This window comes from Homalodisca vitripennis, chromosome 4, assembly GCF_021130785.1.
Source record: "Homalodisca vitripennis isolate AUS2020 chromosome 4, UT_GWSS_2.1, whole genome shotgun sequence".
NCBI classification, from domain to species: Eukaryota; Metazoa; Arthropoda; class Insecta; order Hemiptera; family Cicadellidae; genus Homalodisca; species Homalodisca vitripennis.
The window spans coordinates 114,379,856-114,451,944 of NC_060210.1; positions in this window are offsets into that span (position 1 = coordinate 114,379,856).

Genomic DNA, 72,089 nt, shown 5'->3' on the forward strand with positions numbered 1-72,089 from the left:
ATAAATAAATAAGATTTGGTACATCAATACTACACCTAAAAATCTACTTTTTGAAGGAACTATCAGTTTTCTGTAATATTATGGGGACGTCCCGCAAGGAGTCAGAAGGAAATCTTAAATAGGAGCATAGGTCAATATGGACATCATTTTAAAGGGCTTGTCTAGCAGAGTTTAATGCCGCAGACCGCACTCAAAAAGATTGATCCAGTACAAAATGGCGGCTGTTCAAAGATTTTACTTGGTTACATTTTATTAGTAGTCATAACCCCAGTAAAAGCAAAACTGCAACCAAACAAATACTGCAGCTAACTACTACATTATGCTGGTCAGTTGTACAGAAGTGAATTATGACATTAGTTATCCTCAAGGGTTACAAATTTGGTCCTAATATATTGATAACGGGGAAAACCTGATAACAGTAACAATTAGAAATCTCAGCGACCTATAACGATCGGAAACACTTCCTGTTTTCATAAAGTGTTGAACAGTTCTCCCTACAGTTGTTCTAGAAATTGGCTGCCTCTCGTGAAAGTAGTTATTAAATAAATGGCATGCTTCTTCGTGTGATCGTCTGTTATTTCCCCAACCAACCATCATAAAAGTGTTATACGTTCACGTTCGTCAAGCGACATAGTGTAGTTGAAGAACTACAAGCAATACGACAAACTCTTTTGTACTAAAGCTGTACCAACGCCGAGCGTGGCTGCTGCTTGGACAGGTGACCGCTGAGCGATCCTGTCCTTGCAAGCGGCCCGCCTGCCCGGCCATTGGTGGTGGTTCGGAAGTCACCTTTAAGCCGTTGGTCCCCAGGTTAAGTGTTAGAGAGGGCTTCTTAGCCCTAACTTCGCCTGGTAAAATAAGACATTCTTTACTTTACTGATAAAATGGATGGACAGCACTACTACTAAAACAAGAAAACTAGAATAGCCTACTATGAATAGACTGGCTAATAGGAAAAGTCCTAACTGCGACCCAAAGATAAGAGATTTCTAATTGTTACTGTTATCAGGTTTTCCCCGTTATCAATATATTAGGACCAAATTTATAACCCTTGAGGATAACTAATGTCATAATTCACTTCTGTACAATTGACCAGCATAATGTAGTGGTTAGCTGCAGTATTTGTTTGGTTGCAGTTTTGCTTTACTGGGGTTATGGCTACTAATAAAATGTAACCAAGTAAAATCTTTGAACAGCCACCATTTTGTACTGGATCAATCTTTTTGAGTGCGGTTTGCGGCATTAAACTCTGCTAGACAAGCCCTTTAAAATGATGTCCATATTGACCTATGCTCCTATTTAAGATTTCCTTCTGACTCCTTGCGGGACGTCCCCATGATATTACAGAAAACTGATAGTTCCTTCAAAAAGTAGATTTTTAGGTGTAGTATTGATGTACCAAATCTTGTTTTATTTATCTGTTATCATTCAGAAAATATTATACCCGTGCAGGACTTTATGTACACCCTGTATATATATATATATATATATATATATATATATATATATATATATATTCAAGATTGTTTTCTAGGAAGGAAATAATATATCTAATATATACCAAGTAAAAGAGGTGAATATATTCTAATTCAATACAAAGCTGAACAGGCGCACTATATAAGTATTACATCATGGAGAATATTCTTACGAAAGCATAAAATAGGAAGACGACTGTATAAATCATATATTGGTTTTGTCGGTTGACTTGTTTCACATAATGTAGATGAACAAGAACTCTTCTCTTACACTATTTATAAGGGTTGAGTATTTTATATTAACTATAAAATACACTATATTAACAAAGTCTTGGTTGCTTACTTTGTTAATACGTCATGTACTGATTTAATCTGAAATATAACATTGTACCTGTAATAAGTTGTATTTATACTTTGAATTACTGAACATTTTTTCAAAATATTGTCTTAGATTTTATGTAAAGTTCATCTTTGAAATAATACATTTTATAGTTTTCTTCACCAATCTGCAACTCAACCAACAGATCGTGTTTGAATTGAATCAAAAATCAATTTGCTGCTGCCTTAGCATTTAAAATCTAAATTTAAACTGCTTGTCGTGTATTGCCATTTTACTTAACTAACGTATCTATTTTTAATTAACATTGATTGATACGAATACATATGTTCGCAATATTATAAGATGAAATTATAGATTAAAAATACTATATTTGATAAATCTAAAAATGAGTTTCTTGAAGTGTTCTACAACTGATCAAATGTGAGACATATCATCTCCAATAGCCTACCATGTCATATCTTGTATCGCTAATACACTATCTTCTTTAGCAACTCTCCTACTTCTCTACATTTTTATTCCCTGGAGGCCATGAATGAATTAAGTAATACTATTGATAATTTACCACTTTGTGAAACTTCAATAAACTCTTTCACGTTGGAGCTTTCTTCTATCACAGTTACATCCCTTAACAACAAAAATATTTATGATTTCAAAAATAACCTGTTTTGTTTCCCAATTTTTTATAGATTTTTTTAAACTGAAAAGGTCTAATGTTTATGTTTTCTTTTTCTGTAGTAGTATTATTACGATATTGGCAGAGAAAAAATATATCTATTAGATGTAATTATGTAATATAGTATGTAATTATAGTATTTATTTAAAATTCAATTATATAATTTATTGCAAATACAACGCAGCAAGCAAAGCAAGAAATCTACAAGACATGCCAAAGCAAATTTGTCAAGATTTCTCCGCGTTAAGAAATGTCAACTTATTCGGTTTATACGAGGCCGTCACCATAATGTCGGGAAATCTGTTGACACTTGTTGGACAGGAGGGATGATTTATTATCGCATCTCTTTTTTACACCTTGCAAATGTCACAAGTTAACGTTAAGTGCTGTCGCTATTGCGTAAAAGGTAAAAGGTATAAGGTAAAAATAATAACTTCTTACCTTAATATTTTAAGGTAAGATGTTATTATTTTTTCGAACTTCTTTAGCGTGATATTTTATTAAAAACTAAGTCATTGTTATACATGTAAATCTTTGCGTGACGAATAAAAATTTTTAGTACGGTATAGCCCAATATTTTGTCTGTTGTATCATTTTGTCTCTTTACATTAATGTGTGTCCAAATTACATTAACTACTGTTAGGGTACGGGTAAGTTAAACTATGAAAACCTATTGTGCGTATTCCGTAGCAATAGATCGATATTTTATATTGCTCCAGTAGCTTTGTCACAAATAACTGTGAGGTAGAGCAGTCGGTTGTATGGCAACAGCAGGGACGGACTGGATTGTGTGGCAACATTCATATTGCCATTTACGAGTAAAACAACCCATTCCGCTGGTTTATGACCGTATTTAGAGCAAAACTGAAAAATAATATTTTGATATTCGTCACGTTGCTTTTTGTTGGTCTCGGGATTTGTTGTCTACGGTTGTGAATGTAGAAACAGAGGTGTCATAACTGTAATAACTCAATAATTTATTACTTTTCTTTAATAATAATATTTTCTTTATAGCATTTAACAGATTGAATAGTTGAAATATTTGAGGTATATTTAATATTAATTCTGGTATGACATAATTTCATTAAAAAATCTTAGTTTCCTACTTTCAAAATATTTTTGATCTCTAGGCATGCATTTTCATAATTATATTTGGGTTCATTTTCTATAAAATGAACTATTTTTATCAATTTTGAATGCTAGCTAAAACATACATTAAAACATTTAGTTTGTGTATTTTATACTAACTCATTGTAGAAAAATCTTTAATTTTGTTATATTAAACTTGTCCTACTTGAGAATTAATTGCCATTGTCAAAAGCCTTAAATATTATATTATGTGGAGGGACAGATTTTAATTAAATCGTAATTGCATGGTTATCATTATTTAGAATTAAAATTGTAATTGTTTTTTTCTATTTGATTTTACAAAATGTAAACAACATTTTCATATAACCCACTGTTTAATTTAATATATTATTAGAATTGACTACATTCTTTTATGTTCTCCAATTTAGGCACTTGAAAAGTTCGTTTTAAAGGACGCAATATCAAAAGTTGTATTTCCTAAATTGCTTGTGTGTTAGCGTTACATTTATCTATATATATATAAAAATGAATGTTTGTATGTTTGTCCTTTATGGAATCGTGAACTATTGGACCGATCATGATGAAAATTTGTACGTATATGTATTTTTCCACGGAGAAGGTTTATAAGCTATGCCCATCCCTTTCCCGATTCAGGATTCCGCCCCACTGGTTACAGAAATACCCATAAGAAATGCATTGCAGCAAACATATGTTAACGTCTTTTCAAATTTTTAATCAGCTGTTCTTTGTAAACATATATTACACTTATAGTTTTAAAGCATAGAGTAAGCTTAAGAGAAACGACAAATTTTGTTTAAACTGTTTTTGCAATCACTGTTAAACATAGACTTTACTATCCAGATAATACAATTCAAATTTGACGTAAAAATTCACCTTTAACTGCAATATTTATTTAATATAAACCATGCTCATGCTTGATCAGAAGAGTAATGCAGATATCATAATTACTATCTTACGTTGGCTACAAATATAAAGAATGTTATAAAATCAACCTTAGTTGTTTTTTTTGACAGAAGTATGGTTCTCAAAACTCCGTGTGTACATATTCTCTCGATCGAGACAACAAAGCAAGCTCAATCGTGGCATCGGAGATATAACTAATTTAATCTAAAATTTATTATAGTAAAAAAAAAAATTTACTAAGTAATATAAGGACTTCGGTTCTTAAGATTTGCGTCCGAAGCCGTGGGTAACAGCTAGATAGAGGCAGGAATATGGTACATACCTTCATAATACGCCCAAGAGGCTCACGATGGAACGACTATCAATTATCTCAGCAATGTTTAGAATGTGATAGAAAAAGAATAAGTGAATATAGTGTACTGTTTTCAACGGGAAATTGCGAAGCCGCGGGCAACTTTTGCAAAAAATTATTGAAATGCGCAGCAAAGCGCGCCGGGCCCGCTAGTTGTGAATAAACAAATGCATTTTATGAAAATATCCCGAAATTAAAAAAAACACAATACGGTTAGCTTCTTGTGCACAACTTATATAGTAGTAAAATTTATATATGTTTAGAAACTGTAGTAAAGTTACATGTAGGTATAAGTTAACATAAATTTGAGCAAAATACATGCCACATAATAAACATTTTAATTTATTTTGGTACATAAGGATTTGTAAAAAAGGAAACGTCTCAACTTCAATAATTTCAAGACGGCATTTCCTTCTTTTATATTCGTCATATCATAAGAAGTATATTTGTATAATTTCATAATTTTTTATATTAGTTATTTAGGATACGATTATTAGACAATCTTTGCTAATAATTATCACGGCAACAAATAAGTTAAGAGATATGAACTAGAAGATAAATCAAGAGTAAATCTCTATAAATAGGACAATTGAGCTAGTAATTGGTAATCGAGTTCTAGAAGTACACAATCCATTTCTTCACTTCAATAAGTGTTGAGTTGGACATAATTTATTTTGTGTCAACAGATTGTGACTTCAGATTGTACTTCTACCTTTATTTAATATCTACTTATAGTTTGCTCTTCTTTGAAACTAATAACATAACACCCCTACACATTTATGTAACAGACTAATAATTCAGTAGGGTTCAAAATTATTTTCTTAAAATACAAAATGTGTTAGGGTTAAGGAATATTTCTCAATGCTAGGATTCCGTATATTTAAATATATAATTAGTATTAACGTAATAGCGTAGGGGTTAGTTAGTGAATCTACTGAAAAACTTTATTGGTTTTATAATCCTTACCTCTTACGTTGTATTCTTATATTAACTTTTAAACAAATGTTAAATCAGTATCATCTAATAATATACATACCCTTAAAGAGGCCCTTTCAGTCTCTTTATCATTCCACCCAAAAGTCTTGAGATGAATTTCGAGTCAATCTAATATCAATACGTGGAATTGATTGAGGGCGAGAGGTTCCCTTCGCACCCGAAGTTTATGTGGCCCTCCAAACACAACTCCCAAATGTCTTCCTTATTTCGCTTACTCTCTCTGGTTATTTCACTCTCCGAACACAACACCAATGTTAGTTATTTGGTCCCTTATGTCCCTTATTTAGTTTATCTCTGTTTATGTGTCACTCCCAACAAGCTTAGTAGTTCTGGATGGTTTAGCCTTCATTTTGGCTGATCGATGAATCACAACTAGGACTCTCCGAGGTAATTATTATGTGCTCTAGTGCATGAGTTCAGGCATAATCTACTCAATTCACGAATTTAGACGCATACTTCATCATCCCAAAGCTAAGTAGTTCTGGATGATTTGGGCTTCATCTTGGCTGATTGATGAATCACAACTAGGACTCTCCGAGGTAATTATTATGTGCTCAAACATACCAACAAATTTTAACGTAAAATATAAAAATATTGGGTTTATTGACATGGTCTAGTTTACTGGGTATAACAAGGGTTCTAGTCATACCCTGCATGATTAGAAGAGGCTGAAATGTTACAGGTTTTGAAATACGTCGAGTAGCTATGCAGCCTTAACTAACCGATATTAGCGACAACTGTATTGTTTGTGCCTATGTTAGCGTACGGACACATGGATATTATTGACAATTGTAAATGGTTTGTTAGTGACAGGTATATCTGTGACTGCGTACTCAACAAACATGGTCAACAGACATATCGACTGTGGTTACGTCAAGAAGTGATAGTCTAGTTGCAGAGAGCCAATTTGTATTTTATAAAGGTTTTTTAATATAGGCCTTTTCCCTAAAAGAAAAATCCTTTGTCAGCTGTTCTGGGGGAGAGTATCAAAAGCGTTAAAAATCGTAAATGAGTACTTTTTCTAATATCATATTTTTTATCTTTACCTAAGTGTATCAAGCTAATAAACATATTATTTCTATCTCAGGAAATATCAATCGATTTATCTAAAGAATCCCAGGTTGTATTCTTACACAGTAAAAATTGGGTGTCGGCTCCTGGACGTGGCACTGCTAATAATAATTTTTGTCAATTGTGACACAGTCGTGTTAGGGACACCTATATCTGTGACGTGTACCCACCAAAGAGATAAACATCGACTGCAGTTCCGTCAGAACTGGTATTATTGACAATGTGAGTAATGTAGGTCGATCACGATGGATTAATCAGCATATACCGGTGATTTCTCCGAATTCAACTATTGTTAAAACCTGTGAGTTGTTGCAATAATTTTCTTGGTAACTAAATTCAATATCGTTCTCTGACTTAGAAGCCAATTCCTACAATCTAAACATAATCGAAGCAAATTTTATGAATAGAAAGGCATTCACTAGCCTGTACATTCCCAACCACAGGCAGGGATTCTCTGATTATAACTTCTACTACGTAAGCCTTCACATTTTCCACATAAGTATTAATCTTATGTAATACAATGGCTTAATAGCTTGCTGATACATTTATTTTAGTTTAAGGGCGCCTGTAAGTTAACACAATTAACTTTACACTGACGCAAAGATTTCCGCGAGCAGCGTTTGCTCTCCTAGACTATGCCCCAAGGACTTTTGAATTCCTCTAACAATTCTGATGTTCATTAGTTACTGAAAGTGTATCTAGGCAAGAAAAAACTATTACGCATACAAAGTGACAAGTAGAAAAGTATGCCTACTATTACAAATTCATATACATGTATATCATAAATTTCTATTGCAAACTGATATTTACATATTACTGATTGTATGTATTTAAAAAATACGTATCATTAGTATAAATGAACCCCGTTTTGTTGATAACTGAATAGAAGTATAATTAATATAATAGGATACTTGTTTCAGGACATCACCTTTTGCAATTAAGAAGTAAACCTGGTCTTTTGTGTGGAATTGTGTTTTCCTCCTCCACTATCAAAATAACCTTCTTGTACTACCAGTACTGTAATAACGTACATACATTACTCGGGTCGGATAGTGCCAGTTGAGTTTTATTTACATTTAAACTCAGCGACTACTTGTACATTATCTTTACTCAATACTTGAAATAGTCCATCCAGCTCATTCTGACGATTTAGTAATTTTTTTGAAGACTAAAATATTATTAATCTATGATAATAGAGTTTACATGTACTCATTATCTCGAAAATCGATCAAGATACAAAACATTGTTCAAGACAAAGTGTTTAGGGAATGTTATAACCATTTTTTGTTTTTGTGTTTTTTTATCTAGTTTAATAATAATACTGTAGATTTGTGAATCGTTTTGGCCACCATATTGAAAAGAAAAGCTAGCCAAGAAGCCTCATCAAAATATTTATATGATTAATTGTTGTGTCAAGTTTCATCTATTTGGGTTTTTTTATGTATCGTTTCCAAAGGCCGTATATATTTATATAGTTAAAAAGCATACATTTATATTGTGATTCAATATTTATTTAAATTATATACTTTAAGTATATACTAGTAAAACATTTTCAATGAGTGGAGTTTTTTGGTTCATGTTTAGTGAAGTCATGTAGAATATTTAGCTATGAGTGCTTCCGTGAGAACAATTGAAATAGGCTAATTTTGTAAACAAAATCTATCTAAAAACATAAAATATTTAGTAAAACGGACCATGTCTAAATATATAAATAAATACCAAAATTACACTGATATCACTATTAATAAGCCCAACGGTAAATATAGAAGTTATATTTGCTCCGTCAGAGTGGAGTGGCTTACTTTAATTTCAGAGTATATCCTTAGTGTGGTAAATTAAAATATAGTAATCCCGCAAAATATCAACAAGACTAACCAACAGTCATTTCAGGTACACCCTCCTACCAACTTTACGATAGGCAATCACTTATGTGATTAGTCACAACCGAACAAGATGAGCAATGGCATGCTGTCCCTGAGCAGTGACATCGTTTGGGTTCATTTTCTCCCACCTGGATTTTATGCTGTTCGTTAGGTATCACTTAACAGTTATTATTTTTAGTTTGAATAGCAGTCTATTGCGACTTTTTTAGTTTTGATAATAAGTGATGCCTGAGTCGGTGAGGTTTTTAGCGAGCGAGTCCCACTCACCAGCAGAGTACGCTGACTGTACATTAGGATTTTCTCCATCGTCACAAAAAAATCATCTCTGAGAAGGAAATCAACCCTTTCTAATGAAGCAACAGGTCTTAGGTGTTTCCCGCCTTAATTGACCATAAGGTCAACACTGCAATGGGTTGCTTGCTGCTTCACAAAGTTTAAATCGTTTTATTTGAGACTGTAACTGCAACTTATCTCTTCGCATATCCCGTGTGAATCTGAACAATTGTGACAAAGTTCTAGTATAGGTTTGATAAGTTAAAGTAAGGCAATTTTGCTCTGTGAAATTTGTCAAATTGAACCGTCTTGGAGATTTAAAAGTATAAAAAGTAAAAATTGTCATTACTAATCTATGAACTACTTTTCAGGACTCTGCAGAAAATAACGATATTGTAAATAAAGATACAATTTTTCAACCCCTACCGAATCCAACAAGATTCATCATTCATTAATGTGTCAGTAATTTAGTCAACAATATCATATATCCATGCATTAATTGTATAGGACACTTGATACTAATACTATATTTCTTTACTAAAATGTTTATTAAGCCATTTTTTCGTTTCTATCATAGTTAGACAATTTAAAAATATTGCAATTTTAAACTTTGCTTCTCTTTCAATTTTTGGCCCAAAAGTCAACAGAGTTCTTCCTTGGACCAAAAAACCTATATTACAGTCCTCTAGGACCTTTAGTATCAAGAATGATTGCATGCACATATAGACGGAAGGACCAACGAAACAATTCTAAGTGGAATTGTTGGATTCTTAATGAAAGTAGTACCTGTAATCGTTAATAAAAGACAAAGCCAACAAATAAAATTTACCTCATAAACTGTTATTAAGGATCTGGTATATCTTTCTTAAACTCGTGTCGTTGTTTGTATTTCTGAGTAATAACTTTGATATAAAGGTACTAGAGTCTTTAAATTTGGTACATATGTTCCTCTTGGTCCAAGAAAGAGCTATATTAATTTTGGGTTTAAAAGTTCAAAGGGCAGCAAAGTTTATCAGAACTTCGTAAAGAATGGCTGTGGAGACTTGGAAACCCTCGTTTCGCTCTGTCGGATCCTTCAAACCCTTTATGGTAAAAAATTGGTCACCTGCATAAAATATATCAGTAAAAAGAGAGGGCAAAGATAAGTATATTATAATGTTTATTCACATGATAACCTAGGAGCATAGCCCGGATTTTACATTACTTAGTTCTTGTGTATCTAAATAAACACACACTAAATATGATTGTTAAAATTAACATAAAATATTATTATTTTTAGGTGGAATTCATTTTCAAGTCAAACAGTTTTGAGTAATTAATTGTATGTCATTAAATAAACTCTTCACTAGTAGAAACTGTGAAAATTAAATTTACTATGTAATAAACTTATTTATTTTTCATTAGTTTTGTATCTAAATAATTAGAGTTGGACCAAAATTTAAAACTGAAACGAAATGGTACTAACATTAAATAAAGAATATCTGTTGTTACTGACAGGTTACCTATTGTTACCTACTCCTTCCAGCTCTGTTGGAAGAAGTAGGTAGATTTTGGCAAATGATAAGTAACGAAATAAATTATATACTTCTTATTTGATATGCATTAAAGTTTACCTCTATAGCCATGCCAGATACAAAAAAAACAACGTTTTGTTTACAAGAGACAAAATCTAAATAAATAAAATTAAACATTCATCTGTTTAGCCACATTAATAAGTTCAATTAAGGTAGAAAATTAAAAAAACAATATAAATAATGCTTTTAATTAACTTTCTTTATTATACTTGCAAATAAACATCCTCCGAGCGACGTCCACTTCCACGCCATAAACTCATTGCTCATGTTAATGTGTTTTAATTACGTTGATCGATTATCATAATGCAGCACCAGTAAATACATATCCACTACACATATGCTGTATTTTTTGTAAACATTCATATTTATTTTAATTAGTACTTTCACTCGATGTGACGGAACGATAATATCATTATATACGGAAGAACAGTATAATAAAAGTATTACCATTGTACAAGTAAAAACTTTGAGAGCTAAAAAGAATTGATTTACTCGTTAATTAGCCTACTAGTCACTGTTAAATGCAATTACGGAATATAACAAATCCACGGTCAATGTGATAACTGTAGTTAAGTTGGATAAAGCATAACAACGAACAGAGAAGTAACAAATTTCTATATCGTACAATAAAATTTAAAATTGTGTGAAATTTAACTTTTTATAATGTTATAATGTCAATATAAATTCAGCCTCAACTGCTCTTTATTCAAAAGGCACTCTCGGATTTATTAACTCAGTTAGGAACTTTGATTTAATGAAGAATGTAACCCCGAAGTTCATAATTATGTAATCATAATTTAATTTAACTTTCACTGGGGTGGAATATCTCTCCGTAATTAATTGAACTGTAATACCTATATTTGCCGATTAATTACAGAAGAAAGGTTTTAAATCAGCTCAGCACCACCCAAGTATAGTTGTCAAAGGGTCTTCGTGTATTTTTAAGTTGTCTTTTATTGATGCCAAATTTCAATTTATTAACAAATTACAATGAATAATAACTTTAATTTTAATTTTGCTCCATGCGTATTTTTACGTAATGAGTAAGAAATAGTTTCTGATCCCACAGTATATTTACTTGAAGGTCTGATGTAGAAAAAAAGCTGATGGAATATTGAGTTTTAATCTACAACTCCTTACTTAGCGTTTTATTTACCGTTATGCGTTTGCAAAAAAATACGATTCGAGTACACGTATCTGTTCTAATCTTCAGGTTTTAAAACCTAATGTATATGGTTGAAAATAAGTCTCTACTTTTTTGTTCTGTGTGTATCATATGACACAACAGTGCATACGTTCTACAAGTCGTGATCATGTTTTAATACATTTTCATCGTACAAATTAATACTCAATACTGATAAATAAACTGATTGATAAGTGTACAATAAAGGATCGCCCAAAAAGAAACAAATTTTTTAACTAATTCGTTCTAAATTAATATTGGCAATTCACTCTGAACCATTTCATACAAATTCTACAAATTGTAAAAGTTGATTAGTCAGTTAACCACATATAAGACTAGTCTGACAATTATCCTAATCAACCAACTGAAAAATTTCATAAATAATTATCTCGAGGAGTCCTAGTCGTGGTTCATCAAACAGCCAAGATGAAGCCCAAACCATCCAAAACTACTCTGAGATTATGGAGTATGCGTTTAAATTCGTAAAATTGTGTATAACATATCAGGCAACATATGCATGTGTAATATTATCTATGTCAGTAGCCACCAGCTGTTGTGTTAGTTCTAGTCGTACTGTTTCCAGCTGTGAAATTAATATTTCACAGATTTCATAACGTTTTGTGTACTAATCTCACTACTATTAAAAACATAGACTGGAGATTAATATAAATGTTTTTATATAGTAAACATACCGTAATTCTGTTTAAATTATAACTATTCATTAGAATATATTGATTAAAATATAGAAAACATCTTGCTTGTAAGTTTGTAATATTTGACAATAACAATATTCAAATCATATTAAACTAAACATCAGTAATAATGTATTTCCTTTAGACAATATAAATGTGTATACCAATAAAATAATAATAATAAAATGTAAGTTATGTAACAACAAACCAACGAACCCGCTTTAATATAAACTGGAAAAAGTAGTTTAATTTTATGACCTCTCATAAAATTTCTTATTATTATATTAATTCAACTACTTTAGAAGGTAGTAGAATATTATGTATTCATGTATCCAAGATTCTGTAATATATATATATATATATATATATATATATATATATATATATATATATATATATAAAACCGTTCAATAACCGTTGTACCCGATACACTAAGCCATATCGATAGTTATTATAACTACAAAAAGGTTGTGTAATGGGTCTTTATCCGGTTTAACTGAAGACGTATGGAAGTCTAATGTCCTCAAATCATCAAATTAAACTAAGTTTACATTTAAAATATTTGCGTATTTTCTCGTTTCCCAATAGTTTGAATTTTAAAACATTACATGATACAAAATGAACGGCCAAAGTACAACACATGGAAGATTTCAAGTAAAATTTCTAGTAGAGATGACAATTTATTTTAATACAATATATTGAAAATAGACGTATTAAATACAATTACACACTCTTACATTGGATCTTATGGGAATTGTCATTAAAAATACTGTTACGCGTTCAAAGTAGAATGGCATAATATGGTGAATGTGATTTCAAATGTAACCCTGTTGTAACAGTTGAGATGAAAATGAGAAAGAAAACTAAATAAGGGAGAAAATGTAGTGTTGTGTTTAGAGAGTCACATAAATAGAGAAAGTAAACGAAATATAGATCAAACTAAAGATAGTCAAATAACCAAAGAACCAGAAAACTAAATAAGCGAGAAATTTTGTGTTTTGTGTTTGGAGGGTCACATAAACGTCGCTTGGAACAGGAACCTCTCGTCCTCAATCAGTTCTACGTATCGTATATTAGATTGACTCCAAATCCATCTCAAGACGTTTAGATCGAATATTACATATTCTGGTGAGTTTTTCATATATTCTGGAATATTTTCTTGCAATTAATCCTAACAATGTTCTAGCAAAAAATCATCGTTATATTATATTTGTTTTATATTTTAACATACAAAGTACTCTCTTTCCCTTCTAAAAATTGTATTCTCTGATGTTAAATTAATATAATTTTGTTAATTGCTTGAAATTATATGATTGTGTACCTTTGTATTGATTGGCAAAATTGAGTTTATCGTTTGCGATTTTATGTTGCATTTCCATAATAACGGTTCTATGTCACATCTGACGGGTGATGAACTAATACAATTACGGAATAAATATTTGACAGCGTTGGCGAAACCTACCACTTGGGGGTGAGGTTAGTAAAATTTGATGTCGGTCAGTCTAACTTTGACAGTTTTGTCGAACTTCGCTCTCTATATATCGTACAATAGATGCCATTTCAAATGTCATTGAAGCATATCACTCACTAGGTTGATAAAATATTCTTTTGCTTCCGGGGTATTTAAGCATTTATTTTCGGTATGATTGTCTGCCTGACCATCTTTCTGCAGGATACATCAAAACTAAATTAGCTATCGTTGCAAAATGTTTCATGCAACCCCATCGATACTTGGTGTGGCGTATTTCTTTTATTACATTCGCGTCGCAAACTTCGATTAATGGTTGATTTTTATATTGTATTGTGAGGTATAAATTTTACTTCTCATTTTCTGAGCTATGCGAGACATTGGTTAGTAAAAAAGATACATATTTTAAACTGTAACACTGTTAATTAGATTATAAATTAATTATGTAACTAGGTATTAGAAGGCAAAAATCTTTCCTAAATGTCTTAAAATATCCAAAGTCAGATAAATACCGAGGTCACAGAAAACTTATTACTTAAAAATTATTAACTTAACTTAGTTTCTGCGGGTATTGAAACAGATGAAGGATGTGTACTTAACTATGTTTCAAAAATATTTTGTCGATTTAACATACAAGAAGCTAAATATTAGAATATAGAACTAGAAAATACGTCCAGTTTAATACTACAAACTGATTTGTTTAAAACATTCAATGAGTTTAAAAATTTGCAAAGTATTGAGCTTCTTGCTCTTTATGAAACAAAGTAAGTTTTCTTACCAGTTTACATTATATTATACTGCAATATAGATGGTAATTAAATGTCTCTCAGTCAATGGTAGTTTAAAAACACCATCTAAACACAAAATAGTATTGCAACACCCACCAAACTTTATAGTACACAATTTATGAAATTGTGTAACTCGCCTACTCAGTGGAGTAGAGAACGGGTGGGAGAATGTCACAATTGCAAGTGGTAAGGTAATGAGGTATTGTGTCCATTGTGAGAATCTCAAGAGCGGCTCATGAAGTATTAGAACCAACCTTACCTTCATTATCTCACTTTTTGTGTCATGTCCTTAAAAATTCCATTGTTTCCAAAATAAGTGTACTCATCTAACCTGAGGCAGACTTTGACGTTATGTGTCAAACTAAAATGTAGAACCCTGAATCTAAAAGGATTACATTTCGTTTATTTTTTATGTTTCTCATCAAAGTTATTTTTAATATAATAAGAATAGCTTCAGCAATTAAAATTATGTAACCTTTTTTCCATCTTTTGGGATTGTTTTACAAACGACTCCATTTAGGGGATGTTCCCGGGGCTGCAATTGGTGCTTTTTGTGTTAAATTTTTTGAATTTTTAAATCATTTTTCTTAGCCTATTATTACATATTTCTTGAATATCGGACAAAGTTTTAAATATTAATAAATTTATTAGCTGTGAGGAACTTTATACTTGCATATAATTAAAGCACTAGTTGGTGTTATCTTGAAATCAGCTCCAAAGAAAACAACTGAATAAAAGCATGTGGATTTTTAAAATACAGTATATTTACTTGAGAGATAAGGGAATGAAATGGCATGTTTTTCTGTTTTTAAGGAAATATAATTTCTCTAGTTTATATTTGATTCCTAATATTATTCGCTTATATTTATTTCATAAGGCATTTTATTGTAATAGGTAATTATGTCCTTTCTTTAAGTCAAATATTATTAAAACCATACCAGATTATTAAACATAATTAAGACTGTTTATATATAACCTACTCCTTGACACTCGTATTGAATATTAGGATGTTTATTATTCATTTAAATACATAAGAAATCAAGTAATATATTTCTGCATTACTACTGACAAATATTACGAGGTATAGATATAGCTATAGCATACATATATTTATAGATATACAGGTTCATGGTAGCATTTGATATACCAGATTAACCAGCAACGTAGTCTTATCATACCCAAAGCGGTATTGAGAATGCATAGCTTCCGACCAACCGTATCATACTAGTCTCAAGGCAATACACTCTGGATTCGCTATCAAGCACAGGCAAAAACTGAGATAGCTCAGTTCTATAGAAACATTGAGAACCCACTGGCTTAACCAACAAGACTTTCTCGTCACCCTCACAACGGTATTAGAAATATATTTACTATCTGATCTGCCTTATCTCGCCATTAATATTTGCAAAACAACTTGTACGTTTTATACATTGTAAGAAACATGGCAAGTTTCATGTCATTATCCTTTTCTAGAAACCATTACAAGATGGAATTTATCTAATGAGAATAATTAATTAATTAATTCCAAAAAGAAACTTTATTGTTAAGTTTTGTTTCCAAGCAGCCTCATGTAAAATATATATATATATATATATATATATATATATATATATATATATATACGTTAAATTGTATAAATGGCAATAGCCTTATTTAATTTCAATAAACATTGAATCACAAAAAGTACTTGCTCCGCCGGGAGTCGAACCCGGATCTCTCACTTGCCGGGTGAATGTGCTACCATTACACCACAGAGCGCTTACTTTTTCCGATTCAATTATTTTGTATTTGGCCGTATCTGTCACATATGTGTTTAAATAAGCAAACTAACATATGATCGGAAGACCAAATACCTGTCAAATGACTTTTATTTACGTTAAATTGTATAAATGGCAATAGCCTTATTTAATTTCAATAAACATTGAATCACAAAAAGTACTTGCTCCGCCGGGAGTATATATATATATATATATACACCTTGTACTACTCGATGATATTTTGTAATTTAAATGAAAAATAAAAACACTAGAAAGACTTCCGCACTTCATTAAAAAGAAGTTAGTGTCACACCAATATAGCAGGGACAATAAGCTGGGGAAGAAGGACATCAATATATACAACTGTTCATAATCTCATTTTAATTTACGGCTACTATCGTATCAAACCATATAGAATGTAATATGGACTTCCTAACCATAGAGGGATAGGAGAAGATCAGCAGGAAGGTAGAGAGCAAGATGATGATGTACCGCGTGACCAGTGGTAAAGTGATAATCTTCATAATGAGACTTCAAAGTGTCAGTGTGTACACGAATACCTGTGTACACGAACTCTGTAAGTGTAGGACATTTATGTAAATCATAGAACCTGAGAGTTGCAATTAACTTTCTATTTGGAAAAGTTCCTAAAATAAATATATGTAACTCTAAAAAATGCCAACCACCGGAATAACTTTTAGTAGAATTAGCAATGTATGTTATTATGCTTGATGTAGTGGGGATTTATGAAAGTGGAAGTGGAGGCTGCGCAAGACAATAGAACAATGTTAAGTGGCTAGGACACGAGGTAATGTGTGCAGTCCACAGTGTCACAATGTGGAGAGAGGTCAAGCCAGATCTATGAGTTTCATTATCTCTCTTGTTTTGTGCGTTTGCTCGTAGTCTGTTTTAGGAATAGTCATTTTCAAAATTTCTTGACAGTTATTAATCCTTGTTTTTCTAAACATGTTTTGTTTTTATTGTCATTACAATATGTTTGTAATGTAGTCGTAAATCCAATATTTCTCCTTTCATATTAATGTTCAAATTTTATTAAGGATCAAGAATTTTAAAATCCAATTTTTCTAGAAACATGAATAATAGTTCAAATGAGAAGCTCCTTCTTTGTAGAAGCGAATACCTAAAATAGAGCTGCCAGCTTGTACTGATAGACCAAAACAGGAGAATGTTCCCCTTGAGGCTATTTACTGAAGGATTATCAGACAGTAAAGACCTGTTTGAGGATCCAATATTGCATACCTGCTTCAAGGATATTGTGCACGAAACATGACATTCCTCTTTTATTGATCGATACTATGTAGACTGCCAAGAGCATAAAGGATTGATGGATTCTACAGCTCTCATGTTACATTTTAGGAGTTATGTTTCATTACTCAACTGGAGGTAATTGATCAGAGCATAGCTTGGTGAAAAACAGTTGTAATATTATCGATTACTTAGAAGATCTCCATAATTTTAAGAGTCTCTTTCACTTATTTCGCACATTTTTATGAATATCAAACAGCTCTGAGAGTGCTATGTGGAGTATTGTTTATAATACGAGTGCAGTCTCTACACGGGATTGTTCCTCGCACTGGGCAATGACACACAACTTCAAAATATCGATCTCTTGAAAAACCATATGAGAACAATAAACAGACTGCTTATTAATATTCTATGCACGTTAACAAGCAACCTGGTTTAGGGTTATTTTCGCTTGTCATTGAACAACTTTATGAGGGAGGAATAATAATTTAGACCATGCTTAACTTTAAAAAGATCAGTAGTAAATGGACAGTCATAAAGAAAAGGACAGTTTTTGATTTTGTGGACAAACCATTACCACCCTCTAGGAGTAGTATTATGTAAGAAGGCCTATTAAGTTTAGGTTATTGCAATGTACATCGTCATACATAATTATCACTATTAAGTAGTATTGAGTATTTAGTAACAATTTCTAAATATCTTGAAAAATTGATCAAAATTAAAAATTAAGAGCATCTAAACAGAAATATGTCATAATGTTAATGAGGACAAATGGAAACAAGATTATTGGAAGTTGTGCGGGCCGAAACAAGGCAAACCGAATTAATTAACATTTAGCAATTAAAGGGAAATGAATGACTGTTGGTCAATTAAGTGTGGGATTATATAGGATTATTAGAATGAATTCATTTAGGTAAGCTGAAATTAAAAGATATATTATTAATAACAACAGGGAATGGAAGTGGATGCAGGTTTTTTGGAAGGAAATAATTGTAATTTACACATATTCTTAACCGTCTCTATGAGTAAATCCAATGTATCGATTGTTTCATTAAAGCTTCAATCAATGATTGTCTTAAAATATGTCTCTTGTGCAGACATATTTGAAAGCTTGGAAAGTTACCTAATATTTATGTAAGTTTTTGACGGGTATTAACTAACTGTATTATAAATAAATGTGAGAATTGTTTCCTAAAATAGTCTTAAATTGCGATACCTTCGTTGGTGCCATCTATAAAATTGTTAATTACTTAAAAGAAAGTAGTGATTAATGGATTTATTGAAAATAACTTACACCTAAAAGGAAGGGAAGATAAGTGTTTAGGTAAAATTTTTAAACTGAAAATTCTTCTAATCATTGCAACATTTTTAAGATTAAGGATATTTTTTTCAAAAAGAAATGCTTTAAAATATTAAATGAAATATTTTATACTAATATTGTCTTACGTGTAAATTTACAAAATCAGTATTTAAAATAAAATACATTTTAAACGCTCATAAATCTTTTAAAAAATACTAGGGCCTAAGAAAGAAAAATCGTTTTTGAAGTTTCTTTAAAAAAATAATTTACATTTCAGGCGATTACACTTAAAACCCGCTTTTACTTAAAATTATAAAATAAGTATAACTGTATATGAACTAGCTAATCAAACCTTCGTTAACGTGTAATTTTGCTATTGTTCACAAAAAGTTATTTTTACCAATCATAACTTCGTGGTCGAAGTAAATTATGTAAACACAGTGTACAGGAAGCGGGGAGGGGACTATAACCAGAAGTAGGGTCCCTTTTCTTTAACAGTTCATATTTATAAAACAAATCAGGGGAGTTTTTTTAATTATAATACTTGTCCGATAAATTATGTTACTACATTCATTCTACCAGAAAATTAATAAAAAATTAATGTAATATGAAATTACCAAGGTATTTCAACCTAATAGGCAATACTGTTTTGTACTGTAACTGAAAGCTATTAAACAATGAAACAGTATTCGTACAAGAAAGGAAACAATAAACTAGGGAACGTAAAAATCTCAGTGAATGCATCCTAACTTGGCAATGTGTGGATTTGAATAAACTTAAATATTCATACGGTAATGAACCTGACATTAACAATTGAATTTTAAACTCATTTACGCGGCTCGTTAGAGAAGAAAACCCAACAGCAAAAGCATTAAGTATAAATTATGCAATGCAAATTGTTATTTAGCTTCCAAGTACTAAAGGTGTTTATAACTTCTCAAAGCAAACTTCTTAAGTATTTGAAGCATTCAGTTAAGCTTGTTCTCTTTGATGAACCTGTAAATATGATTCCTCCGAGATATAAGGTTAACTCTGTTAGCGTCAGTATTTCACAGTGGTTTCAAAGCGAAACTTAAATACTATAGTGAGTCAACATTACTTTTTATATGGATGCTGTTTTCGCAATTTTAACCCACTTTGCAAAAGAGAAGGTTTATACCATTCGACCTATCTCTATGTTTCTTTCCTACGTACGTCCACTGATTTTTTCCAAAACTTCTGAACCGATTTGGATGAAATAATTTTTAAAGAAATAGGGCTGCTCCAGGTTCGATATCGTTTTTTATATATTATATTTCTATATATACATTCCAAAGTGTTTAACCAGGGAAACTCTTTGGAATGTTTACATATAAAAAGAAAATGGAGAAGCCAGACAAAGCAAATATTGCAGTGATGCTGTTTTCGTTACATCACTTCGAGTTGCCTCAACATTTCTAGGAACCATCACTTCTCGTGCTTGGCTTTGAAATTTCGTCCATAATGGAGGAAGGCAATATATAAAAACTGACTTAAAAAGAAAGGACAAGATCTATTGTAGAGTTCGAAATTTTCCAAATCACATTAAGATTTCTTAGTCTGTATTTCCTCTCAGTTTCTTAGTCTATATCAGGGTCCAGAAAACGCTACTATAAGGTTACTTTGACATATGACGGGGTGCAACGATACAGAATAAAACGTCAAGTTGTAGTTTTCTAAACTCACATCACAGATGTTAAGGAACGTTCCATTGTTCATGGTAAAGGTCGGGGTGACATCCCTATTGGAAGCAACATAAAAACTTCGTCCTGGAGTTACGAACCAGGATTGAGTGCGGAGATTGAAATTTTCCCAATCGTTATAAGTTTCATCAGAGTTGCTGTGAGAATCTCCCAGCCTGCATTCGAGTTCCAGATAATACTCCTCTATCTATGTCCAATCTTATGTGGATAACTATACAAACCCAAAACTACCATTGAAACTTAGAGTTATTGATTTCGTGTACAACTGAATAATCGTGTCTGGAAAAATCCTTTTTGCTTCAAAGTCCACTATCAAAAAACAAACTTTAAACGAAAGAATTTCCCTGGTAATCGAAACAAGAGAATATTAATGTTCTGATTAAGTTGTTGTAATTTTTGGGAGAGGGAGTTTAAAAAATGCTCTTCTCCAGTAACTAAACCACGTGGTATAGAAACCAGGAATTAAACAAAGCAAGCAATTATAAGACTGTGTTCCTATTTCATGAACCACAACTAATTGACTAGTGGAGCAAATGGCATTATGCTTGAGGTGCTACTCTCATGTCCCTTTGCATATTTTACAATGCGTATTATAATAATAAAATTATGTAACCTCTGAAAAAGTTTAATAAATATTTGAATTCCTTTAAGCTACAGATGTTGGATAACCGGCACCAATATCTACTCACTCTGTGGGTCAATTTTATCTCCCATGAATATGGGAGATAAAATTGACAGCAATTGGATCTTGGTACTACAAGCTGTTCCCCATCCCTTAGTGTTGGAATCTAACTTTTGACAGTTTATTGTTGAAGCACTACCACTCAACTACATTGTTGTTAGTGTACAATATTGTTACTGCTAATATACAATATTGTGATTCAACTACCACTTCCATACTATTGTAAATATCAATTCACAACATTTCAGATGTATTAAGTTTCGATCGTGTATGATTATTGTCAGTAATAATACATAATACTGCCATTTAATGACAGTTTTAATAGTTTAGATTATTATTACTGTAGAATTGTTTTTTGTTTCAAGAGAATAATACTGCAGGATTCTAGTACAATCTCCTTGGCAAAACAGACTGTAAAAACCATATATCGAAACTTTTTCATTACGTCACCGTATGCTGCTTTCCTCCTGTACAGGTATCTTCTTTCGCTGCAAAGAAAGGTCAATAACATCTATTAACTGTACCCAGTAGAGTCAGTATATGGTACTTTTCCCCGATAAAAGTACCATATACCTTTATAGTGAGAATTGTGACTCCAATTCTCACTCCAAATTCTTACTCCAAACTATGACTGCTACACACTATCTCATTCCTATTGCTAACCTTCAAATATTCTGCCAAATCACAATATTTTCTTACCTTTACACGGTCTACTTTCTAGGAACAACCCCTAATTGTCAATTTTAAATTCAATCACATATATCGTATGCAACTAGAAATACCCCTTTCATATGTTGCTGACATCTCATAAAACCACACTTGAGATTCTTTACTAGCACACTTAAGGATTACCTCTCAGGTTTGGCATGTTAATATACTCGTAACACTTTTTAAATTTACAAACCTTTAAGACCAATATCGTTACAGTATAAGCATAATTATGAAATTTGTTTTTAATATTAGAGATTAAATTTGTGTAATATATTTATTATTACTGCACTAAAACATAGAAATATAATTTACTCTAAGATTAATGTTTCTTTACTTTTATATTTTTATACATAATTCTCAATAGAGATAAACTAGCTGGCAGCATACGTACATTTGATTGCATGTACGATCAGTTGATCGCTCTTTGTCTCTGATCGGTCGGAGCAATACACCATACTCCTATAAGCAGAATTGGGATGGCGTCACGTCTAAGCGTACCATCCCCTTCACTTCTTCCTGAGCTTCTCTAGACCTGGTCTCGTGCGATGTGTCACTCGCTTGGGCCGAGCAAACTTTGCTTTCTCGCAGCCCTCTTGAATGAATTATGGATAAGGTTGTCCTGAATCAAAATGTGTTGCTTGTACCTCTCACGTATGTAGTAATATGTGGGTGTTTAGATGTTCCACTCTCCTACTTCTACACTGCCTAGTCACTCTTAAGGTTACTGTACTATTGCTTGTTTCACAATTATAGTACCAAGTGCAAAGACAGTACTACTACACTGTGACAATCATTTTGTGAGGAGGTGACCCATTGTTGTGTCGTGCAGTGAACCAGATGAAGAGAGATCCCGTGAGTTTGACAGTCCTATACTATAGTACAACTCTAAACCCTCTGTCTATTTGTATACCCTCCCTCCGTGTACCCAAAAAGTATTTTAATATAGTCTTGTGTCTAGGGCATCGCATAATCCAGCCTATGCGTTTCTCTCTTAGTGATTATTCACTATTTTTACCGATACGTTTTTGAAGCCCATTCACTACGCCTTAGATCATTACGGGCCGGGTTATTGTTTATACTCATTGTAATATACGCTATAACTCAATTATATTACAGAGTTTTTTTCTATCCCTGACAAGATTTTGTGATACCTAAACCTTACTGATGTTCCTACTACCTAAATAAACCCTTTTGAAGTCAAGAAGTTCAAAAGCAACCAAGATTTTAATAGTTCACATTCATTTTTTTCACATTTGCATTTAATTTACTGTTCTTAGGTTGCATCTGTCAATATTTCAGTTATTATTACTGTTAAAGAGTAATAACAACTGAAACAGTATGTAGTTAGTATGTAGTAGAGTACTGCTCATACTAACGGTGTGTATTCATGAACAGACCAATACAATGAGCAATAGACGCAAGGACGTAAGGTTTAACTCGTAAATTACCGGCAGTAAAGCTGGGTGTAGAAGCTGTAGTGACATTTTAATGGTTCATTCATCACCCTTGCACCTACATTTAGAGTGATAGAATCTAACTGCAGTTTTCAGGTGTCTCAAAACCTAATCACTTCTTTCTACACTGGTCCGTATTCCAATTTTATAAGTAATGATTTTATCTCTCGAGTGAGGGGCTAGAGTATACCCCTAGTTGCTTCACAGTGATTTTTTTATTGCCTGAAGCTCCAGGTAAGAACCGTCTATACACAACTCCTAGCTATTCTCATAATAAATATTTCCTAGTCCACATGCACAAACTCAAATCCAAATTTGGATTCCTGGAATGATAAGCTAAGCACGACGATGGAATGATCAGTGATAGCAAGAATATCACAGTGTGCATGAATAACTTTATATCTAGTATGTATATTAAAGTGGCTTCAATTTTCTGTTTTTATAGAAGATATTATAGAAATCTGTCTTTGATAACATTCCCACCATATACTTTTCACTAATGTAGCAAGTAAATAATATATATTTTCACTAATTTGAGCTGGCTCATCAATATGTTTTGAAGATCTAAATACCACAATCTTACCGTCTTCATCAATAAAATATCATTATGATATGCCCATTTGATGGTACTCCAAAGAGTGCATCACATTATTTGAAAAATATTACTGAAATATTTCTATTGTCGTAACTATGAAAGCGTTGCTGAACATGTTTGAATGGATCTTTTTCGTTTAATTTCACATGAAGCTGTAATCACACTAACACAGAGAAGTCAATACCTCGTAGTTCCGATGTGTCACGAATATTCCCGAGCTGTTGTCATTAGGTTTTGAGCAAACAGGGACCGCGACAGATCATTACTGACTGCGGATTAACATCCCCATAAATGTCATCCCCCGAGATCGATGTTATGTTACTGTGGAGGGGGAGGTGGATACAGACGTACCCTAGGGCCACCCCCAGTCTCTCGCTCCCTGAATGTTACACCTTACTCATTACTTCAGTTATTCTGAATGTTTATGTAATTACTTGATTGTATTATTAAGCATTGTCAACAACACAGTCAGTCTTATTGCGTAACAATACAAGGTAGGGATTCGCCAGACCACGTGTCGCATGACAAGAATTGCTAAGTTTTCAGGCCATGGGCGTTATCTCAATAATATTCTAGTGCAATACGGTTCGTTTCATTGTCCGGAAAGCTGCCTTAACCTAACTACCGCCAAAACGTACTAAATATTGCCTGTTATAAGAATAATAGGTAAGATTCCAAGATGATCCCACTATGTTTGAGAGCAATCTCTGTATATTTGACTTTATCATGGTCACATTAAAGAGAAATCGTTGAAGGAACAATTATCAACGAACAATATCGAACTCCATTTAGGCTTTGAAAACTTAGGAGTTTTAAAATTTCATTATTCCAGGTATTCCCCAAGTGATAGGCTGCGTTGTATCACGCCAGCTGGATGTTACATCCTACTGACTACTTCCATACTTTTTTACTTTCAACTAGTCCATTAATTATTATATCAATCATTAATTAATCACAGAATAGTCTGTACAGAGTGTGCAGTAAACATTTTCAAGATATAACTAAGGGGTTTACACATACAAACTGACCCCAACCGTTTCTTTGCCTTTATTGTACGTCTTTTCCCGTTTTCCATACCTTTGACTGATGTTCGTTATCATAAAACTCGCTTAAACATTATAAATTTTAATTGTTTTGATCTACACCTTGGTATTTTTGCATGAATGTAAAATACTCAGATCAGACTTCGGCCACTCTGAGTCTGATCTGCTGACCGGCCGGTTCTGGTCCGTGGTTGGGCATACCGTCTGTTGGTACTGTAAATTATTCAATGTGTATGTCTTATTTACTGAATCCCTGTATTTTATTATGAGTTATCATAACATGTTTTAACTTCCGTTGACTTTTTATACACCTGACAATGGGACCTTTATCTCAAAATATGTACTGGAATAATTCCACAAAAATTATTATTGTAGTTGTTGATAAGGTAAAGTACTATATATTTGTCTGGTTGATTTTTATTAAATGGACTACGTTGAAATAATGGGGAACATTCAGTAAGAGAATTTAAATCAGTTTTTCTGTTTTGCTTTGCAATAATATCAACCATTCCATGTAGAAGCTTAAGTATAATTATCGTAAGAGATAAACGCGTGAGGAAAAAATTAATTATAAATTGTTTGTATTAATTATTTCATATCTAACTGTTGATTTGTGCCATAAAAAATGCGTAAATAAATTCAAACACTACGGTAGCTAAAGGTTACGAACTTTCAAATAAAATATTACTTTCTCGAATCTGCAGTGATTGTTGACAATTTACGTGTTATTGAAACCTTAATTTCACGACACGATTCATCGATGCGCGCTTCCACGACAGACTGCGATGTCCAATGTGATCTTCCGTCCGAATGCAGAGACCAGCGATGTGTTGAATCCAGAGACCTCGTGGACAAGCTTAAGGTTACGCTCGTGGTCCTTGAGGCGGAGCTGCAGTGTCTGAAGGTAGAGATGGCACGCTGTGAATGTGACGGAGGGGGAGTAGTGTCGGGGTCTGAGTGGACTGTGCGGAGCAAGAAACGCCCTCCAGTAGCTACGAAGAACAAATACGACGTTTTAAGAAGTACAGCAGAGACAGATCCGAAAAACCCTCCGAACAGGCAGACCGGTCAAAATAAAAGGCGACGAAGGAAGAAAACGACTCACCGGCATCGCACGTCAGCACCGAAATCAGCAGAAGCAGACCATCAGACTCTCCATAAAGAACCGCTACTGTTATCCTTCTCGTCTGTCCTCATAGACGGAGACAGCCACAGCCGTGGCCTGGCGGGTCTGGTTCAGCGGATGGTAGCCCGAAAGACGATGGTGAAAGGCATGTGTAAGCCAGGTACCAAACTATTAGATGTGACATCCGACAGGCCCCCACCAGCTGGTAGTTGTTCTGTCATCATCGCCGGCACAACGATGTCGCCGCCGGCCAGCAGAGCAACATACTCGTATACCGACATCTAGAGCGGTGCATCACTGGCAACCTGAGTTCTGCCGGTGTTGTTGTCGCTACACTGCCGCACCGACATGACCTACCTGCGAACCATCCCGTCAACCTGGAGACCGCACGAGTAAACTCGTATATTGAGGAGCTATGTGTGAGACATGGAAGAGCGGAAGTTCTTAACTTCAACCGTATCGACAGGGAGGCCTTCACATCACATGGGATGCACCTCAGGCCGCAGCACAAACGTCTGCTAGCCGAACTTTTGCTGGAGAGCGTGAAGAGACTGGACACGACCCCTTCGTCCGCTGCTGTCTGCGAGTCGCCGCAGCTACAGTCGGGGTCGCCGCTACCGTCGCCGCCACAACCAGTCTCATCGACAGTTCCGACTTAGCCTCACACCTTGGCCTTTGAAACTTATGCTGAGGCACTACAAAGCCAACACATAGTGAACACTGACATTCCTGAACAAAAAACTGTATGTTCGTAAAAAATGTAAAAACAAGGTAGACGCAGAACTAAAGTGTCGAAATCAAAACAAAAACCAAACTAACCAAATTCCAAATTCAACCCAAAATTTATCGGTGGTGCACCAAAATGCACAGTGTGCCACCAATAAAGCTGACGAGTTGTCACTTATAGCAGGCGAGTTGAGTCCTGATGTTTTTTAATTACAGAGCACAGTTTCCGATCTGAAACAGTCGGAAATTTCAGAATTGACAACTATGAATTGGCAACATCTTTTAATCGAGAAATTTTTAAAGGGGGAGGTGTGGCAATTATTGTACAATTTGGTATGGAATTCCTTCCCTTCGGGATCGATCATAGTTGTGATTTAGATTTTGAAGTGGTTGGAGTAAAAATCAACCTAAATCCCGAAAACAAAATTATCATAATTGGTTTATATCGCTCTCCAAATGGATGCAGCAACACCTTTTTTGGAAAATTTGAAATTCTTCTAAATTCTCTCAGTTTAAAGTCGACCAAGTTTATTATAACTGGCGATTTCAACATCAATGTTTTGGACCACACTGACCCCTTAGCGGCTACGTGATATTCTTAATTCTGTTTGTATAATTTAGTCAGTAAACACGCCAACACGAGTGACCATCAAGCACAGCCATCGACAACGTCATCACAAACATTCCAAACGCCACAATCTCTGTACTGGATGTATCCATATCTGACCACTATGCTCAGGAGACCATAATTAATAATTTCAGGCCCAAAATTATAACTCATTAATTCAAAATGAAAAGGGTCTTGAGTTCGGAAAACATCGCCCTTATGAATTCATTAAAAAAAAATGATTCATAGGCGTTTTAAGATAAAATTGAAAATGTCGATAAAGCTTTTACCGCGTTCCACGAACGTTTTGTTTTTCTTTTGAACATAGCTTGCCCCTTTAAACACTTAAGAGAGCGAAAAAAGACAAAATCTAGTTCGTGGATGACTCAAGATATCTTGAAATTACGTGAACGTTTGAAATTTTACAAATCCATCTACGTGCAAAAAAAAACGAACAATTCAAAGCTTTTTTTAGAACTTTCAACACCAATTAGCGAAAAGCAATAAAGATAGCAAAAGCACGTGAAATCGAAAAGAAGCTATCAAATTCTGAAAATTTTTCCAAAACTGCTTGGAGAATCATAAAAAATTTAACGACACAGCCCAATGAATCAAAACAGTATAAAATTCCAAAACTCTTAATACAGAATGAATTAATTACAGATCCATTAAAAGTTGCAGGTGAATTTTCTTTCGTCAGTTGCGTTATACGATCCATCTTTCAAATGCTCCAACCAAGTGTCATTGATGGGACCGGTCTCTTCCATGGCACTGTCTCCAGTGAGTGAGGAGGAGGTGTCTCGTCTGATTCAGAGATGCAAACCAAAACATTCATGTGACATCAACAGCATGTCTATGTGGCTGCTCAAACGCTGCTTTAAGCACATTTTTACTCCACTGGAAAATTTGATCAACATGTCTTTCGCTCAAGGGATTTTTCCTTCCACCCTGAAAACAGCGAAAGTCACGCCAATTTTCAAAAAAGACGATCCTTGCCTTGCAAGCAACTATCGTCCTATTTCAATCCTTTCAGTCATAAGCAACATTTTTGAAAAGCTTTTTCTGTCAAGATTAGAAGGGTTCTTTGAACGTTTTGATGTTCTTTGTTCTCATCAGCTTCAGAAAAAACAAATCCACTATCGATGCTGTCACAAATTTAATCGAAACCGTTGTCGATGGACTGGAGAGACGGGAACATGTGCTAAGCATATTCCTTGATCTGTCCAAAGCTTTCGACTGTGTACATCATGAGACATTGTTGTGCCAGTTGAAGACATGTGGTATTCGAGGTCTGCCGCACGAATGGCTTTCGTCTTATCTCAGAGATAGGAGCCAGTGTGTGCAGATTGCGAATTCCCTGTCAGAATAAGTAAAAATGGCCTATGGTGTCCTGCAGGGATCTGTCCTTGGACCAGTACTATTTCTTGTGTACGTCAACGGGTTGAATTTGTCGCTCCTAACAGGTAAAATGGTTCAATACGCTGACGATACAACGCTCTGTTTCAGAGCTAAAACGAAGAACCAATTAGAAATCAATACTTCTTTAGAACTGAATTCATGTATTCAGTATTTCTCAACATTGAATCTGAGTGCGAACAGTTCCAAATCAAATGTGTTAAATTTTTGTTTTCGGCAATATGAGCCCGAGGATTGCGTTGCTGTGATGGTGGATGATGTCCTCCTAGAGGAAAATGACTCTATCAAGTTCCTAGGGATGTGCCTTGATCGAGGCCTGACATGGGACGATCACATAGAAAGCATCTGTTCAAAGATTTCTTCGGGCATTTATGCTCTACGAAATCTCTCGAAGTATTGCTCCTTGGACTTACTAAGAACGGCCTATTTTGGCCTTGTATACCCTCATATAACATACGGGCTGAGACTGTGGGGCAGCTGTTCTGAATACAAATTTGCAAGAGTATTTAGAATTAAAAAGAAAGCGGTCCGACTAATTTCAAAATTAAAATTCAGAGATTCATGTAAAAATTCCTTTAGGAAGCTTGAGTTGCTGATTTTGCCCTGTCTCTATATCCTTGAGGTTGCTCTGTACTGCCGATTCAAGTGTGAGTTGGTACAAGGCAGGGACGTTCACCAATACGGGACTAGAGGCCGGGACAACTTCCGTATTCAACAGCACAGAACTGCCACGTTCGAACGTCTACCATCCGAGGTTGGCGTAAGGTTCATAAATAAACTCCCTGATGAGATAAAAAATTTAAATGATTCTAAAAGATTTAAAGCTCGATTGAGAAACCTAATTGGTGTCGAGGGTGTTCTACTCTGTTGAAGAGTTTATGATGAGCCGCTGGGATTAAATTTGTAGTTAATTGAAATAAATTGGCCAAGTCCTTTAGTTCTGTTCTAAATTGTAATCAGCATAGCTGAAAACTTTTTAATGACTGAAATGACTTGCATTTAAATTGATTTATTTAATTAGTTTAATTCATTTTAATACATGTATGTTGACGATTGTATACAATTTGCTTAAATTGTGAACACAATAAAGATTTATTATTATTATTATTAATATCTATACTACTATATAACAATCTAATAGTATATCTGCGTGTGGGTGTATGTGTGTGCAAAACTCCCCCCGGGCTATGTCCCACTAGTCTCTAGATTTGTGAAATATTAATTGAAAGAACGTAAAACGTACAGCTCGTATTTGCACGTTTTGTAAACAAACTTTAACACGATTTCTCATTATCAGTTGGTATTGTCTGCCAGCGTTATTGTTTATAACATCGTAATGCATATCTCTTTAAATGTTTATCAAACACGTCATTTTAAAATACGCGTAGCTTCCAGATGTATCTGACAAACAGACAAGTTTACAAGTTGATCTCGGAGAAGTTACAGTATTTGCAAAGCTCTGCAAATAATGTGAAGCACGCTTGGGCTCAGTAACACTTTGTTCTGAGCTGCGAGATAACTACCCTTACTGTATTTACTTCCCTCTTTATAACTTTGAAACGATTCTTGTTGCGAACTTTGATTTTGTTTAACTTACAGCAGCTTGACTATGATCACCAGTCAGGCAGTAAAGGGCCTGATCTCGAAGCATACGATTTCTTATTGGTGTACATAGAGAATGAGACTTGGATATTCCGGTCCTGGGTACATTTGAAAACTCTAGTTATTAAGTTTCAAAAGTCACTATTCAACGTCGAATAACCTACAGTCATATACGACTCTTCGTGTTACCAAAAGGTGTGCAGACGTATTTGACACATGCAACACGATAACGACACATACTAGCCCTTGACATTTAAAAAAATACAATTTCCATACATCTGGAGTACTTAGACCATTACTGCGCCTCATGTACGAATGATATGTTATGTGCATCATAATAATCAAACAAATTGCATATAGGCTGCTTTTAAGTATAATATAGTTTTTCTTTATTTTTATCAGTAATTTCATCAAACCAAACTACATAGCAGTATAGTAAGTTTTTATTATACAATAAGTACAACAATACGATTATTATCAACTATGTGGAGGCTTGTATGTGTTAGCGAGAAGTATCCATGCAACGTCACTGTCAGCGAAGTTGTAACTTCGAGTGTTTATAATAGCGTTTATGAAGGAGACTAACATTCTTTATCCGGATCAGAGATATAGTCCAACATGTGACAATCTTTGATAGTGAAAAACGCAAAGCTTCTTCGAAATCTTTAGTACGTTACAAGTTCATTTTTAACTGTATTTATTCTGTCTCCTTTCCTGAAATACGAGGTTGGGGAGCAGTTTGGAATTTTGAATAGCAAATAATGTAAAGAAAGTCTATATTCAACACTGTTTATGATTAGTTCAGATTCTACTCCATGAATCACAATTATGGCAACACCTTAGAAGTCATTAGTATCAATTACTGTCAATCTCAACACATTATACAATCTACACTAACGTATCCTTCGCGTGTGTACAGACTCATATGAGTGATAATAACGAAATATAGGTTTACCACTTTCAATCTAATATGAATATAGTTTCATATCTAGCTTCGCTGGACATTTAGAGTGAAGGCCACGACAACAGAATGACAGGGTGTGGGGTTCAGTAATTTAAAACTTGGCTGAAATGGGTCTATGGGGATGCATTCAGAAACTTAACACTGTATTGCCCTCTGGAATACACGGAAGTGTGTACGGACACAACAGTTTGGATAGTCTGTCTAGTGGTGAAACTTTCATCATAGCTTTCATCGTGATAGTTTTTCCTTTCTCTGGTTCTGTACATATGTGTGCACATTCTGTACACTACATCACATTATATTGTGTATTCAAATATACCGTTTTAAATATATATTTAAAAACAAATAGTAGTTCCAAAAATATACAAATTGTGTTATAACAAGTTATAAGTATACAAATGTACTACAACACTATTTTAACGTTAAAATTATTATAGGCATATATGAAATTTAGCAGTGTTTTTTACTCTATTTTACTAAAACCCTCAGTATATTTATACAGTTATTAACTTCCGTATTTTGCGTCAACGAATATATTCTCTATTTTCCCTCCGACTGTGACTGGGAGGACTGGCAGGAGTAGAATTACAGAGTAACAAGCGCCATCTATTCCGTAACAATGTGGAGTCATTTATCCTCCATAATAAGGTCAATGTTAAACAAGGGACAGAGAGGTAAGAAGCAGGACTTTGGTTACAGTTAAACAAGCGTCAACTATCCCGTAACAATGTGGAGTCCTGTATATATCTTCACCTAGATAGCACTACTTTTTGTAGTCCGGGTGTTTCTGACGTTGAAACGATGCGGGAGGTTTCGTTTTTAGCTTCTTCGTTCTTCATCGCCGACTTTTTTTATTCCTTCAGATGAACATGGCTTCAGATTTCAGGAGTCAAGTCTGCAACAGCATCAAATTTCAGATGCTGCACGTAAGAGGAAGGTAAACTGGAGCCAAACTAAACATTCCGTATGTTTTCCGTATTATACATTAATAAATTAAATTCTCTGTAATATTTATGATTTTCAAACATATTAAATGCATACTGAAGTGTTATTTCAGCTCAATTCATATACGTAGTAGCGATTCCATAAATAACTAACTTTAAACATTAAATAATTAGATTGTAAATATCCTGTTTTTTTCAGTTAATATATTTATTGAATTCTATTACATCTATGTAATATCTATGCTCCAATCCTTATTCAAAGACTAATCACGAATATTCTTCATACACCGAGAGGGAAAGTTCAGGATTCCGTAGACTCCATTACCAAACTGTATTTATATCAACAAAGACTATAGAAAACCCACACAAATATGAATTCAGTACACCATGATAAATCCAGTTTAAAGCCCCCAGCCGCTTTTGTTGACAAAAAATATACACGTTTACAAATTTAGTTCAGTAAACTTTCTGATTGGGAACAATTTAACTGGGATCCATTTGTGCAACGTCACGGCAGAGCACGCGGGATTCTGGTTCCGCTGTGATTGTTAACAAATGTGGCATCATATACTTGCCTTATGGATGAACTATAACGTCATTACAAAGGAATGCTATTAGCAACAACACGTTATACAAAATTCCGTTTGGTTTTATTAATATTACAATACATTTTAAATCGGTTTTAGTGTTAGTGACATAAGTTAATGCACTTTTTGCGTAACATGCTTCACTGAGATTGCATGAAATATATCATGTTTGTATCTTATCTACTTGTGATAGTTAATCTAGACGAACTCTACCATATGTGAAAATGTCATTTGATCGTAATCTTTCGTTCACACATTTATTTATTTACTCGATACCATCATACTTTAACCACGAGACCATTGTTCGCTAACGGTCATCCAGATCCCATTGAGTGACATGAACAATTATTGATCTCGATCAAAATATTAAGTTTATAAATCGATTCGTTCTCGAGATATCGTGTAGAGAGACAGGCTTATAGACAGAAATTAAATTTGTTATAGCCCTCGAATGTTAGGCTTCGCTGTCGCTCAACCAATAAAAACACAATAACATGTTTAAAAATAAATAAACCGAATGATAATTTTCATAATGATGTATATGTCCCTGCGTGTAGAAAACAAATAATTCTATTCTTAATTCTATGACAACTTTTCGAAGTATTTTTCTGTAATCCTCAAATTTGAAAACACGAAAACTAAGAGTCATATGGATATAAGTGTAAATAAATAGCTCAATTTTACAAACCTCAGATCGTTATGATAAAGCGTCTGCCATAGTAAAGTCTGCTTCCACTACACAGTGATATAGTTATCCGATTAAAACAGTGTGCTTACTTTTTCATGGGCTCTTTCTAAGCTAATGGAATATTAATTGATACAATAGTGGTTTATAACCCTTTTGAACGTTTCTTACAATATTTCTTCCCCACCACTCCGGGAATTTTCTCGGGTAAAAAGAGAGAGGCGCAGTCACCCTTACGCTGCAGTAAGTCACATTCTGGACTGATTACGATGTCTATCCTCTTACTTTATCTCGTTGATGATTGAATTTATTTTTAAATCAGTGTTTCCGACGGTTTTCAAATTGATCTCAGGTTGTTATTGTCTGGTTCTGTCAATTTGTTTTGCACTCCAATAGTCCTAAATTGTGCGCTGTTATTTAAACAATGTTATCTACTTATCTCAACTCATGTTGTCCTTTTTACGTTTAAATAAACGGATTTTATATCAATCCATGTGGACTGATCTATTTTATTTACCGCTGCGTCAAAAATGGAGATAGCGTGTTACGAATCAGCCATCCTACATTATAATTATGGATTTTTAAAGAGATATACGTACTTTAAATTAATAGCAAGAGATCATGCATCCATGCTTTAAAATCTAAAACTGTAAGATAGATATTCATTCCTCAATGTTTAAAATATAATAGAAGTTCATTAACTACTATGCATGATGGTGTAATACAGTAGGCATATGTGATTTAAATTTTAAACATGACGAAAATATGTCGCATATATATTTAGGAACATGTAGGTATACATTTAAGTATACTTAAGTAAAGATATATCTCTTTTAAGTACGGTACATTTCACATAAATCTTCCTATTGCCCTAATGACGGAATTTTCTGGAGGATTTTTGCATTTTCATAGATCATGACCTCCATAATCCACACAAGAATTGCTGGAATTTTTAAAATATACAGAATGAACAAAGGTACTACTTGCCCATGGATTGAATTCGTTACTCAATCTTAAGCAAAAAAACTATTTTAAAATGAAGGCCATTTGCATTCCAGCAAAAGTTGAAATAAACTAATTTCCAACACAGATCACAGATATTATCTGATTAAACAACTTCTGTTCTTGTGCTTTTTCGATGTCTCGTAAGGTTTCAAGTTTGCCAGCCATTCAAAGTTATCAAAAGGAATGGTTACATATCAGTTATTACGCATTATATCCAACTTGGAGGGTTTTATGTCTAACTTTCTTCTACTTGACCAGGAAGGTATACTTTAATAACATTTTAGTTTGAAACTCGACGTTTTACACAATGATAGAAAGTATGTTACTTTCTATTAACAATTTCCACCCATTACATCTTTGAGGTAATTAAATAAGAGCCCGAATGTAGTATGTGAAAGATAAATTCAGAAATGAAATAATGTATTAATTGCGGATTTTTTTCACCCTAGATTATTATAAAATATGGAAGATGATATTCTAACGCTTAAAAGAAGCAATTCAATTGAGATGATATTCAACCATGAAGAAATTATTCTAATATTTAATATATAGTTACTCCGTGCATAGGATATGAGCATGTTAATTTGAAAGGGTTGTTAGATTAATTATGATAAACAAATATGGTTTTGATTTTTTATTTAAGTGTACACTTTTGTAATTATTAATTTTATTTTTTTTAAATGTTTGAAACTTTAAAATGTTTTGACTATATTACTTATTTCCCATATGCACTGTATGAACACATTTGTAATGTACTAAAAATATTGGATAGTTGTGAGTTTTCTTTTATAAAAATAATAGAAAATAGTTTTTACAATAAGAAGAGCTCCTCCTTCAATGAAATTTGAAATTTAGTTTATATTAATAATTTAGTAAACATTGTGCGGGCTGAATTTTTAGACGTTCCTTATTGCATGGAACCTCTGTAAAATAAAACCCTGGTTTTAAAATAGATTGTCCCTTTAGGTATTAAGTAAAGTAGTAAATAGCCGAAATGGACCGGTCAGGAGCTGATGAACTATGTTGACCATTAACTTTGCTTAATAAATCATCAAACCACATACCTAACCACTATGTGTGGAAATCTGTTTGTAGCGAACTCTATGGACATGTCTACATAAATCAAAGCAAGCATGTCGAGCATTGACCACTGCAATCAGTTATGTAATAGAGCACAATGTCCCACAATCAAGCTGGTAATTAGATAATAACGCCGCTGTTGCGATATTGGGTACAGTCTGGTCCTCGGTACAATCGCGACAACAGTTATATAGGCGAGGCAAGTAGCGATTGTACAAGAGGGGAAGAGTAGAAGTTTTGGAGGAGAACAAAGTACAAACGGATTACAATAAAAGACAACATACTCCAGTATTATTGAAATCTATAAACCATCAGCTGATATTGCACACCTGTGGTACCTGCGCTGCGTGTTAATGTAATATAAAGTGGTTAATTACAAGTATTACAGTGTAATATAATATAATTAAATTGTTTAGTGTACCATATTGAGGGATGTATTAAATGTAACGCTTTATATTTAGTTATGTAATAATTATTGCTAGAAACTGAGTTCAACATTTTATTTGAATGAAACCGCGTTTGATGCACAGTTAATTCTTAATGTTACGATCAAGCCTACAGAGGCGCGAATATAAATAAGCCTTGTGTAACACACTATATTAAACTAAAAAATGCTCAATATAGTTTTATTAATGATATCCCTATATAAATTTTATTTTAGATTTATATATATATATATATATATATATATATATATATACATTCATTAAATTTGTATAAATGGCAATAGCCGAATTTAATTTATTTCAATAAACATTGAATCGCAAAAAGTACTTGCTCCGCCGGGACTCGAACCCGGATCTCTCACTTGCCGGGTGAATGTGCTACCATTACACCACAGAGCCCTCACTTTTTACGATTCAATTATTTTGTATTTGCGTTTCTTTCACATATGTGTTTAAATATGTTAGTTTGGTTATTTAAACACATATGTGAAAGAAACGGCAAATACAAAATAATTGAATAGTAAAAAGTGAGGGGCTCTGTGGGTTTGCTTACTTTAATTGCTTGTAATTTCAGTTAGAGTGATAAAGATAATTTTTTCCATCTTTTTTGTATTCAGTGAGCAGTATTGTATCTTCAATAGGTATGAATTAGACATAAAATATGTTCTCAACCCCAATATTAATTGCTCCAACTGAACGGTCAGTCATCGGTTGTGTTGGACAGACTATAGTACGTCCTCTTTAAGAGTACTCTAGTACACTCAGGATAGAACCGCGGCAAAGATGATAAAACTATATGTTTGCAACCGTTTTGGATTGCTTTTTACGTGATATTGTGTCCAAGAAACAGTATCGGATCGTATGTGTGATGATCAAACTGAATTTTTTTAGACATATCTACAGTATTGAGTCTCTGTTTAATAAAACTAAATGTTAGAAGGGAAATGTTATATAGTAAGACTTTCACGCTGTTCCCAAACCGGATATCCTATTATTCTGGTAGATGGAAAACTGTCGACTTAAACCCCTTTACGAGTCACGTGCTTTTTTTCATTTAAAGTAAAAAAGCTTCGTATTTTTGTTTCCAGTTAAAATTTTAGTTTCCGGTGCAAAAAATTCGGCTATAATTTTTACAACTTTTCCGTTCATGTTCTGGTTGTTGCCAGATGAATTTAAACCGGAGGCCGTTTTGGTACTTCAAATATATTCTTTCGGTTTGATTTTCAAATAAACATTTGAAAAATTTAGCAAAGCACTCAATTAATATTAAAATACTCATTGAGAACAGTTAATTGTTTTTGCGAATAACTTCTGATTTTTCTTTTTGTATGACACATAGTAGGTGTGCAAGTCATGAGAGAAACAAGTAAAAACAAAACATACAGCCAAACGCAGGTAAACACGATACAAATAGCCAAACGCAGGAAAACACGATACAAATAGCCAAACGCAGGAAAACACGATACAAATAGCCAAACGCAGGTAAACACGATACAAAAAGCCAAACGCAGGCAAACACGATACAAATAGCCAAACGCAGGTAAACACGATGCAAAAAGCCAAACGCTGGCAAATACGATACAAATAGCCAAACGCAGGTAAACACGATACAAATAACCAAACGCAGGTAAACACGATACAAATGGCCAAACGCAGGTAAACACGATACAAAAAGCCAAACGCAGGCAAACACGACACAAATAGTCAAACGCAGGTAAACACGATACAAATAGCCAAACGCAGGTAAACACGATGCAAAAAGCCAAACGCTGGCAAATACGATACAAATAGCCAAACGCAGGTAAACACGATACAAATAACCAAACTCAGGTAAACACGATACAAAAAGCCAAACGCTGGCAAATACGATACAAATAGCCAAACGCAGGTAAACACGATACAAATAAGCAAACGCAGGTAAACACGATGCAAAAAGCCAAACGCTGGCAAATACGATACAAATAGCCAAACGCAGGTAAACACGATACAAATAACCAAACGCAGGTAAACATGATGCAAAAAGCCAAACACTGGCAAATACGATACAAATAGCCAAACGCAGGTAAACACGATACAAAAAGCCAAACGCAGGCAAACATGAGACAAACACTCAACATACAGTTGGTGTGCTGAGTGTTTGTATCCAACCATTATATATACATTATTGTATATATTGTATATTATTGTATATATAATGGTTGTTATTGCGTTATATATACAGAAAATAAACTAAAAATACTACTAATGCTTTTTTCTAATGTTATGTCTAATGTATACACTATGTTTAAACTTTCTTCATGTAATTAGGTAAGGAATTTAGAACGATTTGCTTTTGTTGGAAATATTGTTTTAAAAAGTCATCTTGGACAAAGTTAAAATGTAGCAGTCGATGTTAAACGTACATACCTATTACACTGATAGTCAATGTTGTACTTTGCTCTAGGAGTTGTTAACATTTACGGAAATTATGGCCCCATTGTCAGTTGACATTTGGGTCAAATACCATCTGATATTCATTAGTGACAAACAGCGCTTTTAACTGCTCTATATGAAGCATAAATTTCAAGATAATGATGATACACCTAGATTAATCGTTTATTAATAGCTAATCATTATTTTTATTTCATATAATTACTGTTTTAAAAGCCAAATATCAGAAACCTTTTTAAAATTAATCAAATATAACAATAGAGATGGCAAAGGGTGTAAAATATTTGGTAACTTAAAAAAAGAAATAAACGGAGAGTACTAATTTTATTTTTGAATTTTTTTAAACTTGAAGTTCAACTGATTGCTTCATAATCAGTTATCATTTGTAGTTGTTGACGTAATTTTTAATCAAACATCATGTCATAATTTATTTTCGCCATACACTTTCTCCTTTTACTAATTAATGCTAAAATTCATTGGCTTGACGTTAGCTCTAGGGGCTGAAAAATTATATTTATTTCTGTCTTTCTGCATGAGATGATCTATAGATTGGGAGTTTTTCTTTAAATTTCTGCATAAATATTTTTGAGTTCAATAATGGTCCATGACTCTCCATGGGAATTTGCTGTGTGTTAGGGAACATTTTACATCGGTCTTACGAACAATCATGATGACACTGAGAAAATCGTAGGATGAATAAATTTGCAAACAAACTAAATACAGTATTTTAAATGCATAAATTGGTATACATTTACCATACCCATCACAATATATAAAATACATCAAAAAAGATCTAAGTGTTAAAATTTCTCTTTTGTCTTTTAAAACGATGTAAAAATATCTTTTCTGTACGATTGTCTGCCTGTCTGCTTGTCCGCAGGATATCTCAAGAATAGAAGGAGCTAAAGACTTTAAATTTTGCATGCAATCTCAGTGAAGTATGTTGTAGCTTTTTGTGTACGTTAAATTTCGAAAAATACAAAATTTAACATTTAATTTATAAATATATACTTATCTTAATTGTGCTTTTCTGTTACTTTTATTTAAGGATAAGAAAAAATGGAAACTGTTTTAGACTTAATCGCATTTAATCTTACATACACTTTTCATATTGTATTAAAATATAGTCCCACCATACCTGCAGTGAAGGATGTGCGGTTGGTACGAAACTTAACCACAGCCCTTTGTTGTGACGGCTGTGGACGTAAATTAACAACCTTCTCTTATGATTTGTTTACCATCGATTATTCAGATTGTTTCATTTTAAGTACCGTTAATTCTATTGTGCAGATAATAATAATTCCTAAAAAACTAGAACTCTTGGACGACAATTTTGTACAAATCGACCATAATTTATATATTTTTACTTGCATCCATTGGACTTGCATGAAAATTATGATATAATAATCCCATAGCACATAATTCAGTTGATTAAAGCCTATAATACATAGTTTCGGCCAACTCAGCGATTACTGATTTAGTTTGTTGTCAATTGTTTGAGAAGTTGCTCCACAATGAAAGGTCTAGTCTTCAATTTACTCTCATTTTAGCTACAGCCTTGGTCAGCATCAACGCAGATACGGTTAAATTAATATATTTCTCTCGAAGAAATTTTACTAAGAAGCTCACGGAATTTTGTGCCCTTTGGATTGAGTTTGCCTCAGATACTATTTGAGGTGGTCTTGGACAAACACTTATCAACATATATTAAATGCGAACATCTTATGGATGATCGAGCAGCAAAACAAAGAATGATCAGTTTTATAAAATGAGATTAGAAGCGAATATAATTCAATTTCTAGGGTGTCCTTGTTCCTTACACCAGGATTCAGGACTGTTCCTGGAAATCCTCTCAGATGTCCACAAACTCGACACGCACGACGACCAGCCTGACCAGGCCTCAATATTACCAGCAAAGCAAATTAAATGTAAATCCAAGAGCTTTAGATGTAAGGAAAAGACATGGAACAACCCCAATAAATTACGGGTACTCTATAAATCCCCCCCCTCTTGGCGTACGCCTTGACTTGTGTTTCAAACCCTTGAACAATAATTTCTGAGAGATGAATTGCTCGATGTAGGGTTAATTAAATCACACTTAATTCTCACTGTTAAGGCGCAATGACAGATATAAACTTTCTGGACTGTATTACAGTGATGTCAGTAACTTTACTAAACTTACTAATCAGGTTTCAAACATGGATATGAAGCTATTTGAAGAGCAATGTTCTTAAAGAACCCTAATATTGAAGCTGCCTGTACAGCACTTCTTTTTTGCTAGTGTGGACCTTTCGTCTATTGCCTTTTTATTAACTGTCATTTATTATACTAATTAATGTCACAGATGAATAGAATAAGATAGAAAACTATAAAACTCTTACTCCTTTCCCTAATTTATACTTATACTTTCATAGGCAGGAAGTAGTATAAAATACGTATATTATACTGAAATATTAATTTTATATTATAAAAATATAACACTATGACAACATATAATTTCCATAAGAAACAAAATATATGCATCAAAAATTTAATTACTGAAGATAGTTAGTTCAAACGTACTGACTTTTATTTATTTTTTAATTATATAGAATTTATTAGATAATTTTATTTTGTAATTTTTAAAGGAAAAAATAATTATTAAAGGTTTTATATTCACTACAAAAAAGTGAAATACCCTATACGAGGTATAGGGTAATAAGGCGTAAACTAGATAAATCAACCATTATCGCCTTGAAGTTTTCAGTCCTTTTCTCTATCAATTATTATTAGTTATTCATTCACTCAGAACGTCTTAGGAAAGGTATAACTGACATAATAGAGTGTATTAATAGTTTTATGTAAATGATTACTATTTAGGGTATTAAGTTTCACTGAAAGATAAACATTTAACATTGAATCATTCAGTTGTCAAGACAGAAGACACCGGAGGCTAAGTGTGCTTAGTATTATCCGAGGTCTACTCAACAAACGGACATTTGTAGCGGGTATTTCTGTGTGGATTGAAGTGCTACACTTCCTAATACCCCATATTTAATATTTACATTTAGAAATCAAACATATAACAATATTAACCTGTATCCGATCGAAGGGACTTTCTGTTTTGTGGAGACCCAGGAATACAAATGTCAACACCACTTCATGTAATTTTTACCATCAGACGGTAGAGGATATCGATCACTAGTTATTTCCTGCCCTAAAAGTCATAAACATAGCCGATAGTAAAATACAGCAGTATAAAGCAGGTAATATCCACTAGTAACCGTGGAAATCAGTTACAGCCACTTAAAGCTGTTATTGTTTATACAGCTGTTCCGTACTCCGACTTACCTGCTATGTAAATATGTACATTCAGAGAATATGTCCTCCAAGCCTTTAGAAATAATAAACCTATCTCTATAATCAAATATCATGTCTATTATAGGGAAGCGTAGTTAAGTGAGTATACTCAATATAGTTTATCCTGTACTGGGTTCGTAGTTAACTGAGTTGCTTAACTCATCCCACGATCGGTAGTTACCGAGAGAACCTATTAAGTTGAGAATGGCGATTTAAATTATTATCAAACAGGTTGTTCTTAACATCATGTCGGTGTCTATCTTTCCGCATGTGCGACAATTCTTGATAGAAAGGTCCTAGAGTCTAACTAAATTCATGGTTCCTTTTGTTCGAAGGCAGATCTCCGAGGATCATCACGACGATGGGCAGCAAAGTTGAAGTTAGGGAATTGCATCAGTCCGGGAATTCAGTTAGTTCGGTTAAGACTTTTGTTACTTTGTTTCGTCTTCTTCGATACTCTGTTATATATACAGGGTGAGTGGCTCTTAGTGTGACAAAATTTTTTGAGTTATAATGCAATGAAATGTGATACAATGGCGGTTATAAAAATGTCTAACTCCAAAAAATAGGTCTGAAATGAATTATTTTCATTTTTTCTAAAAAACCCGTGTTTTTGTACGTAAATCTGATATTTCTCAGCAACGTATAGACATATGTGAGCAAACTACACAATTTTTAGATTTTCCGTTAAATTTTCGGTTTGAAAAAGTTATCGATTCAAACGGTAAGAAAAGAAAATTAAGCTTCAGGTCGATTTAAATGGCAAAGTTGATAAGTTTCATAAAAAACTGAAATATCATTGAACCCCATCTTTTTTACCACACCCTATACACAAGAATGTGTCAAGTGATATTAAAAGCTTTGCCATTTAATAGTCTTTAAAATGGTATGCCATATGACCATAGGTAAGTGTTCGGTTACCTACTTTTATTGGTTTGAATATTAAAAAACATGCAAGCTACAAAAAGATTAAAACAATTTAATAACAAGTGTACTTAATTTTTACGTTTTATCAAACTGCCTCATAAAACAGGGAAATGAAGATTAAAAAAAAGTAAAGCAATTTAAACATTAAAACATTTAAAAGTCAAATCATTGCAGTTCATTCTAAAAATGGCGACCTTCTTTTCTCACACAAGCTCTTGCTCGCTTTCTCATTTGCGCCTGCGGTCATTTCAAAAGACAGTTATTCCCGAAGCCTTTGAGCAGCCAGACCAATTCTCCCTCGTAATGTTTTTCTGAGTTTACTGGGGTGGAATAAACTTCCTGCTTAAAAAAAACCCCACACAAAAAAGTCAATAGGTGTAAGGTCGGGAGATCGGGCAGGCCATGCGACAGTTCCCCCACGTCCAAATCCACTCGGGATAGTTTTTAGTCAGCCATTGGCGTACTGTTGCATTAAAATGTGGAGGGGCTCCACCCTGCTGGAATATAAGCTCGTCTCTTTCAAAATTGTTCAAATTGTTCTAGAAGGTTAGGTAGGTCATGTTGCAAACAATCTAAGTAGATTGTTCCATTTGCAGTTCCATCAAATATGTGAGAGCCAATCAGTTGGTCGTCTAAGACTCCACACCAAACATTAATACTAAAACGCGTATGAAAGGATTATTCCCTTGTCCCGGTGTGGGTTTTGTTGATCCTAGTGGTGCATATTATGACAATTGAAAATTCCTGCTCTTGTAAACAATAACTCATCAGTCCAAAGGATTTTTCGATAAAAATGACGCTGCTCTATGTTTCTGTTCTATGAAACCAACGACAGATTTGTAGATCAGTAGATACGCTCCAAGGAGCATAATCAGTTGCTTTCAGACCTTGAACAGGCGTAAAACGGTATGGCTGGAAACTTATTCGTATGCAAAATGTCCAAAATCTACGTCTCTAGCAAGTTATCTACTACTAACTTCTGGATCATTCCGTACTGAATTTGGAAACTACTTCACCTAATCCTACATCATGAACAATGTGTCCTACTTCGTTAGGTCTTTTTGTGAACTGTACCTCCCTCCACAAGACGTTGATGGAGTCTTGAGAACACAAAATGACTGGGAAGTCGGCGATCAGGGTAGCGAGCTAGATACTCTCTTTGGGCAGTACGCGCATTTCCATCACAAAACCCGTAAATAAAGTGCATATCAGCGTATTCTCGAGTAGTGAACTCCATGGCAGCCTACACTTGGCTAAATTGAGCATAAAAATAGATTATTGGAGGTAGAAGTAATTCATGTGGACACTGGTCTTACAAAACAAGATAAGGAATGAATGTACAATACTAGTGAAAGTGATAAGATAAGGAATTAAAACATTGATAAAGGATGCGACCATTAATCCCATAACTAGCATCCACAAATTATTTTAAAACCCATTTTTACTTTTTTGCAATCTTCAATTCCTTGTTTTATGAGGTAGTTTTATAAAACATAAACATTAAGTACAGTTGTTATTAAATTGTGTTAATCTTTTTGTAGCTTGCATGTTTTGTAATATTTAAACCGATAAAAGTAGGTAACCGAATACTTAAATATGGTCATATGGCATACCATTTTAAAGCCTATTAAATGGCAAAACTTTTAATATCACTTGACACATTCTTGTGTACAGGGTTGTGGTAAAAAGATGGAGTTCAATGATATTTTAGTTTTTATGAAACTTATTAGCTTTGCCATTAAAATCGACCTGAAGCTTAATTTTCTTTTCTTACCGTTTGAACCGATAAATTTTTCAAACCGAAAATTTAACGGAAAATCTAAAAAATTGTGTAGTTTGCTCACATATGTCTATACGTTGCTGAGAAATATCAGATTTACGTACAAAAACAACGGGTTATTTTAGAAAAACTGAAAATAATTCATTTCAGACCTAATTTTTGGAGTTAGACTTTTTGTAACCGCCATTGTATTACATTTACATTGCATTACAACCCAAAAAATTTTTGTCACACCAAGAGCCACTCACCCTGTATTTATTTAGTTTACCTTTAGGTCTTTCTTACCACAAGTCATCATTGATCATTTAAAAACAATCAAAGAAAAACACCAATTTTTAACAATGACGTTTTGGTTTTGCATGATATCAAACAGCACATTTATAATATATGAAATGCTGAATTTTTTAATATAGCTCGTCCGTTTTACAAATTTAAGTATTGTTCTTTTAACAATTTCATTTCAAAGGAACAAAGTTAGCCAATACATTTATTTATATTTCAGTTAGTTGGTTGCCAATTTGTAAATTTAATAGCCTACTATAAGTTTGTATTCCAGCAACTATTTATGAAGTCCAAAATGACTTTCCTTACCCATTGTTTACTCTGGGATTGGATGTTGTTTCGATGCCCAAGATAATAAATTAGTGTATACTTTAACGTCTATAAAATGGCTGTAACTGTTGCATTTTATTCAAAACGACATAGGATCCTCCTAAAATATTGTTCATTTTATCAGCAAGAGGTGGAATGTTTTGCCTTATGGAAAATATCTTTATCGCAAGACTATAAAATGTAGTCAGAAACCATTCACCTACTATCAGAACATCAACTGATACCTTTAGGGCTCATTATATAAACACCTTATATATCACCAAGTTTCCACGTGATCTGGCACAGTGTGGACACAGATTGCCCAAGACACAAAAGCGCCTTTGTCAGTGGCCATTGTTGCCACGCTGTTGTCGTTGGCCAACAATACTGATAAGCCTTACCCTTACAGTCTGGTCCTGAGCTGAGGCTTTCTTGGACTAAGTTTATAAAGGAAATCTTGCTTGGGTAGAAAATCACGGAACACCTATTTCCTTGCACTGGAATGTTCATCTTATATAGAGTAGACTTCATTCTTAGTGTGGCTGTTTGTAATGAATCGCTAAAATTTCAATTTTTTAATTTTTTTTCAAGTTAAATTATTTTGCTCAATTATTTTCTGGTAGTTTTTACCCATTGTTTTAAAATTTATGTTCAAGCTATCTGGGTTGTGTCTTTCTGCTGTAATTATCCAGAAAAGGTTACGTAATAAAATATCATATCTCCTTTTCATCTTTGTATAAACGAAGAAAGAACCTTACAAAGGTTAAAAGGACGAACATTATTATTCCCAGGTAAAGCTATCTGCTTGTATTTCAAACCTTGTAGTAGACATTCGTTACTCTATAATTCTTTTCTCAATTAAGGAAAACAGTATTCTCATTTATGAAATATAACAGAAAACAGAGGAAAAGCTTAATTCATAAACTTGTGAAATATCTTTAAAATATGAGTCGTTCTTTTAAGAAGAAAAACACAAGTAATAAAATATTACATCATTAATTCACAAGATATATAATTACAGAACAGAAAATTACAAAACTAAATTATAGACAACCCATAATTATGAGCATCAAAAAGTGAAATGCCTCCCAAGGGAAATTCATCCGAATGTATAATCAACCCTCCAGTAATGAAATTCTACTCCATTTGAAAACTACTGTCAACTTTTAATTAATTAAATTGCAAACATCATTCCCTTGGGACAATAATTTAATCCGGTGTATAATACAAAGATTTATTTAATATTCAAAAATGGAGAGATATTAGAAAACCCATAACGCTTTACTGCTACTAGTTACAAGTATAAATATACAAAAGCCCTAACTGAATAAGTTAAAAACTTAGTTATTCACTACAAAACATAACGATATTGACAAGATACGTAGTGTGATTTATAGATAAGTAAATCAGATCAAGGCAAGAAGTTTTGACGTGACAACGTCTTAAATTAGGTTGCGGCTCGGAGTCACTCATGAAAAAGTGTAACGCCCGGTAACGTTACGATGCCCGTCCAGTGGGTCCGCCGCACGGGATCCGCACGGGATAAAGCAGATAACTGTGGGTCCGCCGCACGGGATAAAGCAGATAACTATGTTTATTCGTGAAAATGTGGAGTGCTTAGATTCGTCATTTACAACAACTACAACAATAAAGGTAAATAATTGTACACTGATATTTCATTATCGTAAACTATGATTGATTGATTAATTGTTAGATTGACACAAAAGTTGAGAAACTGAGTTTATAGGTTATGTCATACTATTGACAAATGTTATGTGAATAAAAGATAGTGTTAAGTAAATTATTAGTTTAAATCACTCTGCAATCAATCGTAATTCAGTCGATTGAGAAGAAACAGCGCGTATTGCTAGTCAAACATTTAAAATTATAACGTCTAACCTGTCATAACAGTGCGACCAAACAAACGAACTAAACCGACCAATCACCACGCGCGGAGTTAGAATTTAACTGTGTTTAGCAAGAATTTCAAATTCCAATTTTAGTAAATGTTTTATTCAACTTTACCATTTACAATAACAAATTTTAATTAATTTCTAATTATGTACAATGTTTTAGTAAACAAAATATATTTCTATAGTTAAAAATTTGTGCAATTCTTATTTTCATTCAATTCCTTGTTCCTATTGTGCAATTTAATAATATTCATATCAATAAATATTCTACCGAGAAAAAGACGTTGTCACGTAAAATCTTCGCCCGTAAAACCGACTTTACAGGCAACCATAATTTTTTTTATTTTGTTCAGCTTTCTCTAACACAAAGAAGGAAAACAATTACAAGTTCAATACTTTAAAATTTTGGATATTGACTGCTCTACTAATACGAAGAGGTACCGTAACATAGGCTAACCAATGTTTGAGATCTTAAAATATAACACCGTCAACAAGCCTAATATATATAGTTAGAAATGCACAAAAACTTCAAACTGAAAAATATGGCAATGAACTTGACACATAATAAACTAAATTTAACAGCATAATGTGGTCTGCGTCAAAAACTTTCGCAATACATGACGCAACCTACCTCATTGCTGCATAATATTAATATTTTGTTAGAATCAACATATTTATGTATAGTTCATAATTGTCATATAAACACGATATAGAGACACGTAGTAGGTGCTGGAAACTATCAGTTTCCGTTTTCCGTGAGATTAGGTGGGGATAACATATCAGGTGATCGTATATTTTCATGGACTTTTATCTTTAACTTTCCTTTTTACTTCTTTACCTAAAGGTATAAACACGGTCAAATCTAAGTATCTCCACTGTCACTTGTTTCTCATTCAATACAGTGTGATATTATCTGTGGTACCAATACAGTGCAGGTAGTCGAAGAATATGCTAAAATCAAGATATGATTGCCATTGAAAACATTTTGCGGTATTCTGCTTACTTAATACATCATAATAACCATTATGGTCGATATATATTTACTGTAATTTCACAAAAGTGGTTGACAAAATTGCGTGGCTTCAGAAAATGTGTACGTAATATATTTACAAAATACTTGTGTTTGATACAGTGTAATTAACTTATTAAAATCCCTCTGTATAACGGGTAACTTCCACTTAATTAATAACAGCTGTGCCAGAACTATGGTTGAATATTACTTATCTTGATATACCAACAGATATCCTGTTGCAGTAAAAAGGGCAAGGATTGACAGAATGTTGAGATTACCTATATTGAACAGCTGGCCCGGAAAATACTCGGTCAGACTGGCAGAGGGAGAAATACAAGTTGTGTCTGTCTCTCTCTGTTTCTGTCTCTCCCTATAAAGGCTGCCGTCACAAACACGGAGGCGAGGAACTGTTTGTGTTGTGACTGCACAGCTTTAAAATCTGTGTCACCACATTCTCTCAGATCTTATAACCACAGAGAAGTCGCAATACACAAATAATATCTGTATTGCACAAGGTAATTACTTCATAATCTCCAGAGAATTTCTTCACTCTGCGTCTCTGCACTAATGAAAAATATTTAACTACTAGAATATATTACTACATAACTTATATATATATATATATATATATATATATATATATATATATATATATATATATATCTTATTCATTCCACCTTAACATTACGAACATATTCAGAATGTCAACGTTAAAATGTAAATAAGAAACGGAAAGAAAGGTATACAAACGTAAAACTTGGTTATCTCGTTCAACTATACCATTACTAAAGTCCTTAAAGCCAGGTGTATTGGCGGCCATCTTTATTGTACCCCATGGTAGTGTGATACTAGAGAGATAACACAAAATAAAAATACAGGCAGGCGTGGTTGGGAAGGTTAACAGAAGAGAGTTAAAATTAAAAAAGTTTATATATGGATGCCACTCACCAATGTCTTTCTAACCACTCACGCAAGTTTGCACTGCTGACGTTCCATCCTCCTGAGGGGCTCCGATGGGTCGACAAGGAGGCAAATCGAGATAACCTTGTCTTGAAATGGTTGAGATTAAAAGAACATTACGAGACTAGACAAATTTTAGACGACTTCTACAAGAAAGAAGAGAGACCGCTCATGGAGTTACATTCTGAACGACTGGAGACGCTCGGAGAACGATCAGTCAACACGTGATCTTAGGTGATCTCAAATTAAATTTTATCAGCCAATGAGGAGCAATCAGCTGATTCCACGTCCTGGTCCACAGTGCACACTTAACCCAGTTTATCAAACTATCAGATAGAGAACACAAATATAAACTAAATTAATCTAGAAAATGAAATTAGTATCATATGCTAATAAATCATAGTTGTAAGTACTATGCTTATAAGAACTGAGTTAAACTGCATGCACTATATAAGGTAGATTTAGTCACAGAAATATAAAGAATGTCTCATTTTACAGATATAAATAATCCGCATCTACACGTTTAATGGGTTTTACAATATTTTTATAGGTTATTAAGGAAAAATCTCAATCTTTTTGATACTTCACCGTTTGAATATTAGAAGAGTCGGTCTACACTTTACAAAAAACTAAAATGGGTTTGGATATGTTTTATCAGTGACATCTCACATGTCACTACGATAAAACAAAGGGCGTAAAAGTGCATGAGGTTTAACAATGATCTTACCGGAAAAAACTCAAGGAACTTTAACTACAACTGGATCTTAAATTTTTATAATAAAATTATAAGTTTTCAGCTTTTATTCTACTCATTCTTGAAAATCGTAGCTTGAAATTATGAACACAAACACTTACATATTATGTTATGTACTATAAGGATAAAAGTAAATATATTTCAGATCGGAATGCATTTCACATTCGTAATTCGCATATCCTATGTACGTTTCAAATAGTTCTTGTATGAAATGCTAATGTTTTAATTATCAATCATCTACTTTCCAATAAAATTTAGTAATATTTATATCATAAAATATATTCAAATCGCTAAATTGACTGCTTGATGGAATTTACAGTTCGTCAATTTTAAAAGTCGCTTAATATTGTGTACATTTTGCATGTAAAACCCACTGTCCATACATTTTTACAGAAACATATTTGTTAAACAGTTTAATGGATCTATTCTACAACTAATCGATGATATTTCTGACTAGCCGCACTAACATAAAATATAGTACTAAAGATCTGATAAAATATAGCCTACAACGGAAGGTTGGCAGGTCTGTTTCCGCTACCGGTTCTCTATACGCGTGGCGCCATTTCCGAGTTTGGTTGTCTGCCAATTTGGTGGTGATGGCACTCAGATATTTCTTATTATTATTATCTCAGAGCTTAAATATTTTAATAGCCTACGTTAAACACCTTTTTGAATACATCGTTTCGAAGCGACTTTTTAAATTGTTAATACTGGTTGAATAATTAATAATTTTAAATAGCTATTTGAGAAAGGTCTAAATCTTTATTCCTACTAAATATACTTCTATTGAAATTTTTAACACAGATCAAATAAATTATGTGATATAAATGTTGATTAAACTTCATATTTTCATGTGAGTGCACATACATGAAAGCATCTCTCAAGGGCTCTTTCTACACCATCAATCTCTATAAACAAAAGTGACTATTCCTCACTATCTCTCCAACTGTTTTTGTATCAAGATAAATGATATTTGGCACATACGTAATTTTGGCAGTAAATAGAAATATTGTGGTAGGCTACACATACATACAAAGAGCTATAATCAGTATGTAATGGTTCAGTACACATGAATCGTGTAATCTTGCATTAGAATATATTTCTATACAGGATTCTTATTCTTTTTAGCAACAATGAACTAAATTATTCAAACTGTTTTCGCTTGATTGCCTCTCAGATATATATGATAATTTATGACCGTAATAATGAAACATACAAAGATTATTCATCGATTAACAGTAATTACAATTTTACTTGCATATATATCATTCAATATTTCATACATCTTGTAAAATATAACCTACTGTACGGGTAGTTAGTTATACTTATTCAAATGAATTCTAAAACAGTAGTTAATTATTGTTATGAATAATTCTGTTGAACGTTTCGGTTCTAATGAAAAATGGCTCCCACATAGAGGCTGTAATATTTCAACATTCATTTCTCTTTGTCTTTTGTTGCGGAATTAATCGGAAACGTCCAGATACTGTTATTCTAATCCTCACAAGCGCCATAATGTGACTGTATATGGGACTGAGAAACACCGATGGCACATAACCCTTAGTGCTTGGTTCTCAGTTTTTTCAGCACCTTTCTTGGAAAAGACAAGTCAATGGTCCAACCCAACTCGCAGACCAATTTGAATAGATTGACTAAAATTCGCACTCATATTACTGACTATACGATAAACTAGTCGAAGTATTTAATTTATGCTCTCTTTAATAATTTTACCTAATCCAAACATAAATATTTGAATGAACTATTACCATGCACTAATATTTTCAAAGACTTTACTATAGGTCATTCATTACAGTTTATCTTTGGAGATGTCAATATTTTTGCGTAAGAGTATATGTCTGGAGAACGATTCGTCAGGGTGTGAATTATCAGTTTGTCAGGCGGGTTTACAAACATTATACAGAAATAGTCTCTGTATACGAGACAGGATTCTCACAAGTTATATTTTACTGGTTGAAGTAAAATTAGCTTCAAAAACAAAGGTTGCTTTGTAGAAACTATTATTGTTTATGTCTAAATCTTTCTGAGAATAACTCCAATTCTTGAATTAGGGTTAAAATTACGAAGTAATTTTTAAGCTAAAGCTCAGCCAATTTTTTATTCCTTTTAAATTTTAGATTTGCGATTTCACAACAATGATTATTTTACTTAATAAAATTTCTATAAATGACCTCTCCGTGTGTCATTAATATTAGCATTTAGTACGCTGGCGTCACCCTGTATTATATTGTTCTGGAGATTTTCCTTAATAAAAGAACCGCATTTCTTAGGAAATAACTAAGCATCAAATGCTCTTGAAAAAATTCAACGTATTTATTTCAGATAATGACTGATCCAGGATGTTAACCCAAGTAAGTCACTCGTTAGGTTAATCCATATGAAAACATTGGAAAACGTCGAGATAGAAAATAATGTATGAAAACAACCGAATGGTTCATTGACTAGTGAAACCATTCGCTTATTACACCATTAATACTCAACTATTGTTATTGGAATTGACCTCAACTATGTCCAGAGTAATATACGCACATTCTAGCTGTGATGAGCTTTACAAGTAAGACCTGTTTGTAAAATGTATTTTTTTAAGAATTTTATAAGCCGCATATTACAGTTTCTGTTGTTCACACACAATTTAGTGATGATACTGTATAATCTCACTCGTCACAAAAGCACTCCAGACAAACAGTCTGGGCTGGTAAAATTTACAACAGAGGGTTGACAGGCCTGCTTCCGTTGTCGGTTCTCCACACGCCTGTCGCCATTTCCGGCTTTGGTTTGCTGCCAGATAGTTGTACTGATATCTACCATATTCTGCTCTTACAACTTCTTAAACGTTTTCTCTTTTCAATGTAGTTGATATAAGTCTGTGATTATTGATATTATTTTGTTACCATTATTATTAATTTTAAATACACTTTGAAAAATACTTCAAACATTTAATTTTGTCTCAAATGTACCAAAAGTTATTGTAAATTAAATAGCATTTGGGTTCACAAAAAAACAAAAATGATCTTGTAATTGACTTTTTATTTTTTTATTACTGTTATTTTCTTATTTGCCTCAGCTTGTCTACGATCTGTAGGATAGGTAATCCTAAATGTTTTAAATTATACATACAACTTTTGGTTATTTTCAAATAGCATTTAAACGTTGCTGTTGTCATTTATCTTGATAAATTAAAATCCATCCTACAGATCACAACAAATACTTTTAGGAACATATTAAAAGAAATTAATTAGATATCGTGTATTGTTTTTTTAGTTAAAACATTCTATTAAACTCAACACACACACACACACCAAGGGGGAATAACAAAAGATAACAACTTTTGTTTCAATAAAAGTGGTGAAATATTCTATTAAAATAAACTAATCTGGACAAATTAATCTATTTTTTACTCAACCCTTAACACAACAACAAAAGTGACATTTCATGCGAAAAACTGTATATTTCAAATATTCTACATAAGGAATGAACGAAGATAAACTTCACTTGTATTTGGTCCTTTTCTACTTCAACCACTTTCAATTTCTTTATCTTAAAACAAAATTTTATATTTGTATCGTTTTTATTTAAAAACTACTCAATTTTTTCACTAAACTGTATAAATATATTATTGATTGAAGATTGTAAGTTATTTTCCTTCATTTAGTGTGTTTATATTTCTAAAATGTCAAGGACAATTGATAAAAACCCACCCCACTGCACAACCACCACCATCTATTCCGCTGCTTTCGTACACAAAGGAGGAATGTTCTATTATGGCTTAAATTTTTTATTTGCTTCAGTTTATCTGCGATCTGTAGTATATTTAATGGTAAAAAGTGTTTAACTCCTTTAAATTATACAATTAACTTTCTGTTATTTTCAAATTAATCGTTACTGTTAAGTTATTTATCTTCATAAATCAAAATCCATTCCACAGATCACAACAAGTAATTCTAGGAACATATTGAAATAAATTATTTAAATATCGTATATAGTTTTTTTTTTACATATTCTAGCAAACTTGTTTAAAATACACAAACACACACCAACCACCTTCCCAAGAGGGAACAAAAAATTACCATGTTTTGTTTCCAAGTGGGGAAAAGTTGTATAAAAATAAACTAATATGGACAACTAAATTAATTTATTTCTAATTAATTTACTTTCTGTATTAACTCCTCCTTAATACACAGCAAAAGTGGCATTTCTTGAGAATAACTGTATTTACATATTTCAAATGTCCTGAAACTCCAAGACAACTTTTTTTATCTTGGAAAACATTTTATATTTGTATTGTTTTTATTTAAAACTGCTCAATTTGTTTGCTGTAGAAATATATCACTGATTCCAGGGACCATAAGTTATCTGACTTGATTTATTGTAGTTATATTTCTAAAATATCAAAGAAAATTGATGAAAAGCAACCCCACCACTCCGCCCACTATCTATTCTCGCTGCTTCCATACACACATGAGGAGTGGTGTTACAATGTTCCAGCGTCTGTCGTACAAACATGGCGGTTGTTTCCTTGTTGATCTCCTAGTCATCCATCTTGAAACAACTTGACATTATTTGAATCTGTGGCTCTCAGAAACCTTCCTCAATGATTTATCTAAATCACGATCAAGTTTATATTGCCGTTTGTACACATTTGATCTAAAGATACATTCCAAACTTTATATCATATTAGAACTTTTATAGTTAGAAATCTCCTTTTTCTATCAGTTTATAGGTAACATAGTTGTTGAAATATTTCTGGAAATTTGAAATTGTTGTAGTTTATTAAAACAGTTAACAAATAATTAAAATATGGAATAATAATGTACGCCTTATACAAATGGGTGTTATGCACAAATTAATAGATTCATGTAAATCACTTGATATCCTGCGGCTTTGGAACAGCCATATGAAGCCATATAGGACGTTAAAAATTCAAGGACCTTAAATACGCATCCATTCATCATCGGTATGTGTATTTTTGGTAGTTTTATTATTTTTTTAATTGGGCGAGGGTAACCTAAGAGTATTCAATACTGCAAAAAAGGCGACGACCAGCAGAATGTTATCATGGTTTTTACTAATTAAAGTTGTACAATAAATGTTATTTAGAACAGCAGAGAATATGTAGACCTAATTTAATATTATATTGATTGTGAAACTTTTCCTGAATTTTTGTAGTTAAATTAAAATGAGATTAACTTATAAAAGCTTTTTACATGTAAATTACTATAGGAAAATATCATAACTTGTACAATTTTCATATTCAAATATCATTGATTTTAGCAGAATATGTTTCCTTAATTGAATAACAAAAAGAGAACAAAACAAGATAGTAAACAGTGTAGTAAGGTTTATCTGAAAGAGGAAATACTAATAATAATACTATTGCGTTGTTGGACAGTAACTGTAAAGATAGCGAGCGCTGTGTAATAACATCAGGTAGCTGGGTTAATAATAACAAGAGCCGAACATGACAAGGAGGTAGTGACGGTGGCAGACATATTGGACTTTATGGAGAGAATCTTTTCAGAGTACGAATACCGTTGTTGCACAATAACCTTAAAGATAGCGCTGTGTAATAACATCAGGTAGCTGGGCTAATAATAACAAGAGCCGAACATGACAAGGAGGTAATAGTGGTGGCAGACATATTGGACTTATGAAGAGAATCTTTCCTGAGTATTAATATAGTTGTGGGACAATAACAGTAAAGATATCGCTGTGTAGCTGGGCGAATAATAACAAGGGCCGAACATGACAAATTGCCAAATTTTAACTTTCTGGAATATCAGAAAGTTGAAGAATTAGTTATTAGTTAGTGAGGGCTTTGCCTCTTATATACATAGACAGTTATAAATGTTAAGTTTTAATAAACGGAGAACCAACCTTCAACATTTTATTTTATTAAACTAAAAATTTTCTTCTACTATTTTGTATAATACAGGTTAACACATTTATTGGAATGTCTTCTGCGTTGCGTAGATATAATATGAACGATGTATTGCAGGAGTATGTATTCCTCGTAGAGAATTAATTCCTTCTGCGAATATTACCGTGTCACAAAAATTCTACAACAAAAATTCTAAACTTTAATAAATGAAAGATATGTTTAAAAATAGACAAATTTACAAATTTTAACTAATCACTAGTTTTAAATACACTGATTCTAATTACATTATTATTATTACGTTTATTAAAGACCCGATAGCGAAAGGTCCTTCATACAAACAAGTGTTGTTATCTGATCGTCTGTGCGATGACTATATAAAGGTCCTTGGTTCCTTGGTCAGAGAACGTTACTGACTTTGGGGTCAAAAGACAGCAAAGCTGCAAGTACCTCCCTGAAGAAATGACGCATTAGGTTACATTGCGTTCTGTCAGGCCCTTCGATACTTCGTTGTATCGGTTATTACTAAAAGAGAGAAGGCCTAATTGAAAATGCAGGATACAAGTAGGTATAGAACAACTATTATTGTTTTAAGGAAACCGTTTGCAATTAATAAACTTTATTAGTAAAAATACTTTAGTAAAAGTTATCCTAATGAAAGTAATTAAAAGGTAATTAACGAAACAATAATTGATAATTACAAATGCGTAACATTTTGTTAGAAAGGAATTAATTAAGAAGTGGCTTGGGATGAAAGGCAATTGCAAGTGTCTTTCCTTCCCCCCCCCCTCTCACACCCTTATCAATTTATGAGCTGGAATATTATAAAAACCTCACAGGGATCCTTTAACAAAGATGAAGAGTCAGTTCATGAATTTTTAACATTCGTAATTGTATATTCATATTCCAATATGTCTTCGCATTTTAAACATTCATATTTTTTGAATAGGTTTTCTCTTTCTGTAAAAACTCAAATATAAAAAATCTTTAAGGATACAACACGTAAAAAATAAATTAAGGATCAATTACGAAGGACACTAATTAATGGATGAGCTGGGACCGAGGGGTGGCAGCTTTAATAATACTAGTTCACCTCATCAAAATGCATCCTAGACCACACAAGCTGCTCTTGTAAACTACTCACTCTCGCGCTCGCTTGTCAAGATTCTCGTTAGTCGGTATATGGGAGGTTATCTAAAGTTACAATGACGTCACATATAAGTTACATACACGAGGCGTCACCTTTGTAGAGGTGTAAGGGAGATGAGTACATCTGCATACATACTCCAGCGTACTCTGCGTACAAGTGCTCTGAACCCTCGCTCATCTCTCAGTGAGGTCTTATCCAATATCTCCAATTTTACATGCTTATACTTGCGTAGAAATTGTTATGGAAAAGGCCAATATTTAAAATGGGATTATTAACTTGTATATTAATTATTTATACTTTCACTCAAATTAATTGTTCGAAGAAAATATTGAGGTAATCAGACAATGTTTTGCTAATTCGTTATAACATTCCACTCGGAGTAATAAAAGTGTTTTTGAGAAAATTTTCGTTCCTGCCCAAGTTTTTGGTGTGTGCAAACATAATTCTGAACCACAGAAGTAGATTGATTTTGATCAAACTTGACATGAAAATTTAATTGGTATGCCCATTACAACAAACGCGTATGAATTCGTACATTACTTGATGTGCAATATTCTTTATCAATCTTCTTTTTTAGATATATGATTGGCGATAAAACTGTGAGAGTATAATAGGATCCCGGAAATGTACGATCGTTATATGTTACAACAATTATAACGCTGCATTTCGAGGATTGGCATCCATCCACATTTTTAGGTATAAAAATCCTAAAATATCAGGTTGCACAAGTACAAATTAATATATAGCAATAAACTCACCATAGTTAAAAACAGAAATAGGGATTTTTACTTCAAGAGAATGGAATCCGATCTTCGAAACCCAATTTTCTATTTTTATAACATTACGATAAAAGAAAAAAACATTTTAGATATCCGAAATCGTGCTTTACCTTCTTGTTTATATAAGAGCGCTTACGCACTTTGAACTGTTTGCTTGATAAATCATCTTGTGGTATATTGTGATATAGTAATGTCTCTTAATAAATACCATTTATATTAGGAATGTTTGGGATAGCATGAAAAAGGGATTTGAGCTTCCTGTCCCATTGAGGAGTTATAGTTAGTAAAAGTTAGCAATCTATAATTTGGAAATCCTTTCTAATCACGTTCGCTCTTCAGCGCCTAGTGGCGAATTGATTTAATTATTGTTTTTAACTCGATTAGCGTTAGGGGTTTATAGGAGTGTATCCGTTAAAACTAAATGTCCCGAAACGGAACAAGAACATATCTTAAACAATTGGGCATTCTGCCAAGATAGGATCGTCCATTCCAGTATTTTACCTCACCCCAACCACTCCTTATCTGTCTTATTCCCGACTTCGTTCCAGGTAGTAATTAAAAACTTGTGGGGATCGAGCATAGATAATATTTATGCTCTATTACGCTATTGATAATTTAATCACCAGAATTATCATTTTTGGGTATGAACCAATGGTTATAATTAATCAACTCTCCCCACTCCTTATCTAGAAAAAATAGGGTAGAAAATAAAAATATTAAAATATTGCCTTTCATTAAAATATATCCACGACGCAGCGTATGTTAACCACTAATTAATGTATGATCTGGGGCCGAGGGACGGCCGCTGTCATCTCATTATGGGATCAGGCCGTCTCCTAGACACTGGGTGGTAATGTATTGTTTGTTCTGTTGTAGACTAATCAGAGTGTATTTTATAACTTCCATACTTGTTTATTATTGTTGTAAACTTTGGAATACACATATGGGGATTACTGATATTATAAAAAGTTTAATGAATGTATCAGAAACTTTCTACCTTAATCAGACCATTCCTCTGTTTCCATAAAATCATATTCTAGATTATATAAGCTACTGTGGTTTAAAATTACAGTATTTTGGGCTAGATTGATACTTAATAATTTCTTAATCGAAAAGTTACATAAATGCTATAAATGGCTATAAATTATTAAATTCAATCGAAATTTTTTCAGTTGTTTCAGCTAAGCTACATTTTGTACAAACATTTCTAAATCAAATTTATCTAATTAACAAATTGGGGCTATAATATCTCGCCTTTATATCATATGTTATAAAAATTAATATTTGATGTTTTAAAACTTATTTAAACTTTAGCTTAATCATAATTCTCCACCTTAATTATGAAATACTCATAACGTTTAACTACATAGATTTATTATTTAATTATCTGAATTCTTAGAATATACATATTCAGATAGAAGTCAACTCAAGTGCAGGAGCAGGATAAACTAACAGGGATCCGTAATATATCAGCGTTTATCGTTCCATTGTTTTCTTCTAATAATTATATTTCTCCATCCTTTCTCGTATGTACCTGATACAAATACAATCTTACTAAAGGAGATTTCTTATCTAGGTAGGATCAATATTAATAAACATCCACGAACACCTTGAATTGGGTTCTTAGTATAGAAATTATAATGTTTCAACCATTAAAATAGTGTTAGAAACTCGTTGAAGTTCACGGTGAGGATTTTATGTCAAGATTCGTTTCGACTTAGTAATAATTGCCTTATCTTCCCTGTACTATACAACTATCTCCCATAGTGTAATAGAGGTAGTTACAACCTTATGAATTGAATGATGATAATTATCAATGTACAATAAGAAATGATTCAGTAAATATGGGGTTGTAACAGATTGCTTTCTTTGAAGCAAAGTCTACTTTAAGAATAGAAAAGCTGTAATTACAAGTATAATCTTCCCCAGATGAAACTGCGATTTAAGTCTTTGCTAGGGGCGGGTGTCTTTGTTATTAAACAATATCCACTGCTTTGGAACGCAATTAGACATGTTTTATATCTTAATGGAGTGTACCTTGATTTATTGTTTTAAGATACTAAATTTATGAATATTTCATGGATTCTCTTCCTTCAGATTATCTTCAAAAATGTATTGCTTAAAATCGTACTCACCCTACAAAACGCTTTAAATATTGTAAATGTTGGCTTCACATTTTTTTAATATTAATAGGTTTGTTTTTACGGGAAGCACAAAAATGATATAATATTTCAAATACATCTCTAATTTTTAAATTATAGAACATACGTACGTTAGTAAAATTTGGATATAAATCTTGATTAATGGTTAGATTGACTTGCGTCACTAAATCAGGTCCTGTGTTAAAGAACATGACCAGTCAGCATGCTTATTTCTCCAATCTTACTTATGTTGTGGTCCTCTCTTAGTAAACTTCCTTTTAAGTTCATATATTGACTTTATAATGTGAAAATTAAACGCATTTCGAATATATTAAGCAATAAACTGAAGCTAAAACGTCAGATTTTAATCATTATCTCATTATATCTATAAATATTTCTATGCGTGTTTAAACTGCATGCATAATAAAAAAGGAGGTTATGGTTAAATGCAATTCCTCGTGGCGACGGTCATACCTTAGGGGGGGGGGGGCTTACTAATTTCTAACTAAACTTTTAGTGTTATTATTCAAGCTTAAAAACTCAATTAGAAGCTTTAAAACTGATTAAGAAGAATTATTGTACAGTTTTATCAATACGTTTGTGGACCTATCTATTGGGATAAAGAAGAAATTAAATGAAAACGGGTTCAGCCTATACGGTAACCCCTCATGAATACACGAACAGAACTGTAGGCTCTGTGACCGATATATTCCAGCTGAGTAGAATACTAAGGAGAGATAGTCTGTTCTCCCCCTCAGTCCATTTGATAATTACACGTATGTACATCAATCATCATTTACAAAAGGTTCTATATCTTCTTGTGTCGTTTAACGCATATTTATTCTATAACTATTAGAGTTTTGGTTATTTGTTCTGTAAAATGCTAATAATACACTGTTTTTTTTTTGGCGAAGTCAAAATATTACAACGTAATAAACGAACATCCTCTTACCATAAACATTAATATAGATTGATACGGTGCTGCAAATCCATAACATTTTTCTACGTTAAACACAATCTCAGATAATGCTGAGGAAGGTTATAGACACGTAAGTACAGTGACCACTGAATTACCGATACGATAGAAACACAATCTTTCTATCCATCTACGCGATAAAACTCTTAATATAACAGTCCTGGAGACTTGAATCTTGGTACATAAGAGTCAAAAAGACAAAAGACAGAAAGGTTTCAATAATCCATGGAAAAAGGTCATTCATACAAAATACTTAATACGATTGTTGGGTTCTCTGATACTCTGATGTGTGTTATTCATATTATTTTACGGGCTCTGTACATAAATGAAAATTTTACTATATACAGCTTGATACATGTTTATATTTAAGTTTCTATGAAACTTCGAGCTTTTTAATTATTTTAAACGTCTTCTGCTAGATTTCATAATTTGGTTGAAGGCAATCTTCCAAGTATCTTTTGTAAACGCATTTGTAAGAAATAAATACAATTTACTTGTTTTAAATCATATCAAGAACTAACACACAGTTTAAATAATTTCAATTCCATATTATTACAAGTATTTATTGTGTTTTTGTTTTATACGGGTTTTTGGAACTATTTCAAATTTTATATAGGCTTAATTTTAATTTGTACTACAAACCCTTCCCTTAAAGTTATATGTTTTAATAATTTTCAAAAACACTAGAGAGGTTGGGGCAAGTTATCACCACTTATACACTTGTAGTATTTTCAAAGTACATCTTGGTACTTTATTATTTATTTTGCCAGCATTTTACGATACAAAGTAAAATTTATAGTATAGTAAATATAGCATACAAACACGCATTTACATGTACACGGCATGTATACATCAGTTATGGTAAACTTTAAGACGATTTTCTGCCTTCTTCTTTAGAGCTTTTATATTTTTATTTTGTTATATTTTATAGGCTCTTCTAAAACGAGCGATCGTTTAGCTAAGAATATATCCGGGCAGTAAAAAAGGCTCCCCATGCCTGACCTGGTACCATTTCTCACTCACTCTGTACGGGGGTAATTTACCCGTACAAGATTCCTAAAGCATCACAACAGATATTGCGTACCTAATCTAAAACCAGAATTTTCTAAACTCAGTACTTATTTTTCAGCCCAAAGATTAAAACTATAATTATTCTATTAGTAGATTCCATCTCAATTGGATAGAATTTTAATAGAATGACAAAATGTACTCAATACATGATTTTATTCTACATATTGTACACAAGAGCACTCACGGGCGGAATGTGGAGGACAAAGTAGATCAATCTCATTTTATTTACTTTAAAAAGACCAATCCTTGTCCCATAAAATTATACAAACCAATAGTTTCAATAAGGATTCAGGGATGATATGGAGATCAATTTGCAACCAATTATTTTATAATCAGGAATAATAAATTACTGTAAAGTTACGATATCGGTAGAGCATGAAAATGACCTGTCAGGCTCTCCTTACTGAGAGTTGCGGATGAGAAGGTCGACTTGGAATGTCTGGAGAGTTTGAGGGAGGCCGGGTAGGCGAGTAATGGAGGCCGGAACACCACATTAACAGCGGAGACTAAATCACCAAGTTCATTACTTCCGGTGAAATACGATACTGGTATTAATTTCCTCGCTCTCCACTCTGTTAGAATTGCACACACAAGAATTATAATAGAATGAATTATGAAATCTACTTGTCCACTCCTGGTGCTATCAATTTAGTTTGTATCTTTATGTATACTTTAACATTTAATCTAGGAATGAAAAGAATAACTAATTACTGTTAGGTACTATAGCTGGCCATTAGGAAGATCTACAGCATCTAAGTAAGGTTGAGATTACGAGATTCTAATTTCAAAACTTAATTTTTCAAAGAGACATTGGTAAAAAAAATTTTTAGTAACATTTACGAGTTTTATAATTAAAATAAAGAGTATGACTAGCGTGGGTAAAAACCAGATAATTTTAAACACTTCACTTTAATTAAAATTAAATTATAATCTATGTATTCTAATATGAGCTAATCCTTTAAAAAGCATATCGAAATATAATTGCAGAATTTCTCCTACATTTTCAAATAAGAGTTTTTGCGTGAGCATTAAGCATTTTAGGAATTCTTCAGTAAACAAGAAGCTGACGTAACTTCGATTTGCCTTGACTGTGTCGAATATCAAAGAAGTTCAAAGAGACGCTGGCGCTAAGCGTTTACTTTGGTTTCCCAAAAGCACTGGATCAAATCCTTCTTTGAATATATGATGACCTTTCAAAAGATCCTGATGGGTAGCAAATCGTCCGGCTGGGTAAATCTTGGATGAATTAGTAGAGAGAATATTTAATAACGAAAGAGCTTTTTAAAAACCACCAGAGAGTATGGGCATTTTACGACTTCAAGTTATAAATTGGCTTGGACATAATTTAATGGTCCTTCAACAAATTACGCAAATCCTTCATCAATACACTTCAGAAGAGGCGTTATATTTTATTATGTTTTAATATATAGCAGATTTCTCAAGAAACTACTCATATCATGTCTATGTAAATTTAGGACTTGTCTGTATTCCCATGGTCTCTTGCCCTCCTTACTTGCATTTAAGTCATCACTAAAAGGATAAATGGCTCCCAACTAATTTTTATCTATCCCAACCTGAAATATCATACCTCCTTCGGCCCGATGATGATTAAAAACTCCACCAACTAAAGTATATACAGTAAAGTTTTGCCCCAAAAATGGTTAGCTTAAACAATCTGTCACATCGAGAGGAGACTTACTTGCTCGCTCCTTCATTGAATTACATTTTAGTCAAGCACAGAATCACTCAACAGAGGGCACTGATGTTGTATCAGTCAGATACAATGTAATAAATTATATTATTTATTATATGTAATTAATAATCTTATCTCAGTTTGTATTTTAGACATTTATGATCGCACATCACCACAAGTTTGCTGTAACTATCCGCGTACAGCTGATCGATATTACGTAAATTAACTATTGCTAAAACGTGGTTTTGTTTATTTTGAGAACGAAAACCCGTAGATTGATTACCAAATTATAATTTTTTAGTGAATAATATTTAGCTTCCAATTACTGCTTCCGATGGATGTTGTAGTATATCAAGATCTTCTTAGCCAGGTAAGTTTTAGTAGTAGAGCTTAGTCTCCTACACTGACTGTGATGGTACTCGAAGAGAGAGCAACCTCTCAATCTTGATCTGAGTACGCTATAATCTGTCACAGATTATCGATAGTAGAAATGAAATCCCAGCACTTGGTATCTAGTTGACGCTGCCTGCAAAGATGACGTGTGCAAGAAGCCTGAAAGATGGCTGAAAAGGTAAATAATTTTCGTAGATTCCTTAGTTTTTGCAAGAACCAAAATAGACTATGTCAAATTTCGGCTCGATCATTTTTACTGTAAAATGCAAGATAGTAAAACGGAAATCAGCATATAAACAAACTGCTTCATGAAAGAACAGTAGAAGTGTTCATTGATGCGTAAAGATGCGTACAGCAACAATACTAATGTATTATAGAGAAGTAAAATTACATTGTAACATAATTCTTTGGAGTTCACCATTAATAAAACACAACATATATATATTTCCAGTATTACAAAGGAAAGGAATATACATGAGCAATAAACCAGTTGAGGTTGAACTTTATGGCGTGGAACATTATATCACATATCACTGTGTTGCCGACATATATATGATTAACACTACAGTATAACTCTATTCTGTTTATAAGAATTAAAAACGTTTCTTTGAATGTGAATCTGGGTACAGAGACCAATTAAATTAATTAACAAAAAATAATTTATATTCCTTCGCTTTAATATACATTTAAATTAGCAATTTAGTAAGCCTATAATTTAAGTTTTAAATGCAGGATTATGAATGGTTTATTTATTGCATTATTCATATATAGAAAATCAAGAAATATGCCGAGAAATACAGATCGTTTTAGAAATATTAAGAAATATAAAGAATGCTTGAGAAATGTAAAACATATATTCAGCATATTAAAAGAAAGATCGAGAATCATACTGAGCAATTTTTCAATATAGCTAAATATGATTAATGTGGTATTGGTAATTGAAAAGTGTAAGAAAACTATTATTGTAGTTTAGAAAAAGTTAGGAATGTAAGATGTATAAATAAAATATACTTATTTAAATTTTTTAATGATTAGTTTTACCATGAATTCCACAGTAAATTTTCTCAAACAATGTCAAATATAAAACATAAAATGTAATTTTTATTAATGAGTGAGCATTTTTATAAATATCATTTTATTTTTATTTATAATTTTTTTGAATTGTATCATTAATTAATTTTGATAAAAAATTTTATTATATACCATACCTCTTGCAAAACCTGAATTTTAATTTCCACAGTTTTTATACTTTCGGTCGTGACATGTCGGTTCATTCATGTTGGTTCTTGTGTATTATGAAGGCCTACGATTTTAATAACAATCAGAAATTAACAATTTATCTCCATACATTTAAAAGTTGCCTTTAACGAAGTATTTAGCAGCAATTACTATAAATAATCTACAACACATCTCAATGACGAAATTTCATTAGGAGAAATATTGTGTGAAACACTTTACGTGGAGAGCACAAACATAATGTATTATAGATTTTGATAGCTGTTTGTTGTAAATTATAAATTTCGTTTTATTTTTACTTCTGTGTCAATAATATACTAGAGTGCGATCCTACACCCCTTCTTTAAAAGCTCGATATACTCGCTTCTTCCTTAGCATTTGGCGGTCAAAGGATCGCTATAAAGAATAGTAAACATGTTTTGTTTTAAAGTGTCATACATATATGTGAATAACTGGGTAATTAAATGCTGGATATTAATTTTATTAATACATTTTTACCACGAACTACAAAACACGGTGTTATAAACAGTTTAATTTATTATCAGTTTCTTAAATAAATGCAACATTAAAGTATTAATGTTTAGATTGTAGGACAAAAATAGTAAAACTTTGTGATTTCCAAATAACTAGGCAGCGTAAAATCAGTAATATCCAGGAAAGAAGTTTCTAAGTCATATCACAACCATTATCACTTCAAAATTGATATCCCATTTGGCCATATACTCAAGTATTAAAGAGTCAGTCTAAATTCTTATAATTTAATTCATTAAAATAGCAGTTTACAGCCTGTATTGAAAATCTATTTTACTTCTCAATTTCCCAACACAGAACCATAAATTATATTTACTATACTGGGGTAGAACTTTAATTGGTGTAAATTTTAGGTTTAGCTTCAGTTCACCTTCCTCTTAGTGCGGCGTCTTGAGTTTGAACTAGACATGCACATTCAATCAACCCTTTCCACCATAACTATGTTATATGTAGAAAACCCGGTTACTCTACAGTGCAAATTAATCGTTTCTAAAACATCGTAGTGTATTCAACTGTGCACTATTGTGTATGATAATATCTGTTCACCTAGATTACACTGCATTTTGCAGTCTATGTGTATCTGAGGTCGAAAAAATTAAAAAGCTTATTTTGCGTTTGGTCGTCACCGAATGTTTTTTTATCTCTTCAGACGAATATGACTCCAGATTCCTAGTGTCATGTCCGTGGCAGCGTCAGATTCTATAAGCTGCACTAAGAGGAAGGTTAACTCTAACTAAACTCGAATATTCACATTGAATAAACCCTTCCTATCACGCTATACTGGGTTCAGTATATGTCATCTACTCATAAATCTGAGCAACCACAAAGAACTTCCAGGAGCCACTACCCCCACAAAATCCGGATTAAAGGGTAATTTGATTGATATGCCTAGTTTACAGTGAATGTTTGAGTAAGTATGATCCTCGCAAGACCAAACCTATAATCTTCCCTCCATGCTTTGACAGAATACTTAGAGAATGTCGTAAAATTGTCTCACCTTCTTCCAATGTGCCATGAATGAGTTAATGGCGACCTCGAAATCTTCGTGGCCCTCCTCCAATCTCCGCTCTAATCTATCCTGAATATACTTAATTTCCAAAGCCGGGCAGAATACCTTATAGGTTAAGGTAGTAACAGTGAACATTACTGAGTTTCTTGGCGTATAGGTCAAAAAGACTTGAAGTGACAGTGCAATTATGAAAATTATTACAGTTTGGTCCATATACAAACCTTGTTATTGTTATTCAATGTTTCGTAACCAATGTTGTTTATAAATATAAAAGAATATTGGATATTAATATTAAAACACGCGTCTTATATATCTTATATTTTTAACAATATATCAGCACTTTTACCTTTACAAGTATAAGTTCTGTATTTGAATGCAGTTCCAATTATTCCATACAAATCAATACACTCTCATTAACTGAGTAATACTTTTGCCTATTGACCAAACACTGATTTATGTATTGTTTTTATCTTCTGATAGTGAGGTTTTTGTTCGTTTTTGTCGTATGTGTTATGAATGTAAGTAATATTTTGACGAACAAAATGCCAATTAATTGATTTTGCTTTATGCTTTAAAGTTTGTATCTTCTACTGAAACTCTAAGTAAAGTAAACAAATAAGTTATACGACAAGGTTTACTCTATAATTATTTGTAATTGATTCACACTTTGCTATTTTAATTATGAGTTTATTGTAACTGAGCATTTTTATTCTGAGTTTAAAATACTCATTTTCTCATTATTACTTTTGATGAATTAAAAAGGTGTGAAGAGATTTTAAAATCTTTTACTTTACGTCTATGATAAAATTGAAAGTTATTGATTTAAAATAACATATAACCCATTAAATAGTTTCAGGTCCATCACAGTCAGTTATACTATTTCTAGAAAATTACATAACGTATTACATAAACTATGATTAAAGAGAAAGAAGGAAACCAATATGGCCATTCAGATACAAAAATTAAACATCACCTTTTCCAAAGACTAACTGCTACCTCTCTCGTCCTAGCGATTTAGTAGATGTCAGTTCAGCCCGATAAACATCCAATTTCCTCCGACCTCTTCTGACTTTCAGTATGTTTGTCAACCTCCTCCTCTCAACATTCAATACTAATGGTTATTTCTATTTCTTTGTTTGTAATAGTTCACAGCTGTATATCGAAAATAAAATTTAAAATTACTAATGTACTATCTGATTTCAGTCTTCATTTCTTATGTTTCCTCATCAATTCACCAAGTACATAATTGGAAATTTTGTATAAGAGGTACTGAAGAAAAGCTACAAGTATATCACAAGGCACTCCGATTGTCTATTCAGACTGTACTGTAGAGAGACTGCAGGGCGCTATCTCAATGAAAGGCGCTGTCCTCTTACTAAGGGATCCTCATCATCAATTAACCAAGTGCACAACCAGAAATGCTGTATAAGAGGTACTGAAGCAAAGCTACGAGTATATCACAAGACATTCCGATTGTCTATTCAGACTGTACTTTAGAGAGACTGCAAGGCGCTATCTTAATGAAGTCTGCAGTGCTTGTGATGAAAACTCCTCTCCACCTACTCATCAAGAACTGAAACTTTATATCATGCTTACATTTATTTTACTCGTTAAACCAATGTACGATCTTTATAACTCGCCCCTTCCTCTTCAGTCGTATAATCATACTTTTTACCTGATCAATTTTCACCCATTTTTTTAATCTGCACTAATATTTTTATTATTGTTCTATTTATTTTCATTGATTTTAAATTTTATTTCAATAATTTGTGTAATTGTATAAAACCCTAATAAGAAAATAAGAATAATGCTTTAATTTCCGTAAATTTGTATTGTCCTTTGTTACTGAACAATAAACTTTCAATCGCCTTAATTCTTTGGAATAGCACAAATTTCACGAGCAAACCATTTTTTGTTCTAAAAATTCAGCGTAATCGTATAAATTTCCTGCAGTTGGATTTCATCTTGGTTATTCAGTTTATCAAATCTAATCCTTTTAGCCAAAGTGAGTCAAAGCCTTGTAACTGTCTATTGATTTTGAGCTGAAGTTAACATGCCATTGATAAAAAATATCTATCTATGTACTGTGCTCGTAAAACTAATCGTTTCTTCTTCTTGATGGATCACATAAAGTGCAGCGTGCAAGATCATGAAATTCTCAAAAATTCCAATGTGACCTTTGATTATTTCATCAGTTCGTGTAACACTATAACATTGGACTTGCTGCATGGATACAAAAAATCTTTTTCAGCGATAAATATGTTCGACTGGTGTTTTATATTGCCAAAGTTGTTGGAGGCCGTTGTCTGGGATAGGAGCAGTGGTTATGCAGATATATCAACCGAGGCTGTGCAGAGGAAATTGAATTCTTACATGACCTTGAAAATATCCAGAGCCGGTTTTGTTGTTGATGTGAGAAAGTCCCGCCTTTCTACTGTTTTATTTCTTCACGCTGTAGCACTTTAGTTTGTTTTTATGTCATTTTTATACAACAGCAGAAGCAAAAAGAATAAACTTTCTTGGGTCTTTCGAACGAGATTTCCGTTAATTCATAACAGTTTGGATATTTTTGATAACTGTTTATACCTTTTGAGGATATTCCTGAATTTTAAATTTGCGCTACGATTTTAGTTCCTGCTTAGCTTCTTTCAATGCGCAAGATATAATGTGTTAAACTGCTTCATACTCGTATCTCAGTTCGTATCTTTGATGTGATCGGGTGTTGTCTCCAGGAAGAAGATATGAAATACAGGGATGAATGTAAGCGCCAATAATAAGTGAAAAATACATAAAACAGTGCCTATACATCAGGAATTAAGAGCATTACAAAATTTAATCTAGCCATAACCAGCTTCAACTAATATATTGAAATCAACATTAGACTATATAATAATAGAAATGGGGAAATAAAAAGTAATTCTACTGGATAATTTAATAGTTAGTTAATTTAACAAAGGTTACTTTAGCAATAAATACATGAATTACGAATCAAATTTTGAAATAGTAAAATTAGCATTCTGTTGCTAAATGATTTGAAAAAATATTGTAGTAACACAAAAAATAGCAGGTAATCATTTTTTGATAAATTTATTTATTCTACCATTTTCTCGTTGTGTGCATGGTTACGAAGACTAATGTAAAAAATGTTTTTTAACACTAAGCCAAATGCCATGGAGTGATAATATGCACCTTCAAATGAAGCTCCATGCAAAATTTCAAATCTGTGGACAGACGAACATACACGCTGAAATTATATATGCGCAGCCCCCAAAAAGTATAACAGGATCTCGGATATTTGCCATTGTTGAAGGTTACAATAATAGAGTACTACGTTTCGAGATTGTATCTCTTCTCTTCTTCAGGTTCTAGAAAAAACCCAAATCAATACATAGTAATGGTCTTACAAAAGTAAAAATTGTACGTCGAAACGATTTAAGTACGACTCCAAAATAAAAGTGCGCGACTCAATGCAAGCTATGTAGAAGCTGAGATATTTGAGATATGTTTTGTCTTTTAAGTCACATAAAGTAACGCCCTTCAATTCTCCACCACCCTCACCCACCCCTCCGACCAATACACCTCCTTCACATGACCTGCACGGAATGCACACAAGAGAGAACTCCAGCTTGTCATCAGGGTTGGTTTACGTATGTAATAAAAACACACATTTTCCTGAAATTTTAGCAAAGGTTAGTAGTTCTAATTATAAAAGTAGATTATATTTCATTCATTTCGTAATATTAACATCTGATTTTTTTCTTATGCATTTAATTTTAAAAATACAAGTTTTTTTTATATTTCATTATGATTATTTAAAATTTGGGATTAATATGTAAGAAGATTGCTTATTTATTTCAGTAAAATGGTAAGATTCTTATTAAATCAATTGTAACATAATTTTGCACTATATTTTGAATATACTAATATTTTATTTAAGTATTACATTTTTAAAATTAGTATGCTTACATCGAAATTAACAAAATAGGGCAACATCAAACTGTGCAACATTAGTTAGTTTGCTATTCATCCTTTAATTCCTTCTTTGTTTCATTAAATTCGTTATTTATCATAAAGAAAGCTGTAAAAGATCATTAATGTTAGTCATTTTTCAGTCGTCAACTCAGTATATGATAATAATTTAATTAGTAATAACTAAGAATGAAATAAAGATTTTAAGTAATTTTCTCTACCACAACTTTTAAATGACATGTTTTTTAAATTAGAATCCATTACATTACTTTTTGGGTAAAACCTATTACAGTACATACTATCTGTACTAACTCTATTCGAATATTATGATTCGTAATTAAAATGACAATTTAACTCCAAATGTTGAGTTTTCCTCTATTTCACTTTCCGCTTAATGCTGTATCTGATAATTGACGCTGTCACAGACTTGACTCCCGGAACCCGGAGTCCACATCAAACACTCGGTTGCTCCGACGTGCTGTAAGAATGCATCTTAGTGTACTCACATAATTGTGCACCTGATGAAACGATAAGAACACCTTTTCATCTAGATTACACTGGATGGCTGCTGGGTATACCATACAGACCACCGTTTTGAACTCTTCGTCACCGACTTTTTTGGATCTCTTCGGACGGACGTGGACCCAGATTCAAGGAGTCAAGTTTATGACAGTGTCAAATATCAGGCGAATGTGAGATGGAGCTGAATTCAACATTTTCATTAGATCACACCTTCCCACCATAGCAACTTTATGTGTAAAAATTTAACTAATAACCATCTTTAGCTAGTGTGTATAGTTTTCCCGAAGAACAACCTCTTTTATGCATAAGGTGTCATCTCTTTAGCACTTATAAAAAATATTCCTTGCATCTCAAGCTTTGATCGCTTTAATTTCCATCCTCTCAGTTCTCAGCAAATTTACCGTTTAGTTAAGAATTTCTTAACCGCTTCAATTTCTGAACAGTTCAAGTTTATGAAACACTAATAATTTCGATGCAGCAGCCGAAATCATTGATAATGTTGTCAGAGTGCAGAGAACATGT